Below are 72,089 nucleotides of genomic sequence, written 5' to 3' on the forward strand. Positions count from 1 at the left end.
GTTTTTCATTGCCACTGTTGACTTTGTCTTGCTCACTGGGGACTTGGACTCGGACATGTGTAAAGCTGCCTTGTTGTTGTAAAAAGCGCTATATAAATGAATAAATTTGACTTTGACTTTGACTTTGTCAGAGGGAAAGAAGGAGTTTAAAGGTGGTGACATCAGTATGTGGTTCTAAAGGAAGTATGTACTGTGTCTGCAGCAGAGAAGTGCTGCCTGCTGTGTGGTCTAGCAACTCGGCTCCCCAATCCGGGACTGTTAAATAAACAACCTTTGCTCACTCCAGTGTGGTGTATGTCCTTCCCAAACTGGGAATCAGGGATTTGGGGAATAATTTCTCCAACACAGGAGATCAGCAAAAGCGGGGGAAAAGGTAAAAGCAGTTCTGTACACGTGTGTCATGGCTTGAAGGTACTTAACACTTCAGTGTAACTTCCACAGCATTGAATGAGCCTTATTTCAGATGCCAGTTCAGAAAAGGAAGCATCCCTGTAGTTTAGTCCAGCCTAGTGCGTTTTTGTGATCAAATCAGCAAAAGACACCTAAATCTCAAATGAGACCATGATTGCAATCGCAGAATATGTGGAATGCTGCATGTGTTAACTCAACAGGGCCCACCATTTTAAGAGGTCGAACCATGGTTGGAAGTAATGACATCAGCTACTGTGGTAGATGAAAGGAGCCGGTGTGGATGTACTGAGCCATACAGGGTGGCAAGTGATGAGGTGCTCCGTTAGAGACGGCTGGCCACTGTCTTCACCAGTGGGGTAGTTTCCTGCAGAGCCACTCATATCCAGGTGTATGGTCTACATGCCAGCATTTGACAGAGTTGTAGCTAAGAAATGTCAAACATTTGCCCAAACTATTACAACCTTATCAGTGTAAATGTGCCTGGCATGAGTTTCTGTTGATTGTAGTTGGGATATATAGGGAGCTGTTGGTTAGAAATTGTGACGAAGTTCAAGCTGTCCATGTACTGTAGAAAGTTGCCTTCCAAGCATCGAGTTTCATTTCATGTTGAATGATGAGTACCCTGCTTGTATTTTGAAATGCAGACAAACTGAATTGCAAACTTCAGGAAACCTTCAGTCAAACTCGTTCATGTGTGAGGAGAGGGAGCAAGCTTCTTATATGACAAACTGCTCACTTCTCATCTCTGACACAGACTATCATGCATCTGGGCTTCGGCTCTTTAATCTCCTTATTATAATCAAATAGGACAACATGGCAGTTTTAGACATTTGAAAACATATATTTATATGACAAATTATGAGGAATGGCTTTTTTCTGTGTATGGAGTAAATTTACTTAAACACACACAGGAATAACACAAGATTCTCTATTTCTGGCATTAGGGGTTTAATGACTTACCTTGATGTTTCCCTGGTCTAATTCAAGTCATCGTGTTGTGCTTTTTCATCTCAACATTTTTTGACACAGCGGTTGTAAGTTTAGTGTCTGATCTTTAGACCAGTCTTACAGAAACACTGAAACTCTGTCTGATTGTTAGTTTTGAGAGTACCCTACTGTCAGCAATGTCTGATCAACTAATACCATGTCTATTCATCTTATGGCTTCCTTTGTGCTTTCCTGCTGACTGTCTGCTCTCCAACACTCTCTGTTCCCCACTGCATCCTCCATACTGCGCCCTCCATACTGCATCCTCCATACTGCGCCCTCCATACTGCATCCTCCATACTGCGCCCTCCATACTGCATCCTCCATACTGCGCCCTCCATACTGCATCCTCCATACTGCGCCTTCCATACTGCATCCTCCATACTGCGTCCTCCATACTGCATCCTCCATACTGCGCCCTCCATACTGCATCCTCCATACTGCATCCTCCATACTGCGCCCTCCATACTGCGCCCTCCATACTGCATCCTCCATACTGCATCCTCCATACTGCGCCCTCCATACTGCGCCCTCCATACTGCATCCTCCATACTGCATCCTCCATACTGCATCCTCCACACTACATGAATGAAATACTTCTGATCTAGGAATAATAAATATGTGGATAGGAAATGTAATGCTTGTTGTTGGTAATGCTCCAGTTGTGTATCACTGCCATCACAGAGTAGATACAACAGCTATACTGTCGAAGAGTAAACACACTGGAAAGTGGATAGAGAAGTGTACTATTTAAATCCAAGCAGGTGGGGGAATGATGTGGAATAGTCTAGCTCTCCCAAACAGTAATTCCTCAATACTGCCAGAAGTGCAGTTAAGCTCTTCAGTGGGAAGGCCAGCAGCATTCTTCTTGGTAACCCAAAGCACTGTGAATATTGCCAAAAATACATCTTGTATAATCTAAAAGATATGGAAGAACCTTAACTAATGTTGATGTAATCATTTTTTTTTAATGTATATGCCATCGGCTCATTTATATCAGTAAAGATAAGGCATAATACACAAAAAGCGTGATTATTAAGAAAAAATGGAGATGATAAAGTACATAACATGATGAAATTGAAAAAAATGATTAAACTAATCTGATTTACTGTACATTGTTGTGAGCATAGACGGTTACATAAGTCAGATAAAGAATGATTCTAACTAACACTAGAATTATCATTTATAAACTATTAATAAGGTAAACAAAATTTCCCATTTTTACATGATTAGTACATACATTAAATGTAAATACATAGGTGTAAATCATGTTAATGTCATGTGAGTCTGTATCTGTCAAACCATAGATTCTGTACAGGATAAAATTTGAAAAGTTACTGGCCTTTCATAATTTAATATAATCCATTTGATTTCACTAATTAATTCTACCTGCTGTTATGAGTTATGGAACAAGATCCTCATGGAGGACTTTTACTGAATCAATGTCAGTGCATAGATCTTTCTATTTTAACCATTCTAGTGTTATTGGTGGAAATGTTTCTCTTATGTAAAAGAAATGTCTAATATGTGGACCAAATGAATTGATGGAAATGTACTAACACTCACACCAACCAGTCCCCCCAAGGCAAACATATACAGCTCTGTTATTTAAGAAGCTAGACAAGGATCCACAATTCTTTCCAAAATGTGACAATTAGATGTCTTGGAGCAGTGTCAGGTTGTGGGAAGCCAAAACTAGTCTCCAGATTTCAATTGGTACAGGACAGAGAGGACAGACACCAGGATAATTTTCATACACTTGATTCGCTGTATTGCCACAGAACCAGGCAAGCAACATTTCAGCAATATAAGACATATGCATTCCTCAAATATAAGAATAATAAAAATAAATGAAAACAACAATGAATAAATAATACCATATAATAAAACTAAAATAATGTTCAGGTCAAACAGCTTGGCTTAATGTGACACATCATAATATACTGTAATGTTTTTCATTATGTGTGTTGTCCCTGCTAAATTAATTAATTAAACCTTCAATCAGTGAAAAATTTACTCAGGAGCCATTCAAATTGCATGAAGGCATAGGGGCGGAGCTAATCCTGATGTCCCTGGGCCAACATGCAAAATTCTGCTAATGTGCAAATTTAATTTCGTCTAAACGCTTATGAACACATGTTCACACGTGACACAGTTATCTTTTCCGAGCTGTGTTTTATAAACACTATTTCCTGGTGTTCATCAAACGTTGTATTTCATTCTCATGTTTGTCAGGCATAAAGTCACAGAATACGGCCCTGGATGCGGCTAGCAAGCAAGCAAAAACACAGACTAATCAAGAGATTGTAATGTACGGAGGCTTAAGCAGGATGCGGGGATGAGTAACGCTGAAAAACATTTATTTATACACTTAAATGAGACGTAGCACACAGGCTATGGTTATCAAACACCGACAATGATCCACAATAAGACAAGGTACTTATACACGCACGACAATGACACAACAAGGATCAGGTGAGAAACACGAGAGGGCGTGGCAACAAAAACGAACACAGACACGTGACAGAGCCACCCCAATGTCACAACTCCCGCTGCGCCAGCCTATCGGGCTGCGGCCCCAAGACCCACGCCCAATGGCAAGAGGACTGGATAACCCGATGTGGGCCAGCGCGAGCAGGACAGCATCGGACAGGGACCAGGACGATGACAGACAAAGGGACGCACACACTAACGGGGACAGGCACAGACACAAAGGAGAACAAAGGGAAAAGGGGGAAGGAACCCCAGTCATTCCCCCAGTCATCGGCTGGGTTGGAGACTGACCAGCCTGGGGGGATTGTCCTTCGCCGGCTTGGGTAGCAGCGGCTGTTCTGGTTCGGAAAGCGCATCGACTGTATTGACCGTTTCCGGTGTAGGCACTGGTGCTGCTGTCTTTTTGCCTCTACGAGGCTTAGGAGTAGGCGCATGTGCCCTGGGGCTCTTTGCCTTAGAGGGAGGAGTGTCCTCCTCTGACAACGACACCTCCTTACAAGTCACCTGGGGCAGCTTGTTTGCTCCGGGGCGGCGTGCCCTGGGCAGAGCCTTGGGTGCTGCGGGCTCATCATTCTCACAGTCTGTAATGTCGCTGTGAGAGGGAAGATCCCCATGAGGGTCCTCCTCATGATCAGACCCCATGTCCGACCTCAGACTGACATCACTATATTCCCCTTTCTCTCCACACTCAACGTAGCCCTTATATCCTTATATTCTTCCATGTAGGGATCATAGGACCCAGTGGAGCCAACCTCCAAGTGCTGGTTCTCGTAGTCCGGCTGGTCTCCGTAGGACTCCGCAGAGTCCAACCCTGGACCATACACAGGGCTCCCCCAAAATCGTCAAGTCGGTTCCTCCCCCATTGTGGACCCATGGAGTGAGGCCAGGATGAGTGAAGGTCTCTCTGCAGGAGGAGTCCACGGAGTCCGAGTCTGAGGACTGGAAATCATTATACCAGTCCCAGTAGCCAGATGTGGCTCCACACGACTTCCCCGCTTCCACACGACTTCCCCTGTCTGTGTGTAGCAATAAAACATACATTTCAACATGACTCGTCCCTGCATCCTGCTTGAGCCTCCGTACGTTACAGAAACACTCTCTCCTTTTGTGGGTGTCAGGAGGGTGACTCAGAACACAGGGGGCTTCCCTGCAAGGGCTGTTGGACGGCGTTTATTTCCCTTCTTTTCCTCCTTCTTTTTACCTTTCCCAGGCATCCTTCATCGATCGCTGTTTCTGTAACGTACGGAGGCTCAAGCAGGATGCGGGGACGAGTCATGTTGAAATGTATGTTTTATTGCTACACACAGACAACACATCTATCACAGCACATATGCTGTGCACACCTCAAACACCAACAAACACATTACGACACGACGTATATACACTAAAGACGATTACACATAATGCAAAACAGGTGGACAACACGAGAGGGCGTGACAACATGGACGAACACACACACACACACACACACGCACACCAAGACGTTTGAGGAGGTGACACGTGACGTGACAGAACCCCCCCCTTAATGGCACGATTCCCGGCACGCCAGCCTAACGGGCTGAGGCCAGAGGACCAGGCAGTCCAGCCACAGGCTAGTGCGAGCAGGACCGTGGGGGGGAACACCGGGACTAACACAACGACAGACACAGGAATGCATACACTGAGGGGGACTGACAGACACAGAGGAGAACAAAGGGACAGGCACGTTTATGGTAACGGGGAGAGACACGGTGACAGGGACAAGCACAACACCACACATATTAAACAGTCTGGGGAAGAGTGAGGAAACCCCAGCCAGCCCTCCGATTGTCAGCTGGGTCGGAGGCCAACCAGCCTGGGGAGGAGTGTCTCTCGCCTGCTCGGTGGTCGAGGCTGTCCAGACTCTGGGTTCTGCGCGTCAGGATGCGCAACGGTTGTGTTGTCTGGTGGCGGAGCAGGTCCCGGTGCCGCTGCCTTTTTGCCTCCCTGAGGCTTAGGCAGTGTGTTTGTTGGTGTTTGAGGTGTGCACAGCGTATGTGCTGTGATAGATGTGTCGTCTGTGTGTAGCAATAAAAGTATGTTTGAATGTGCCCCTTCTCCGCATCCTGTTTGCCTCATCACGTCACACATTGTTATTCATTTATCACTGAATTAGCTTAATGCATCTAGTCCCTTAAATAACTTGAGTCCCCCAAGATGAAGGAATTGCTTATGGTGCCACCTCTGTTCTCTCTGTAGGCTCTTTAAGCAGCTGGAAGCAGCTCTCTCCGCCTGTTTAAGCAGCTCTCTCCGCCTGTTGTTTGCGTTCTCATTTTGCCCTGGAATGGAAGCTGAATTCTTACGTGATGGGTATGAGAGGCTTGCTGTAATCAGTGTGCTACACCTCCCTCCCCTTCCTTGCTCCACACAGTCAGAGAAGAATAGATGCCCTCAAGGTCTGCTGAAAGTAAACTGTTTTTCTGGAGGAGAGTTGGCAGCATTAGGGAGAACTGGTTAGGGCAGTTAACACTACAGATCAGTGAGGCCTGTTGCCCACAGCAACATACAGAAGTGCAAATACATTTATGTATACTCAGACACACACTCTCTCTCTCTTTCTCTCTCTCTCTCTCTCGCTCTCTCTCTCTCTCACACACACACACACACACACACACACACACACACACACACACACACACACACAAACAGACAAAGCTATGTAAGCTTGGTCTGATTATTGCCCCCACTTTCCTAGCTAGATACTGTTCCTGAAACCTCACTATGATACTAAAAAGCACAATAAAGAAGCAGGCTAGAAGGCAAGACTTTAGAATGAGAGCCCATGGCTAATTCTGTGTGTAAAAGTAAGGTTATGGTTAATGCAATAAAACTGAGGATGTTTCTTGCTATTTGGCTGAAGGATTAGGTACATTTACTCAGAGGTTTGTTTTTCCTGCTCATCCACAGCAGTACACATCGCAGTTCAGTATGCCTCTGTCCTCAGGAGCATTAACAAGGCTTTTCCTTCGTCTACTTTCAGCCGATCAGGTATCCCCCTGACCAGGTGGATGCTGCAATCCCACCCTTACCACCTCCCCCTTCCCCATTTTCCACAGCACACTGTGTCCATGGTTGCCTCGTCCAGATGCCTGAGATGTTTGGGCTGCCTTCCCGAGTCTCCCCACTCTGCAGTGCAGCGGGTGCATTCCGGGAATAGCAGACGCGCACTGTCCCCTGCACTCACGCTGGAAGAGCAGCTGCTCATAACAGTGCCCTCATACCCCTGCACCTTTGTCCACTCGTTCCCTCGCTCCCTCCTTGCCAGGCCTTACTGGAGGGCTAGGTGCCAGGACCCCCTCTTTTTCACTTGGATCCCTGGAAGAAACTCCTTCAGGATGTAAGCTCAAGCTTAAGCTCCTCTTGAGTGAGAACAGCAGTAATGCTTGATTGCTTTGTCAAACACATGCACACTCAGCACAGCACAGATTAGTTACAGAGCACTTGTTTGCTTACTAATGAAAAGTGTAGGTTGTGAAAACAAGTTACACTTTTATTACTTTATTACAGGTTCTTAAAGTATGTAGCATGCTTGAAACTCCTCTGTGTATTATACCAGATACCATAAATAAACACAGGCAGTGAAATAAAAGTGCCTCTTACTCAAGTGGAATATTATGTGCAAAACGGTTCCTAGAAGAGGACAGCACTCAGGAAAGGAGGAGATCCTAATAGCCTTAGATAGTGTCTAATGTTCCTGAGTTTATATTCACAATTAGCACGGTAGACCCACTCACATGCTAAAAGCAGTCCAGATACACAAAGCCCTGCTATTGTGAAGGAGTCCATTAGTATGACCATACCAGACACAGGGAGGCACATTTCAGACACCTCGTCTCCCGGTGTGATGCAAAGGGCCCAAACAGGTCTGTGGTTATCAGTGAAGAGGGTCAGATCAAGATGACATCATCCTTTGGTCTCAATCCTAATTTGTGATGGTGTAATCACCTCCATCTACTATGTCAGGGATTCGCTGGAGACATACAGGAACCCTGCAAGCACCCCAAGGCTTTGACCGACCATGGTACAGGGTTTTACTACCGATTTGCAGCCTAGGATGTATAAAGTGAACAAACTTATGAGCTCTCTTCCTGGGCTCCAGCTTCATGCATGACAGCACGTACTCTCTGCCTTAATGTCTTTTCCTCAGGCTGTCTCATCACTACATTAGAATCTATCACACCCACAATGACTCACGTCCGATATTGCCTGGCTCCCGAACTGTGTGTCTATCCCATAATCCAGATGGCTTTCCATTTGAAAGGTCAACGCCCCTATTGGCAATTGCAATGGCATTTTTTTACTTCTTTGTTTTTGTTTTGCTATATTGGAGTATCACTTTTATTTTTTATTATTAACTATTATTTTTTACCCACTGTGTTCCTGTAATACCTGCTGATAAAGAAGATTCAGCCAAAAAGAGACATTTTGAAGGACTAATGCAGCTTTTAAACAGATTGAAACTTCACTTGAGGAAAGTGGGCCCATGGTGAATGTGAATCACCAGCCCCATACCTTAACTGCTAGTCCACCTTGGGAAACATCTCACACCTGGCATCCCTGGTCCCATTCAGAATGCTCTCCGAGACATTCGTAGCACGTGACATTCGCCTCCCACGTGACGAGGGAGCAGGAGCCATGTGATGTTGGAGGCCATGGCTGGGAGTATGAGGGCTGCCCAGCTCATCCCACAGCCCGTGGTGTGTCTCCGTCATGTGGGGATTGCTGTCCCAGACCAGGCTCTCTCCAGTAGCAGCCTACATACACCACCTTATGTGACAGGTCTCAGCTGTCCTCATTATCGACTCAACAGCACCCTGCTGCAGTTTCATTTGCATATCTGGCCGACACAGTTAATGAGGCATTTGAGCCTCACGTCTCTGCACTGAGATGATTCAGTATCTCATTAAATGAGTTTGCCTCTCTGGCTTAATAATACATTACATATATTTGTCTTCTGTGGCATAATGTAGAAAATCTTTAAACATGGAAGCAAATATGATGTTATTAAAACTATTGGCATAATAACAGAGTTTCAATAATAAACTCATTCTAATAGCATTTCTGTGTAAATACAGTCAGTACCCATGATGTCAGTCTATATCTGTCCGTTGCTTTGCAACTCTAGATTGCATCCACACACCTGTTCTTTCTCCATATTCCCCCACATGTGAGGGTGATACCCAATTTCATCTCGAATGTAAACCTGTCACTCTGTGGTCAGGTAGTCCTGCATGAGACCATAACAACAGGGCATTCTCAGTGGCCATGATGAGATTGGCTGGAAGCCAGTGTTCGCCATGGCCTGCTGGAGATCCTTCCCACTTGAGTTCACATCTGGAACTGGACCCCCCCTCGCACAAAAACCCACCTGCCCATCTGAGCTTGTTTGCTCCCTGACAACACAAGAACATTGCCATTCTCTTGGAAAACAACAACAAATAAGCAAACATATGTGCTCATGCTCGCACATACCCATATGGACAAACACACCAACAAGCACTTCTTAGTGCTTTCATACCTTGCCCCCACACTGGTGGAAGTTATTCAACACCTCTTCTATGTTTGGGCAGGAAAAAATCCCAAAAAACCCAATATTATTAATTCTGCCTGATGGCCATATTTGACAAAAAGCACATGATAACCATGATACCTCACACCTCTAAATATAGATTTAGCATAACCAACAAGAGAAGAAATTGCCTGCAGATACAAGGGCCAATGTTTGAGGTGGAAGCATGACCCAAACCGTCTGTGTTGATCCTGGACAAGACAAATGTTGACAAGGCCTCTATAAGAAATGTTGATTATTTTTCTTCATATCTCCCTGAGAATCAACAGGCATGTTTATGACCTCCCATTAACATACTTCTTTTCACTTGTCCCTTTTTCCCAGGTATCCCTCTGCAGGTATGAAAAATAAAGCCACTCCATCTGCCCACACCCACCAGTACATATACTTAACAAGTACTGACTTCAGCTTGCTCTCAATGGGACCACAAATGCTGGATGCTGTCGAGAGAGGCCTGGTCTAGGGGAGGAGATAATCTCAGCTCTGTCAGCCTGAATTAACAGCTCTACATTCACCCTTCATATTTACACAGTCAACATGCCTTATCACTTTGGGTTTGAGTTGGTGGATGTTTTAAAGACCTTTATAGGTGGGTTCAGTGGTTCTTCCTGCTATTTGCACAAAATGTTAAAAAACAAATTAAAAAGTGATTTAAAAAAAAAATTAAAAGCCCATATGAAATATATTATAATTGTTCTATGAATAATTAGGTTATTCACTCATTGCAGGTAGGTGCTCTCAGTAAAAAAGTAATGATTTGCATAATGCAAATTATCAGGGCCAATGATTAGCATATCAAAGAAGATGCATGGTATAAATCTATTCCTTTACACCATTAATTCATGAGCAAGTGGGTGATATTACAGTGGATAATAAATACATTATCTACAACCTCACACTAAATCAAACAAAGTCTGATTTATGAGACAAGATATGAACAATGCCTGAGACAAATAGCTTATCTGCATTTGCTCTGTCTTTTGCTCACCTGTAAGTTATCATTTCTCAGTGAATATGTCAATTTAACTTTGTAATGGTAGCTAAAGGATTTTCAGAAACGAAAGCAATCAAAAGCCAGACCCATCCAGCACAGGATCTCACCTTTTACTCTCGGTGGCTTTGAACAGCTCAGCTGTGTTCATTCTTCAGCATTTATCACTGTTCCTGCCTGCAGTATTTGAATTAGTAAACACTTGTCTATTCTCCATGGAAGTGGGATCATTTTTAACATCCCATTTCACTCCAGTGGCTTTCTCGACAATGCTCCTCACCTCTCATTATAGCACTGTGAAAGATTTAATGAGTGTCTTGTTCAGTATTATTTGCTAAGTCCCTCTGCTCTGCCTAGCTGCACTTCACTCTGCAGTTAACTCATAGAGGTTTACACATTAAGCCCATTAAAAGCCGTCAAAACATGGCTGACTAGTCCAAACACGTGTGAGAGGAATCACTGGCACACGCAGGTTAGAGAGAAAAGCTGGTTTCATTTTATTCTAGGAAGGGGAAAACATTTCAATCCTGCAGAAGAGTTTCCACACCGACAACCTATTGTTACACACCATTAAACCCATATTTTTTTCACAACACTGATGACTGGTCAAAACATGTCAGTGGAGAACAATTCTAGTTCAGTGAACCAACAAAGAAGAAACCTTTCTGAATGCTGCTTTAGTCATTATGTAGTAACACTAAAGGAGTATAGCACATACTGTAAAAATGACATGCAGCAGTTTACGGGGGGGGGGGGGTGAGTATTTCTATCTAATCTTTATGTGACATGTTTAAAGTTTGAACTTGGTTTACAGCAGTCTCTGACATTCCTCAAGTGTATAAATCAAAATGTAGAATGTTTGCCCTTTTTGTTATGTCCAACATTGTATATATGGTCAAAGAAACATTGAGAGTGCAGGACTGGGACATATATGGCAAAAAGCAGGGACCATCACCTGAGTTGCACTGCATAGAAAAGCTGCAGCACACGTGGACCTTCAGGAACACTCTACTGCTGTGTCTCGGCTGTGGCATCTTTAAAGAAAATGGCATGCTTTAGCCAGAAACATAACTATTCTGCTCTTGGTCTTTATCTTGTCCATCTCCCTTCCCAACAATGACAGCGCCATCAATCCGTGTCTCTATCTCTAGCAGTGCACCGTCACACGGATTTCCGCCGCTTGCCGAAGACATTGGTGATGAGTTTGGCCATGGATTTGGAGCCGCTGGGCCGTCTCCGCTCCTTGGCTTTGCCGCCCAGACCAGCGTTGCGCACAATCTTGGTGAACATGAGCGCCACCTCCTGGTAGTGCTCGGCAGCAGAGAGCTCATAGAACTGACAGTGGCCGTCAGACGCCAGCGCCTGGCCCTCTTCCTTGCCCACCTCGCGCATGTGGCATAGGTCCTGTTTATTGCCCACCAAGAAGACCACCGAGTCAGAATCCCTAGACAGGGGTTAACAAATCATGCAAAAAGACTGAAGGAGACTCACAGTGTAACTAGTCATAAGGGTTTTCTCTAAAAGTTGAATGAGTATAAAACATATAGTGGCATAGACCTTGCAATAAATTAAGGCATAAAAAACTTTTTTCTTTTTCCAACACAGGCAGTTCAATATTTATGATGTTTATTGGAATGGTTGGGCAATCCATCAGCAAATTAATTTTGATACACTAAGAACCAGCCTCAACCTCTGGAGCATAAGGGAAAGTTCCCATTGGTTAGATTAAGTCAGTTCGACTGGGTGTTTACATTTCTGCTTCAGTTTGTCCTTTTAGAACAATATTTGTAATGCTTTACAACAACCAAACTAAACAGTTCCTACAAGTTCCCCGTCTATGCCCATGAGGAGAAATCATTAATAGTAAACTGCCAAATTTGACAATTCACAAATTCATTGTCAGTGCTTTCAATCTTGGACCCACCGGCACAAAGTTCCTATTTTCAAGGCAAACAAGATGATTAAAAGCATTGCTGGCTTTCGCCATTGAAGATAATTGATGGCTGTGCTAAGCTGTCATTTCTTAAGTTAACCATTGAACCCACTAATCCCCTACCTAAGCACCTACAGTCATTTTTCTGTTCTCCATAACGAAAACATGGTCAGTTCATAGAGGACTTGTGAATGGGGGACAGAAATAGTGCCCTCCCCAGCAGCCCCACACTTGCCCTGGGGCGGAGCGCTACCTTTTAGCCACTCCCAGGTTCAGCTCTCGAATCAGGTGCACGATGGTTGTAGCTGTGAGGAATGAGGAGCGGTCACTGATGTCATACACTACCACAAAGCCGTCGGCCCAGTGTATCTGTTCATTCAGAGTGGACTTGCCATCACAGGGCTGGAAGAAACACCAACAGACCAAACAGATTTAGAGACAAACTTGATATCAGAATGTCACTCAAAGGATAATGAGGGCAACAGATAAACATTGTACACTAATTTAAAAGTACACTCTGCTGTCTGAGTCTTCTGGTTGGTGGAGCGATTACATAAAGGCCTCACAGTGTGTAAGTTTTCAAAGCTGGGAAAATATAAAGAGACCGTATTTGAACTCGTTGTGTACAGTAAGGCCAAACCAATCCTTAACTCTGGGCCAGATTTCATAGAATGAGGCTTGAAGAAAAATTCTGTAAACGGGAGAGCTGGCGGAGGAGGTCACTCCCCCTGTGCACCACTATGAGATGAAAGCGACAGACTCTGCTTTCTGCAGTCTGTACAAGGCTGAGTTATTGCCCACACACCCCTTCCCACCCCTTCAAACTCCCTCATATTACGCAAGTAATGCAAATCAACTGGTGTTATATCGCTTTTCATTACAGTATTTTAAGTGGATATCATATTCACAACCTTGTTTTCCTGCATGCATCTATTAAGCTTTACGAAGGTGTTTTGTTCCATAGCTTTCAGACCCTATTTTATTATAATGGTTATTGCCAGTTTCACAACTTCTGTAAACACGTACCTGAGAGCAGGGGTCATAAAGCTCCAGATTCAGTTGCCTTCCATCAACAGACATGCGCTTTCTGTATATACATTCTGAGGACAAGTTCCACAGAGTCAGGCAATTTAATCAGCGTCAATGAGCAATTTTCCACATTTTATTGCCACACTAAATAACTCAGTGTACTTAGTACTTGGCAGAGCTCCAGTTGTACTCTACCATATAAAATATAGCCTAGCTGCTCGTTTCCCTGACATCAGGTTATCATAAGGTTTTTTCACTTCTGAGTATTTATTTCTGCTAAGTATATATATTAACTACTCTACTGTCTTGTGCCCTAAAAGCTATACACTATCATTAACTATAGAATAACAATTCGTTGCGCTAAATGGGTCAGTTTCATAATTAATCTATCAGTTTTATCATTATTAATTAGGCACACTAAGCATCCGAGAGATCTTTAATTTAAAACTTTGTATACATAAACTCTCAAATATCATAATAGCCACATAAGGGCTGTGCAGAAATATATGTGTAACCATACAGTGATTTAAATTGAGGTACCTGAAGATGACGCGTACTCGCCAATAAATCTTCTGGTTAGGAATCTAACAATGAGTGCTATTGAAACAGAACAGGATGGATGAATCGAAACATATTTCATATCAAATCAATGCAAACAAACAACCAAAACAAAACAAACAAACAAAAAACAATTATCAGACAATAACCTACCTGATTTTCCGACACCCTCACCCCCTAAGACAGCCACTTTGATGTCATTCATTTTGCCAGCTTCGCTTTGTTAACAACTACCAAAACTTTGCACTGTTAAAATATAGACGTCTTTAAGTCCCTTAATATGCGCTCCGAGAAAGTACCTGATACAGAAATCTAGCGATTTGAGAGAATGAACAAACTTGAACTGACATCCTGTCTCGGTGTGCCCATTTGTAATCGTTTCCCAAAAACACTACTGAGCAAACGCAACACTGCCCAATCACTTGAGCTCAGTTGCTTTTCAGCTAGACCGTCTATGGCGCGTGTCGTCATGATGACGAAAATCTCAATTGGACTGAAAACACACACGGTCAGATCTAAGTGACTTATGTAATTCATATTTACGAGCATGTCTTTTTTAATCTGCCTCACACGTGCTAACACCACTGAACGACAAACAGGAGGGAGTTTTAACGTTTTGGTTTTATTTCATTTCTATACCTAGCTGTATGTATGCTGATAAAGCTAATCAAAAATACCTTTTGTCATAGAAAGCATGAAATTCGTATTAGCAGATTATTAGTAATAGGCTGACATGTCTACTGCAGTAAACTTAATATGGTCTACTATCAGCGCTGCTTCTAAAAACGAAACGTCTTCGCAAGGCATCTGTTCTTTATGCAGTAATCATGTGTTTTCTGTCGAAAACAAATAGTGCGTATTTTGTGTATTCTGTTAACTAATCGTGAGTACATAAATCAACTGTATACAATGCAAATTGTAGTGAGGAAAATAAACAACATAATGTTTCCTGTATCGTAATATATATTGATGTCTACAGAGATTAAATGTTGGCACAGATGTTGCTCATTGTATTAGAAAGAGGCATGATTAGCTAGCAGTAATGAAAGATCTTTATCTGGATCCATTATACAGCGTCTTTTATCATGCTTCACAATAATGATGGCAAATGCACTGAGAAAAGCTGTACCAAAGCCTGATGATGATCTCAGTAGAGAAGCCACAGTGCACAGTGGAGACAATTTTCACCAACAAGCAGAGTGGTGATATTCAAACAGTCACCACAGGGCAGTGGGTTGGGTCATTTTGTGCTGGAAATTCACTCTCTGTCACCCAGAGATGAGCAAGGCCTTCTTAAAGGCCACAGATGCGTTACTTTAAGGAGTACCATGCCAAGCTAGTCACAAGCCACATGAAGACACACCAATAAATTCCAACTGTAGGCTAAACATGTATGTTTCATTACATAAATCACATTATTGTATAGCTACTCCACACTAGTAAATGTTTAATTAGTGGGATTGCATGTTATTTCTCCCAGACCTGCCTTTAAATCCTATAGATTTTTCTACTTTTTTTCTCTATTTTCAACCCTACAGATTTCTGTGTTCCCCCCTTAGACAATACTTCTTTTAATTTGGGGCCACAGGAAGAGTTGCCAAGGTCTGCTCCTATTGCTAGCTTAGTACTGATCTCAGAAAAGGATGACCTTTTTCTTGTCCCATCGTTTATCTTTCATATATCTTAACAAATATTCCTATAGGAAGCTTTAGGAAGCTTTACCAACTATATATTTTTTTGCAATGAAACTAAGCCAGCTATGACTGTATAAATCCTTTGTTATGAGGTCTCTAGTAGAGAGTTTTCCACATTTTGAGACACCATGCTTATTTTTAATAAAAATATGAATTTTGGAGAAAGACACGAATATTCTATGACCAGTCTCTTCCAAGTCCCTCTTAATGTTTTGAACTTTAATTTTGTTACATAATTTTCTTGCTAATGACATTTGGCAGTTGTTGTGGTGTAATTGAAAGAGATTTATTGCTTGATGTGAGAGAACACATGGGTTTAAACAATAATCATCAGTAGGTGAAGATAAGTTTGCTACTCAGTCACATGTATTTCTTCTTCATAAACATGGCTATGCAATATTGTTGGATGAATGTACTCAGAAGTAGGTTTGCTGGGGTTTTTGTTTGCCTTGTCTGGCACCTTAAAGTACATCTCCAAATTGAAAATAGCTGTGAGAAAAAGACCTCACAATATTTCTCTGACTAATCCATGAAGACAGCAAAGCATGAAAAATCCCAGTGAGTGTGAACGAGTGGGAAGACCAAGCTCTGAGCCTTGTTTCTCCACTCTATCTCCCATTTGCTTTTGATCACCACACTGCTTGTGAAGGGAGCTCAGGCTGAGGTGCTGCTCCATCTCCAGCCTAGTGAGAGTGCCAGAATTATGCTTCCCCCTTACAATCCATATCCCATTTGAACAAAAACATCCTATCAATAATACACTCTCAGGAACATTGTGACCTAGCCAACGATTATCGTCATTGAGTGTGTATGAAGATGTTCTCCACTTCCACTTTGGAGCTTGCAGTGATCAGTTCACCTATCCAACAAGTGGGCATTATCTGAACATTCAAAACCACCAGGCCATGCTTCGCTCATTCAAGCCTTCAAAACCTGACTTTTGCCTAAAATTCCTTTAAATATATTTCTTTCATTTCCTACTAGATCATAATGTTCAAATTTAGACAATGAATGATGTGGTTGTGAATAAAACAACATCTTGTAGGAAATGAAAGAAAAACATTTTTGTATGCTTCAGAAAGGAAAGTTACAGAGTTCATGCAATTTCCTTTTATTAGATAAACCTTTCTGTGGGCTCATCCAATGAATTTAAAAGGAGTGTTGCCCATAGTAACAAGCTAATGTTTCGCAAATGGTACTGTGTTTTCAGTACACCCATATCTCTAATATTTTCCAGTTGGCCCAGACTCTGGCACTAACCGGGCCCTTTGAATTGCATTTCATCAAGATCAAACAATGTCACAGGATTATTTATGTCACAAAGCCATTTTTATTTTCTATTTGAGCTTTTCTTTTTCAGCAAAGACCCCATCATTTACTCCTTAAGTCAGTTGCTGTGCTGTCAGGTACCCAAACCACTTGTCCCCAGCATTTGGACCTTCCATTCAAAACAGAGCTAGAAGATTCAATTAAAGGATCAGTAAAGGATCAGTAAAGTTCTATCTACCTCTAATACCTTGTAACATAAAGATGTGGGACAAAGATCAAAGGACAATGATAATGACAGCTACTTTTCCAACACACACACACACACACACACACACACACACACACACACACACACTGAGCAGAGTACCACTCAAACATGAAGTTCTATTGCATTTGGCTGAAATGTCACGTCTCTAATGGCTCCGCCCCCTCCCCTGCAGTTCTGGTGAAAGTAAGGTCAAGCATGTCTCATGCCTGCACTTATGCAAAACAAGCATGACATGAAGTATGGTGCAGTAATCAGATTGCTTTTAACTATTGTTGGAAAAGTTATTTTTATACTCTAGAAACATTCTGACCTTTTGTCCCTGTGCAATCTCCCGTCTCTAGCTCCCGGTGCTATCAACAACAATGACAAAAGCAATGAAAACCACAAAAACATCCCAAAGCATCTTATTTTGTCAATTGGTGGACAATGCCAACTAAAATTCAGTCCACTGTTTTTAAATAAGATTGGAATTCACAAACCCTCAATCCACTGTAATATACAGGCGAACACGAAAACACCACCAGGTGTTGTGCAGTGCGTAATTATGCAAACGCTACCACAAGACATGATTCAGCTTCAACATAGAGGGGTGGGGGTGGTTAGGCAAAGGCCATTCTCTGCCTGTGGATGGACATTAACACTGCGGGCTTTCAGCATGGTCTCTGCTCACTCTCACAGGCCTGAATATTGTGCCACAGACAACAGCTACACGTGACTGTGCTGCCATGAAATGAGAGGAAACACTAATTTTTACACACAGTGTAAGCCACCTAGGATGAAATTCAATACATTACAGAAGTAATACTTACAGTTTTGACAGGTCATTATGGAGGGGGGTAGATTGAATAGCTTGAAGGTTTACACTGGCCGTGAGTGTTTGGGCTAGTGGCGAGATATTCCAGACAGACTAAGTGCTGTACTCTTTTAACGTGTTACATTTGTAATCAAGACGTTTCTAGTCGGCCAAAATATGGCATCAGTTCCTTATAAAGTAGCAATGGAGGGTATGGGTACCATTCGATTAGTTAGCACAGTGAAACACACACCATATTGCATCACAAAGGAAAACTTGAATTTCAGCAATAACAAGCCAATCCATCAAAGCCTGATGAGCTAGACACTGAATTCTGTGATGAGATAATCCACTGGGTTTTTTTTTAATCAGTACATACACACCACCCTGCACTCTATATTACTAGTGCGTGTTTCTGTGTCTGTGTTCCTGTGATGCTCACTGTGGGGTAAAACAGAATACTGTGCTTTATTGATGCAGATGTTTATTGCTTGTTGTCCTTTCGTAGGACAAGTGGCTCTTGTAACGGTGTTTGCTGTGAAACCCTCCTGGAGGCAACACCAGCAATACAGAGATAAAGTGGCTCTTTTAGTGTCCGTGTGCTGAACACTAGAGCTTGTTTCCTCAGGCTGAGTGAGGATCCATGGTATCATACAATATCTTGTGAAGGCAGGGCAAACTGCCAGGGGAACCTGACTTTAAGCCCCATTCGTCAGACGCGTCTTTGAACAGAACTACCCCCCTTACTTGAGCCTCTCATTGTCCTCCCTCTCAAAGCATACATTTCATGTTTAAACAGGTACAAATTATTTTTTTCCTAGGAAATGTTTTAAGCACCTAGAATTGTCCCATGTGAAGTTGTATAGCATTAAAAAAGAACAGTGAAGTAAGGTTTAAACCTTTCTACCTGGTTCTAAATACATTCATGAAAACAGGTACAGAGAACAGAACAATTCTCATTAATATGCCATTAATCTGTATATATACAATTTATTTTGTAACTTAACCACACACTGTCCAAATTCAGAATATAAATCAGATAAAATTATCTTATTAATGTATTTTTTAGGACTATTATTAAAAGGAAAAAGAGAAAAGAAACAATAAATGTAGTTAACTGACAAAAGCAATGCTGGAGATGATGTTCCAGTCCCAGGTGTGCCATGTGCTCTCTGTGAAAGGTTCTCGAGTCACGCTGTCATTACAAAAGGAGGGTGTTACTTTCATGTTTCCCCCTCCAAAAGATCTACCAGGCACTCAGCATGTTTCTGTGTGGTTGAAAAGAACAAAACATCGCAACTGCAAAAATAATACATGAAAAAGCAATAAAATAGCCCTGTAGGAGACATCAACCCTCATAGTTGCCCAAACCACACTACGTCTTTAGGGGTTTTTTTGGAAAGAGGTCACATAAATGTCACATGAATTGAAAGGCACCAGGAGTTGAGTGCAAAGCAGCCAGAGCAGGCTGTAAGTAGGCAGGTGAACAGAGCTTGGCACTGACACACTGAAGCTGACGTGGGGTCCAATCCTCGCCACGATGTTTGATCTATCCCATCAAGTCTGGAGCCAGAGGGGGAGTCATAGCACTGGGGTCCTACTGACTTACGTCACCACACACTCCATGTAAAGGTCACAGAGTATGAGTGTCCACAGGAGGTTGGGCCACTGGTTTCAAGCTGCCAGGTGACATAAGGAAAAGATAACTGAAGATTAAGGTCACACAGCAGCCATACTGTAACTCCAAAAGTGGTTGAGCGGTTCAAAAATAACTAAAAAAAATTAAATACAGCCATGCAAACAGTTTTTTAGGTTTTGAAGTTAAAGTCAGGAATATTTCATTAAATGCAATTAACTGGCACCTATCTATGTCCAGTGCTGTTGCAGACTATTTAGTAAACCTCAGAAAGTTTCAGTATAAAATAACATGGGAGATGTAATTGGAACATGTAAGCATGCTTAAAATATTCTTTGTGTTCATGTTAAAGTCTCCGCTGAGCCATATGCTGCCTGTTAAGTGTTCTCAGGGAATACATGGGGGTATCTTTGCAACATGTAGCACAGAATCAGTGTAGAACATAAACATGACATTACTGTACCACTGTGTGTAATTGGCCAAATGGATCTTAAGCAAGCATGCACCAAAGAATACACAAAATAACAAGTGGCAATACAACCTTTGAGATCATAGGGAGAGTGTTGTTTTTCCATAAAAGCATATCAGTATGCTTGAGTACTCTCACACTGGCATGCGATGAAGGCCCACAGGAAGCAGTGCATGACAAGTAAAGAGGAAGACGAAGACAAGGGCCACACAGAAGACATCATCCCTGATCGGCTGTTGAGGTATTCTGGTTTTTTTACTATCACAGAAACAAAATGTTCCACCAGTGTGAGTAGTTTAGGTGAGCAGAAGCCAGAGGACTGAAAGAAACACCTGCCAAAGTGCTTATGTAACTCACAAACTCTTCCATGTGCTACCGAAATGAAAATATCCACCAGGAACAGCGGCACATCTGGACAAACAGCACTGTGCTTATATTTAGCTGCAAAACACGCTGGAGCAGCAGTGTTCTAGTAGGTTGTGGTCTCCAGGATCTGAATCTCAGGCACAGTGCCAAACAAAGCTAACTGCTGGGTTTACTGGTCATTGGGCTATGTGCTTAACCTAAAGGTGCTCCAGAAATGCTGCAACCTTACATGGATCTCAGCACACTTCCAGCCTCCCTGAGTTAAATAAAGCTCCCCTGGTCAAATAAGAGAACACAAAAAAACAAAAGAATTCATCAAGATTTCAGATTGCATGTGATGTGACTCCAGCATGGCCTCTCCGAAAGATAGACATCTTCTCCAAGCATGCCTTCAGTGTATGGGAACATGAAAACAAAGTACAAAAAATATAGTGTTCTTGAGATATAGTGTGATTCAGTGAAAAGTACTAATACTTCTACTAGGAACTGCATGAGAGTTATGAAAACACTACTCCTGATCATCCTAAATGGATCCAAACAAGAACCATCGAAGGAGTGTGCACTATCAAATGCAAAAAAACCAAAAAAAAAAAAACCCTCATGCCTCAAAAACACTGCAGTAAAAATTGTCAACAATCTTCTTAGCTGTGGTTCAAAGGAAGGCATTGCAAGTAAGTTACCAGTTTATTCAACAATTCTTGCATTTCATATGTCCCAAATACTGAGAGAATGTCCCATGCCTGTGTTACAGCATGTAAGCACATGCATACAGTGAATGTGGATCTCTCTCAGAGGTACAGAATTAGGGGCTTAACCTGAGGGCTATGGGTCCCGACGACACAGTGTAATGCCCAACCTAGGGGGCACCACCCATACAGCTGAACTGTATAGTCAAAAAGGAATGAATTGGAATGTGGAAAGGAAGAGTAAACCCTTCAAGACGTTTGGGGGAAGGCTCCTGCTAAAGCAGCCTTTCCCAAACCTGTGCCTTAGCTGCATTTGTGCAATGCATAGACATATTCTTCAGACATTGTCACTGCAACAGTTAGAACATAAGGCCTATATGCTACAATGCCTAAGTTGTACATGTGTTAGAAAGACATGATGATGTTCTTCATGATGTTCTTAGCACCACCAATTCATTCTAAATATAGTTATTTATTGCAAATGTAAAATGAAGTATCCTTTACTTCAGTCTAGATGAGTTCCTGAAGTATTTTTCTATCAAACTTTGCCCATTTTACTTTTTGGAAAAACAATCAATTCTTGGTTCTTTAGAATAACTAAACAATGATACTTGAATGCCCCATTGAACATGCAATGTAGGGAACTCAGAGTAGGCCCTGCTTGTGTCAAGGGAGTAGGCTGTCTCAGCAATCAACAGCATGATGTAGAGGAACTGCTGAATGTGTTGCAATTTAAATGTAAGTCATATAAAGGCTGTAAGGTTTTTTTTTCTGTTTTTATGGCCTTGTGCTTAGTTTCACAAAGGAGAGAGCTTGTGCCACTCTCAAAGTAAGGATTTGAAAGGAGCCCCATGGAACCTGGCCTGATTCCAATGTGAAAAATAAAACCTCCCTCGTTTACTTCCGCTCAGAAAAATCCATGAGGTGGAGATAAAGAGTTTCTGTTCATTCCAGCTAATTCTAAATAACTCATTTAGTGAATGAGATGTAACCCTGATTTCCTAGAAGTTACTAAGGGGAAACATTACATTAGCATTATATAATATGAACAGAAATTTGTTTATTTCTATTTGCTATGTTAAATGTGATATGAGAGATAAATCTTAATTTCTTTTGGTCACAATAGGACCTCGACAAAGTCATGCTGAAGTCAGAAATTAAGAGAAAGGCGACATTTGTTCATGCTATTTAAAAAAATGAGAGCAAAATATTAAATGGTCTGACACCACTTGCCAACATTTCTAACTAGTGCAGTAACCCAAGTACGTGGCACGTTTGATTTTCCCACAAAATATGAAACTTCCTTAACCCCTCGAGAACAAAAATCCAGGAGCTGCACTCTTATCTGTCTGCACTGCAGCCCTTTAACTGCTGCCTGAGTTTAGCTTCCTTAAGCCTGTGAGGATTGCTTCTTTTGCAGAGCAATGAGCCACAGTCCCTGACTACCATTCTGCATGGTGCAACCACTCATTGACGTGGACATATGAAAGACGTGTGACACAAGTGCTCAAAAGCACATAAGGAAGGTAGGAGTATGTGAACACTGCTTGCCGGTTTGTCTCCAGTGACCATCCTCACTGAGCCGTTATGCAACTAGAGGATTTCTGACTTGTACATTTGGAGCAGCACACAGTGGGATAAAGCCAGGATATGTGCAGATGAGGGATTCTCTGTGATCCTGGGGATGATTTATTTAAGCCTTCCATCAACATGCTTTGATGCCAACACTTGGATTGTCTGGCCAAACAAGGGAGCATTTCCCTTTCAGAAGCAGAGTGACAGATTTAGGTAAGATGTGATTTTACAGTGCAGGAGTAGGGCAAAGGATGGGCATGGAAAAATCACAAAATCTATCTGGCTTATCTTCTTAGTCCTAGATATAAATCTACATATGGAAAATGTACATATGGACAAATTGCATGCAAAAAGCTACCCAATCCATTACTAAGCACAGCCAGTGACTGGAACCTCACCAAAAATGTACTGCTTGGTTTCAGTTGTGAGTCATAAATGTGTATGTTCATAAGTATGCATATTTAGCACAGTTCAGTTTCTGTTGAGAAGTGGTGCATTGCTGGGACTCTGCATTTCCTGGTGGTGGTGATTTAAAAGGCCACAAGCCCACACAGGCACATACTGCACTGCATCCCTGTATGAATCCTTCTGTTATAAGGTTGGACACAGTAGTCCCAGTACAGGAATAGATCAAAGATACTAGCACTATCTATACAACATCACGGTTACAGTACACTATGACCATGCACTGGGGGGGGGGGGGGGGGGGGAGTGAGAATATGCTATAGTTGAAGTCAGTGGCTTGCATATACTAAACCTTTAGTCAATCACCCTAGTTAGAAGGGCTTGTTAGAATGAGATAATATCAAAGCATTAAATCCAGATGATTGGTAAAACAAAACAAAGACCGTGATGCTGTAAACACTGGTAACCGCATTATGATCAGTGTGAGCTGTGCACAAAAACAAAACAAAAAGGAGCTATAAAATGAAGGAATGCTGCCACTGTGTGGTCAACTTCAGCACCACAAAGCAATAGCACGCAAAGCTATTGATGGCACTTTCAGGTCTTTGGGAAAGGAGAATTCACCCAATAAAGGATGAACACGCAAACGCAGGTGCTCTGTACAGCCTGCAGACTGATCCTGGAGATGTTCGCAAACAAACATCACTGTTTTTTCCTTGCTGGCTTTGTTTGCCACACATGTAAGCAAACAACTGTGTGGCTCAAGGAAAGTGTACAGTGAAAAACAACAACCCATGTTTGTTGAGGGAAATGAATCTCACAGCAGGATATTGCTGTCATATAAACCAAGGTAAAATAACAAACAATGCTGAAAGCATTAAGATACAAGCCTTGTGTTGATGTTTGGGAGCATGACTTCAGTACCTTCCTTCAGAGTAAAATGGGGCCTCCCATTTGGAGCCCAGCCACAGCCTAGTTCTAAGCTACCACCAACCATTCTCACCCTGTGAGATCAATGTGTAATACATGATTAAAGTGATGATGACAAAGCTTTGCTGACTAAAACACTGAAGAACAGATGGCATTCAAGCACTCACAATTGTAACCACCTTTCAGAGAAATTGCCTATGGATTCTATATGGGTTAGATGTTTGGTCAGCTTCAGTATCAAAAGTAATTATATTATCACTTATATCCATAACATTCCCTCTTGAAGTGTGCTGTAGTTTGAATGTGGGACAGTGCTGTATAGCGTGCCAATTAAGACCATAAACAAAACGCTGTTCTCTAAAACAATGACATCACATCAAGTAGCCAATCCAGACATCTTGCAGAATCACATGCATGCACTTCACGCACCACAATTTTTTGCATGATGGATAGAACAATAAGGCATGTACATCTAAACTGGCAAAGGAAAGGATTTGGTTTACATCTCCTTAAAGTTGTTAAATAATGCCAGAACACCCCAATTTTTTTAGTAGCTTGACTGCAATTCAATGATAAGATCAACTATTTTAAAGAATTTATTTATTTTCACCAAACTAAAGAAACACATCAACTATCTCGTACTGGAAGTCGAAATAATTTGTCTCTAAAGTTCTTTTAAGTTTCAACAGCGTCTGACAGGCTCGGGTTATTAAACTGGCCAAGAGATGGCACTGTTGTTCATGTCATTCATCCCAAAACATAAGGCAGTTCTTTCAGTAGTACGATGTTTGTGGACCTGTTTTAAATTATACGAACAGTACTAAACAGTAAAAAATATTTTACACTTTTAAATATTACTTTAAACATATTCCCTTGTGTGCCTCACTGGGTAACTGCCTAACCATTTAAACTTGCTTGATAACATCCTTCACTAGCAAAAAAATTACTTCTGTAAACTGTAATAACCACCAATTAGTCATCACATAAAAGGTCAAGTCTGGGAATTCTCATTACAGGGCATTTTATTGGTTCAGAAGGAAAACTAATCTAATATTGACCAGTTTAACAGATTTCAATCGCAATAATGCACCCACAACAAGGCAGACAATGTGTGACATATTTTAAAAACAGGAGCAACACACAAAATGTTACAAAACATTACAATGATAAAAATAGAGACTGGAAAACACTTTGATTGCTTCAAGACAAATCAGGTGACTGTTGATTTTAATTTGTGTTGATTTTCCAGTATATAATCAGTAATGATGATTTAAACATAATCAATAGCTATGAGCAAAATACCACTTCCACCATTAGTAAGTTAATCCTGTAATCTTATAGGAAATGAATCCTATGAACTTGCTTACATCATATACATTGCAATACAATCTCCATACTTGCACTGTATGATATACCATGAGTTATAAAGAAATGTTAAAGAGGAGTGTATACTATCCTTGATCATAAAAGTGAGACATTAACTGAGTATATGTGATATGTAGATAAATGTTGTGTGTTAGAATTTAAATGTTCTTTAAATTACATTATGGCTTAATGTGTTTGGCACTTGTGTCTCTATGACTGATCACATTTTAGTCAACATCATTATGCATAATGGACATACACCATACACAACAAAAAGAGTTCTGAAAGCGAAGGGTAAATTTTAGCTAGGGTTAATGAACCCACAGCCTACTAGGTTCTTTGGCATTTTGAGAGCACAAAAAAGTATTCAAGCAAAAATATTTCAGAGAAACTCTTAAAAAGACTACAGAGCATGACCTACTGTGTTTCCTTTTAGATAAAATTAGCAGGAACTCAGAGAGTACACACAAATGATGTTGGAATGTCACCAATCCGCCTCGCCTCGCCTCGTCTCAGCAGCAGCACCAGCTCTCTGGGTCTCCAGCCTCAGTCTGGAGTCTCCATCTTGGGCCTCTTGTAAGTGATGTAACAGCTCCAGAATCATCTCAGAGAATGATACAGCTTGAACCTGAGGACTTCTGCAACCTGTGAAACATTCAGCCATCGTTTAACCACAACACGGTTCTCGCAGTGAAAACGCAACTGGGCATCAGACCATGGTGCTCGGAAAGCCTGCCTTGCTGTAGGAGCCTCGGAGAGCTTCATCCTCTTGGAGGCACCATTAGCACTTTCTGCAGCGGGAGGCTGCGAGCTGCAGCTGCTACTGGGTCCCTCGCTGCTCTCAGTCCCTGCTTCCCTCACCTACACGGGCACAACACACCACTGCATGCACGCGTGTCAACTCTCCACAGCGGTAACAGGGAGCATCGCGTGCTTCACGCGGCACGTGTGGTTCAGAATGAAGCATGTGCGCCAAGTCTACACGGCTGCATGTGCGGGTGTGAGACACTTACCATGGGCCTCTTCCGCCTAGCCGCAGGTGGGGAGGCCACCTGCCCGTTCTGGCCGTCTGCAGCTATGCGCAGGGGTGTCCGGAGGAGCTCCTCTCTCCTGTGCACCACTGTGGTTTTCGACTTCAGCTGTCTGCCGGGGTCAACAGACAGAGACAGGCACTTAAAAACAATTATGCTTCATCAGAGCTCATTTAAGCAATCAAGCAAGTTGAATTTTCTCAGCATCTCATTAATTCTGCTGTTAAATATCCCTGTTCAGTTAGTATAAACACACACACACACACACACACACACACACACAGAGAATGGCAGTGTGCATCTATAGAGTGCCAACATTGTTCAGGATGGGCAGGAGTACGTGAGACTGTTTGACCCAAAGCTCTCTATGGCTCCCTTGCAAAGGCTGATCAGCCTACTGTGAGAGATGGGCAGCTGTCGCACGAGGCTGTTACTTAAACTGCATCCACCTTGTTTGTGTCACTTTAACTCATCGATCTGTCAGCAAACACAGTCCATGGGCTGAGGAATGTGGGTAGGGCGTGGGGGATGGTGCTTGCATACTTGTGCGCCACACTCAAGTTTTCAGTTTTAATGCCGACTCTGCCGCAGACCTTTTTTGGGAACTGATCTTAATGAGGACAGACACAGACACAGACACAGACACACACACACACACAAAGTATGTCTTTAACTGCTACATTTTTCTATAGGTTTCATTGCTATCAAACTCTAGGGCTCTTGCTTCAGTGAGCTTGCTTTGAGTCAATAATCCGTGACATTAAGACGACTGGTACGCAATAACTAGAAATAAGCGGAAGGATTGGATTTCTCAACTGCTAGCGATACCAACAACATGACCCTGTATTAATAGCAGAAATCTGATAGCAGCTCATGAAAGGAAGCGATTATATTTGCATTACTGCTCATCACTAGGGGTAGGGATTCTGAAAGGCAACTGCAGCAGTGTGAGCCGGATCAGGAAACAATAGCAGATCATGCAGTCACATTTGTTTGAGCAGAAAGATTCTTGATAATCTTGAGAAATTAACATGATGTAGGATTCCTGGGTTAAGTGCTTTTCCTCAAGGATTACATTTTAATAGAAATTTGTTTATTAAAGCACAAACAGCAGACAAATCAGACATTTACATTTCCATGTAACGCATTGTACATGAACACTCGCTTCACTACACCTCCACAGGCCATTTGATTTTGCTCCCTGCTGCCCCCTCTCTTTCTCCCTCACACACACCTCCCCAGCCACCTCTGACCTTGGTCACCCCAGCGCTGTGCAGCTCAGTGGCTAATTGCGCTCCCATGGGCTTGCGGTTTGGGCATAGAGCCAGTGGTGGAGACTCCTCACTGTGAGGCCTCACACCCTGAGAGTCCCTTCTTCCCTGTCCCTCAGACAGGCCTATAAACTAATTAGCCTCATCACCAGAGCTGGGCTACCTCCCTTGTGAGAAGCTTGCCCCTGCTTCTAACCTCACCATGCCCCGGTCCTTTGAAAGACTGTGACCTGACTTCTGTAAGTATCTCCTGCCATCACTGCTGCTCAGGTTGAGAGAGTTGGAGGGGTAGTGTGCGGCTCACGGTTCATTTAAACTTTAGCGGAGGGAGGAGATGAATGAAGCACGGACGCACCCGATGGCCAGGCAAAGGCTCCGGTACCAGTCATTAATGTTCTCCTGATCACTGGACATGAGGAGGAGCTTGGCTTGTGCGAAGGTCAACTGGAAGACAAAGAAAGTGAAGACTCATGAGAGAAAGACCGTGGTACCAATATAAAGAAAGAAAAAGAGAGACAGAGAGAATGCTGAGACACAGACCACGTCATTTTAAGCTGAGTGTAAAGCAATCTTCTGTCCCCTAGACATATGCTGGCCATTGACCTACTCATTTCTACCACCCCATACATCAGCCAGGGCAGAAAGTGACTTTGCCAAATCTGTGCAGCCCATAGCAGCCTTCAGCTCTTAAAGCCAGTCCATCACTAGAGGGCAGCTCTGAACCACCAACACCGAGCATCCTCCATTGACGCTACTGGTGTCAAACACATGATTGAGTAGACTGCCTATATTAGATGTGTTTTTTTGGTACGTGAACAGAAATCGAGTGGCAGAAAGTGGCAAAAGTCATTTAATTCATTACTGGAAGCAAGAGCACACAAAGCGGCTGATCCTCCGTGCGCTGGGCTTCACATACCACATGCCCTGCCATAACCAAGCAAAACTGTTGCGCCAACCTTCTACCGCAGCCATTGTTCACATGACAATGAAGATGCGACTCCAAACTATGTAAGAAAGTAGGTCATCAAACGGAACAGAGATGGAACAGGTGGAGATAGACACCTTTAAACCAAAGGCACACAGCTGTGCTGCTTGATACGCTCAGATGCCAGTCTGGCAGTGGCGCGTGCTTGAGGAGCTGTCCTCCCGTTCTGTCCCCCTCCCTGCTCCTCTTCCCACCGCTATCAGTCGCCTCATCCAAAGAGTCAACAGTAATTACCATCGCTCATCCACGCTGAGGAGACTTTACCCAGAGATTATGCATGTCAAACAACACAACGGGCACCGTCCAAAGCCCAAACAAAAGGCCTGGGCTTTATCCCCGAATAATTACAACCACAGCCCATTAGAGCGGATTATAATTGGGGGGCCTGGAAAATATTAAATGACCCTTCACATTTACCTGGGGCCATCGGAAGTGAGGAAACGGCGGCAGTTAGTGGTGGCGTATCAATAATCAGTGCTAATCTTTATTACGGTCGGGAACAGAATGCTAACGATGAGAAGAGAGGAGCCGGTCAGGAAGCAGAGGCCCTAATGGATACCTGGTAAAAATAATGGCACTCTCGTTAGATTTTAGGGGGAGGGGTGTTTCTTATTATATATTAAATGGATTAAGATTTCAAATGTGCCATCATCAAAAGTATTATCTAATTACAGAGTTCAGTGAGCGAGGCCTAGGTTTGCGCAGAGCACGATATTAGGCGGCCGCCACTTGGGGGACGGGAGGGCTTGATTTATGCACAAATAGATCCTGCTTCTATTGCCATGCGGTAATTAGGGATTTGTCAGGAAATCTGACCCTCTTAGGTAGAAATTACTTTGTATAATATGAACGGTGGAGCATGGAACCTCCTTGCCGCACATAATTTCACTTGATTATTTATACATCAAAGGGAATCTGCCAAGGATGCAAGATAATATTCGGGGTGGGGGGGGTGTTGCAGATGGATAGAAGCGTGAGAGGAAGATGGAGCCAGGATGAGAGAAAGAGAAAACAGGGGAACGAAAACCTCCAAATACAAACATTCACTCATCTTAACACATGGAGAAGAGGGGAGAGAAAAAAAAATATATATACACAGCGGAAATTTTCATAGTGCGTTTTTTCCCCTGGAATGCCCAGTGCCTCCTTCTTCTACTTCTTTCAAACTTTGCATATAGATTGCCATGGCATTTCCAGCTGTCAAATTTAATTTGGCTTTAATTCTTCATGGCATGGATGAGGAGGGGCCTGAGAGTGCTGACAGTCTTTTCCTCTCTGGCCCAGGTAGGGAGTGTGTGGGGGGCTGCACCAGGGATCAATAATGTGTCCTTATGAGAAATTACGGCTAATGCTATTGCGTATGCATTTGAGCCCTCGGCGGGATAACAAGCTAATGAAATGCCATTTCTTGCCATTAGATAACGCGCGGCACAAGTGGCAGAGATGCAGGCAGTGGGGAGGAGGGAAGAGAGAGAGGAGAGGGGAGAGGTGTCAATGCTTGAGGAAGATGTATTCGCTGCTGGGTGGGAAGAGATGGCTCGCCGGCCTAATCTGACGGAGTGGTGCGAGTCCCTTCTCTTTCGCTTTCGGAACAGCTGCCTAAGCCATCCATAAGCGAGCTCTAAGTGAGGCCTGAACCATACAGCACAGTTGGGCTGGGCTTGTCATGTGCCTTCTTGACATAACAGAGGCTGAAGTGACTATACATAGCAAGATAAACAGACAGTCATCTCCAGATTTACTTTACAATCATTTTGATGATGAACACAAAAAAAACAAACAAATAATATTAGTAATAAACTTTATCCAGAACCTAAAAATGAAATGCAGTGATTTTGTAAAGCTTGCCAAGGGACATGGATCAAAATGGGGGTAAAGCACACTGGATCAGCATGGTTAGGTTCAAACTTGGCTGAACGCGTTCAGTGAACTCGTTTGGCCACGCATGCAGGGATGGTGAGCCCACTCGGCTGAACGTTTCATGACATCATGGAGATTATTTAGATGCCACTCAGTGGCAACAGAGGCCTGGAAAAGGATCAAATAGAGGAGACATATTTAAACTTGAGCCCTTATGAGGAACCAGAACAATGAGTGTGAGAAGAATGAGGATTCATGTAACATTTTCACCAACTTGGGGATTAAATCTGTCTAAAAACAATTCATCTTTTAACCCCAAGCCTGTGAAATCAATTCACATGATAGAGAGAGTCTGAAAGGATGGTAAAAACATAGGTATTAGAGATTGAATTGAGAAACATTTCTTTCTTCTGAATATATGCAGAACATGACCCTGATCTTAGAACACCTGCTACTTTGAGATAAAAAAAGCCATCAAGGAATCAACTGGGCAAACAGCTACTCACTGTACTGTATTTATGTTCATGCTACAGTGCTGCAGTGGTGTCACACTCACACTAATGAGGCCTCCCTGGCTCTTGGTGTGGCCGAATACTTTGTCTACAGTGCATTCTCTGAGCGGGTAGACCCGCTGGCAGGTGAACTTGTTGCCGTTGGTCGGGTGTATGGAGCTGCACAGCTTGGCCTGGACCAAAATGTCTGAGAAGAGGAAGAACATCTTGGGCTTGGCCTCTGTGCCTTTAGAGGGCACCATCTTCAGGCAACCTTCTCGAATATACCACCGACCTGGGGGGGAGGGAGAAAGAGTGAGAGTGAGAGAGAGAGAGAGAGAGAGAGGATTGATTTCCCTAATGTCATCACCTGGATTCCTCATTAATGTTAGTATTGACTCTTACAAAATTTACATCCAACATACAGTTTGAGATGAATGCAATGGTGGGTGTTTATGAAGCCTGACAGAGGAGAATACTAGAGGCAGCCCCTGTACAATTTCCCCTCTGACTGACTGGCAGGTATATGACGGCTACTAAATTAGATGCTGACATTTGGAGAGATAAGATGAAATTTCAGTCTTGCCACTGGTTCCTTAATTGCCCTGGTGCACCCTGTGATTGCACCTCCAGCGACAGGCACTGCACAGGGTTCAAAATGGACACTCTGAGCAAAAGACAAGCTTTCTATGATTAGCAGAGGGGCCAAGCAGAGGTCAAATTGCTTTTAAAATGCCACAGGTTTAATATATGATGAGAGGATGTGGCGTACAATACTCCCAGGTGGCATGTGCAGATTGGATTTGATGGCTTTGGCAAATTGGTTAAATCCATTTAACTGGGCAAACTGCACTGGCTTCACGGTGAACAACAGCTTTTGGATCAGAACCGCATCCCTGATCACAGACTTAAGGCTAACACCATGGAGAGGGGATTCCAACAGGAAAGACACTACAAATGACAGAATTTGCTGAATAATGGAGCATATGGGTACAGGTGCATCTTCTTTTCTCCATACATCATGCACTAAAGAGCACCAAAACACTCTTCAGTCCTTCAGACGCTCATAGCCTCTTTCCCGCACCCCGTTTCTCCACGCTTCGGACTGACGCATGCGAGAAGGTTCCTTCTGACTTATCAAGAGAATCCAGCTCAAAGAGCAGGAACTTCATTCTCCCCTCTCCATGTCATTCGCTTTCAACTTGCCCTGTCAAAGAGCACCTCTGCCTGGCTACAAAAGCCCAGCAGAGTTCTGGGTGCTAAAGGTTGCACTACAAAGGCAGAGGGTGTCCTACTGATGTGACCGGGCCAAAGAATGGGAGGCACATGAAAGTGAGACTCTGTACATGGGGGAGGGAGGAACAGATGACACTGGGTATGATCATTGTTAATTTGAAGAGGGACTTTGCTTGATAGGTTATGCTTTCATGTCAGGAATCTACAAAGCCTTCAAGTAAAGGCTTTTCAAAGCACACGAGCCCAGTCCTGACATGCACTAAAATTCTTCCTGCTTTTTATTATTATTATTATTATATATATATATATATATATATATATATATATATATATATATATATATATATATATATATATACACACATACACACACACACACACACACACACACACACACACCTCTCAAGTAATAGCATACCAACCAGCCAACATAATGGTACACATCCTAATGCAGAAAACAGCAGTAGCAGTCCCAAGTGATGGAAACATCCAAATCCAAAGGAATATGAAATATTTAAAAAATATAAGGAACTATATAGAGAAAATGTTGAAGGTTAACACCAAATTTGTGTCAGTGATGTTAGGGGCACTTTAGGTCGTGACCCCTAAGCTGGAGCAGTGGCCCGAACAGATCCCAGGAATGATAACATCAACCTTAGTTTAGTATAAGAGCACAATCATACAACAGCAAAAACACTGCAATGCACCCTCAAACTCCCAGAGGCCCAAGTGTGAGGAGGGAAAAGAGAGAGAGGGGAAAAAAACGTGTGTGTGTGTGTGTGTGTGTGTGTGTGAGAATAAACACACATGCACACACGCTGGAAAGACATCAGGTATCTTTTATGAGAGGCAGGGTTGTGGAAGAGAACTAGCTAATCAATGATCTGTTTTCTTACTGTTCTTTTTCAATGTGGGAAGCCAGGGTAGAGTGTGGGTAGAGTGAGGGGTGGGTGGGGGTTGGGTGGGGCCCGTGGATGCCAGTTGTGGCGGCAGAGGCCCCGCTCTGGGCTCCCAGGAAACAGCCAGACAGTCTGGCGCATCAATGTCCCATTGATTCAGGCTTCGTGTCTGAGACTCGCTCACCCCTTATCTGCTCGCTCGCCACTTAATATCGCTGAGGGGCTCCGATGCCTCTCGCAGAGCATCCGCCTCTCTTAGCCACATTAGAGCAAATGACGGCGAGGGGTGGTGGTGGTGGTGGTGGGGGGGGGGGCGTGGCGCACCAGGGCAGGCACGTACGTGTCTGTGTTGGCTCTCAGAAGTCAGTAGAATGAGTGAGCAAAAGGTGAAAGAAAGGAGCCTTATTGGACAGGAGCAGGGAGCTCAGGAGACGTCTGGAGGCCTGAAAAACTGGCGCAAGAGGGAGGGTGCCCTGCACTTCCTATGACCGGCTCGGCGTGAAACGAGATCGAGGCTTGTTGGGTATTCATCACCAGCCTCGAACCACCTTTGTGCACGCACACGTACACCCTTGCTCACACGCCCTCCCTCTCCAGCTTCCAGCTTGCTTTTCATCTGCCGGTCGACGAGATGAGGAGAAGCGCTAATTGGTCCTGGGGGAGATTGGCAGGCCAAGGCATACACGACAAGGCCCTCTCATTCTCCCTCTCCCTCTTTTTCACCCTCCTTCTCTAGCAGTCTCTCATTTGTTCCACATGGGCATTCTCCCCTGGGACAAACAACAGGGAAGAAAGGACCTCCAATCCACAAGCAGCGAAAGAGAAGAAAAATGGCGAGGACTAACGAAGGGCACTCTCCACCTTTCCAATTATCAACAAGAACTTGTGAGCTTATCAATAGTTTCATTTAATTCTCTTCTCAGGGATTGGGCTTTTGCCATGCCAAGGTAAGCTTGTCTCACCTCCGCTGATTACAGAGAGACGGACATGTTTGAAACGGGTTGCAAGTTTCAACTTAACCTCCACCCCTTATTTGCGTCCCCCCCTCTCCGTGATGCAGAGATGGAGGAGAAAGTGAGAGCGACAGAGAGCGGGGCAGATGAAAGGAATAGCAGATCACAGGCGCCGACCTGGAGCCAGCAGCCTGGTCGTTCGGCCCTTGAGCAGCTTCTGAACGCGCCGCAGCTGTAGGTGATTCTCGTGGCTGCGGGCGTTGTCCTGGATCCGCTGGGCCACCTCCGAGACAGCTGCCACCGCACCTGCAGTGCCGCGACGCGGCAAGGACAGAACACGCGCTCACACCGCTGCACAAACACTGGACACATGCAGGTATAGAGGCTCACAGGGAAGCGTTTAGCTTCATGGACATCGTGAAATAAAGCCATTGTAGCCTGAACGTATTCAGTGACAATTTCTGTTGTTTTGCCTGTGTACTCCAGAATGATGGATTTAATTAAAACAATGTCTATGGAATTAAGTGACTACAATAAGCTTTAATTTAAGGGTATGAATGTCTATCTTGCTTTAATCAGTCCTTTTTATTCAGAGTGATACCATTTTAGGGGACAGATATGCTGCTTGGTTTTGACTTGACAATGATGTTATTGCATCAATAGTTTTTGCCCAAGTGAGCTAACCAAAGGTCTAAAGTTGATTATTTAGATGTGGCATTTTCATTCGGGGTCTCTTGCTGCTCATCTCCACAGAGTATGTGTTTCACCTACTGAAGTAAAACTCAAAGCAAAAAAAACACTCTGAAATAGGAACCAAAAATCGCTGGATTTCAGGCCTGGCAGAGGATCTCCAGGGAAGATCCCAGCATCTGCTGATGTCCATGAGCAACAGACCCCAGGCAGTCAGGGACAGCAAAGGAGTTCTTAAACAAGAAACAAACATGATTTTATTTAAAGTTATGTTAATATGTCCAATTATTTCTGCCCTCCTGGGGCACTATGTATAAAAAGGGTTGTGGTTCCTATATGATTCTTCCAGTATACTTTAACCTTATAGTCAAGTTTCATTTCAAATAAACTGTGCTGGAGCAAAAAAGGCAAAACAGCAAAAATTGTGGCACTACTAATACGCTTAAACACGTCATCATTTACTAAAAACCTGGCTAGACAAATCAAATTAAAGAAATCTCATCTTGATCTTAAATAAAAATTTGTATTAAGTTTCAGTAAAGCACTGTACAGTATACCTTTTACAATGTATCTGCATGATCTTGCAAGAGTAAGCGTTGTTTAAGGTTTAATTTGACACTGAGCATCCAATGATGAGCAGCCAATGATGAAAATTAATGTGGAGCCACTTGGAATTGTTCAATACAGCAATTTTTGGTGAGGCGCAATGATTTCACACGTGCACACACTAAGATGCATTGTGCACACATTTAACTACGCACAGCCTTTGCAAGTTTGTTTTAGCGACTCCTCACCAAGTTTGATTTCGCCATCAACCCCCTAGAGACAGATGACCCAGCGAGCGCGAATTAACACATTCTGACTCTGCTGATTGGATCTGCCGCTGTGGGGTGTGTGTATATGTCTGTGTCTTCCTTAATTAGGCCAAACCGTACAGCCTGCTACAGGCTGTTATTCCACCTTTAAAAGGCACAAGGCCATGGACAAGACCAGGAACACTTTGTTTGATGGCAATTAACTCTTACTACAGTTGAGCAAAATATGAGAATCAATTAATCATTAATTTGAAAATCTATGTGATCTCCTGAAGATCCAGAGAACTTATTTGTACACTTTACTCCTCAACAATTCTTAAAATGGTGTGAATATTGTTCATGAAGTTTACCAAGTTGTTCATTTGCATGAGCCAACTATGTTGGGGGGGAAAAACTGGTGTAACCGAACAATAGCAAGGCTAAGTTTTCTGTGCACCAAATAAACTCTCAGTTGCGAAACATGGAAGCTGTAATCAAACGATTTGGCCAATTACTGCGCACCGAGCACATTTTCAGGCACAGACATTAACGCAGTTGAAAACAACAAGAAACAGATGGATACTAATTTTAAAACTCCACTCCTTGGTCTAGTAGCCGAGGCAGCAGCAACTTGCAACATGGAGCTTCGGGCAGTTTCTCCATAATAAAATAATCGTAGCCTAATTGGGTTGCTTATCTTCAGAACAATTACGCCAGAAACCAGAGACGGTATGTGTTTGCGCCCTTCAGAGCGTCTCCTCGGCCCCTTGCTCTTAAGAAAACCTGCTCCATAATTGTGTTTCAATAGAGCCGTGTCTGACGCATTAATAATACCATTAATAAAACCATCTCATTTCACATTCCATGGACACTTTCTCCCAATCCGTTTCCCCCGCTATATGATCCACTGAGTATGTTTAAACAGTACTTGGTTGTTGGAGCCCCTTCAGTGTTTACTTGATTTTTATTTATTTATTTATATTTATTAACCATTTAAGGTTTCGAAGTGGTCACGCGGGGGAAGTTGCGATGGTGGTTATCATTCAGAAATGAGCGTCGAGATGCACATGCTTTCATATACAACCAATGAGGAGCATGAAGTGTAGCAATTACCACAATTAAAGCAAGGCCTTTCCACATGAAACACTGGGGGCGTAGAGTTTGGAGAGCGAGATAGAAGCATCTCCACAACAAGGAGAACTTGAAAACAACAGAGCCGACCGCGACTTCTCACGGCTGGGTTTTTTAATCAGATACAGCATGATTTGTCTACGGGTTGTTTTTAAATAATTCCCTTTACAAGGTACCCATACTGGGTGCGCAACGCCCCCCCTGCCCCCATAAAAAAAAAAAAAAAAAAGGAGTGGTCCTAATGAGAAGGGGAAGAACTGGCAGAGAGGCAAATTTGGCTATGTACCTTCATCTTAGAATCAGGGGCTGTTTTAATCTGTAAGCAAAAGCAGCACGCAACCAATGGGATTTTAATTGATACACATAAATAATTCCTTGTGTACACTACCGCTTAAGTCGGATTTGCTGTTTATTTGACGATAGAAATTTGTCATTATCGAGGCTTCTGTTGACGTTGGAGATGTTATTTATTTATATTTCACATGCTTGATATCCTCTGATCTGGTCCCAATTAATTATGTCAAAATCCACATGGGGAATTTAGACTCACGTTAAGCTTCGCCGTACTTTCATCCTCGGTGAGCGGAGCAGCGCTGTGACAATAATACCAAATAAGCGATGAAAGGAAAGCCCAAAGCTGCTCCGTTTGTCACGCGAACAAAGACGAGGGAAAGTCTGCTCCATAGCCAGTGCAAAAACTTCTTCAGACACAGATTCGTGTGGTTGTGCCACAGCACGCACCACTTTCGGCACCTTCTTCCCCCCACCTTTAAAGGGCCGAGCTTGCTTACTGGTGAAAAGCACCCTGAGATCATAACAATGCTGAGTGATCTTTCTGAGGTTCATCTGAAGCTGTCAAACTAGAATGGATGGCAAATTTGACAAGTGTGCATAATAAGTGTAGTGTTGGATGAGTGTTTCTGTGGCTTGATATAGAGCTTGAAAATAAAGAGATGAAAAAAAAATCTAGGTTGGCTGAAGCCATCAGCCATTTTGTTACTAAGAGCTAACAGGATAAGAGAGTGTTTGTGGAGCTGCGAGACAGCAGAAGCTCTTACTTGAAAGCTGTTGGAACTCTGGGTTGTCTGGACTAGTGTTCTCTGTCAAGTCCCTCAAAAAATGCTTGTACCTAGGGAGGGAAAAAATCCACATATAAACAATTTTAAAACAGCAGCTTATCGCAACATGTCTAAAAATACATCCTTACAACAGAAGAGGGATAGATGGAGGCAGCAAAGTAGGGGTGAAGAGGTTGGACAGGTGTCGTCTGCTCATCATGGGGTTATTCGCAACAAGAGATCTCTGGGTCACAAAAACAAATGTTTTGGTTTTTGAAGATAAATTGAAGAGCTATTCGACTGATGCTAGTGAATGTTTGGCTCAGATGTGCTGCTTCACTGCTACAAAGTGATACAGAGACCAAAGTGAGGCAGAACCCCACTTTGCACCATCATACAGCTATAGTTGACAGGGAGAAAACCAGTGAGGACAGGAGAGAAAACAGACAGACAGAGAGCAACAGCAAGGCAAATCATATTTCCTGTCACCTATACCACATAAACAAGTGAATGAATTTGATGGGGTCAAGCTCCACACATTAAGGAAAAATTAAATATTGATTATTGCACCATCATCATCCTGTCTGAAGAAAAGGATATTAATATCTGGCCAAATCAAGGGCCCCATTAAGGAAATTACCCCCATCCACAAGATAAGAGCAAACTGAGAGGGAAGGAATTTTATTTATTTATTGGGGGTAGAAGTAGTATTCTTTTGCTGTTTGAATGGCTGAGACAAAGACATTGAGCCTTAATACTGGAGATTATAGCTCACTTAAATAGAAGTCTAGCATCTGAAGACATCAAAGACATCCCTTGAATGAGATGGCACTTAGAAAAGTTTGGCTCTCTGGCAACGTCAGCACTGACGGTTAGATTCTCCACAGGTTTTCGCACTTTGATTTTCAAGAAATTTCAACCATACTGAACTGGGTATTCAGCAGTGGAGATGTACTTTCTTCAGAACAGGGCTCACAGAAGTACATGCTAACAGTATCTATGCTAAAACATTTCACAATAAATGCTCAACTGTCCATTCCAATCATGAATTTATAAAAACCTAATACAAAATAAATATGATCCAGTTACAGGCATTCCATCAACCTGCCATCAGCAGATAATGCTTTACTGCTCCTTCCCCTGTACAGCACTCCTTGGTGAGTCATGCAGCTAATCCCTCCAGGGCTGAAAATGTGGATCTTAAATGCTCCTGTTCCAAGAACGCCTGCGTGAAGTTGCCGAACAGGGCCCTTTTCACCTGGAGGACGATAGCGGGGGAGGAAGGGTGTACGGCCGGGGCCCACTGCTCCCTCCGGCCATGTCGGGTGATGTAAACAACAATGGCAGGCGCCACGAAGCCATGTCACCCCATCAATCTGGGAGGACTTAAAAAAACAAAGCAAAAAAAAAAAAAAAAAAAAAAAAAAAAAAAAAACACACTGCACTTTTAAATTCCACTTCTGAAGAGCAGCTTTACAAGCCTGAGACATCAAGATTTTGATGAGAATGAGAGAGTGCTTCTGTCATAAGGCCCTCAAATTCTGACTCACCTTTTGTCACTCCCTGTCGCTGTCTTGGAGCAGGGAGTTGAGATGATACAGCCTGCCTACAGTTGCCTGTTCAAGTCAGGAGTGCATGATGGGTATTTATCCACAAGAGTGACTTGGGATGTCAGTGCAAAGCTTCCCACTTTAAAAGCTGGAGGAGGAAAATCCCACACTGTGCACGCTCATTTATTGAGGTATTAATTCATGATTACGTACTCTGTAGATTTGCTCCCCTGCTTTTTAAAAAAGCTTCGCAGCATTCTGCCTAGATTGCCAAGCCCCTTGCCTAGAATCTGAAAAACAGATTATTTTTAAAAAAAAGAAAGAAAAATGAAAAAGAGGAAACACAGATGCGTGTGACATCTGTTAAGAAGCTGTGAAACACCTCCCAAGTGAGCTGAACTAGAGCAGCTGCTTACACAGACATCGCCTATCTGCATGTTCCACACATAGATTACCACGTTCTGCTCATGTGAGAAGTTCTCGCCCATACCAATTCCAAAGCCACTTGCTTCAAAACTTTCCTAGGGAGAACCCTTGTGTGTGAAGGTAGAGAGAGGGGCATCAGGATTCCAGGTTAATACGGCTCTGAAGGGTAACCTGAGATAGACACAAGTAAGTGTCAGGAATTTATAGCCTAAGCAAGGACTGTCTTTTTCTGAACTACTGAAAAGCCAATAAGGGAGCTACCGCTCCGTGACAGTGAGCTGGATGTCCATCGGTGAGGGGGCACAAGAGGTCATCCGCAAGGAGAAGACCTCTGTTGCCGTTTGAAAAGTAGTTTTGCTAAGCAGTCACTCTCTTAATCTATCTATTCATGGGGCGCGCTGACCTTGGAGCGCATTGACAACTGACATTGATTTCCACTGCGAGTCAGTCAGTCACTCTCTCTCTCTCTCTCTCTCTCTCTCTCTCTCTCTCTCTCTCTCTCCATGAGGTCAAGACTCCAGTCCCCAACTGTTTGCAGTATGTGGTGGCCTGAGCAGATGTGCAGATGCCCAGGTGGCTTATAACGGCGTGTGTGAAGATGCCTCTGTCTGCACTCTTCATCCCAGCTACAGCAGGAGACATGGAGGGGATGTGCTGACAAGCAGGAGCCCGAGAAAAAAATTGATGTACGTTGTCCGACGCCATACCCAAACTTCACTATACTTGCGCCGAGCCTTGCGCAATGTTCTTCCTAGCATGATTCCTTCACGGTAGATTATTAAGACAACAAAATGCAGAACAAATCCTTCCACAGGCCTAAAAACAGTCGAAATGAAGCTGAACAGAACACGCGAGCCTTTCTGAAGGCACGGGGTAGGGAGGAGTGAAGAATGCTGTAGTACTCATTAGGAATCAAAGGCAAACCAAACAAGACCCAATTAAGCCTTCGTCTATTAAGAGGACTTAAACAAGAGAAATGATCTTACTTCTTTTTCTGCTTGTCTCATGTTGTAGTAACAAACACATTACAGGCATTATCAGCCATGAATGCCCTTATTAGGACTGGGAAATGGGGGTGGTGGCGCAGCAGAGGAAATCTAATTAAAGAACTAGTAACAAAAAAGAGAACAGCCTAATGAGCATTATTAAAGCACATGCCAAATAATGTAGATGGAACTTGCTCGTTTAGCCACCCTGTCCCGCTCATTAGCACCAAAGCAAAGAGAAGATAACGAGACAATAACATAATCGGAGCCATATTCATAACAGTACAGATATTCTAATGAAGTGGCTCACCATGCTGGAAAGCACGGCTGGCCTACTTACCGCCGCAGACACCCCACCACACTAACGCCTTTGTAATATGCAGATGAAGAGAGCTTCATGTTTTTATTCCCCCTCATCTTCTCGCCCGCCCCGCCGCCTTGGCCCCCAGCAGACATGGGTCATCCTGTACTTACACACACGTCAGTGCAGGAGAAGAGAGGGGAAATATCTGTCTAATTATTTTTCTTTAAATACGTGAATTAAGGATTAAAATTCCTAATTAAGAGACAACAGAAACTGTCAGGCTCCTGCATGGGTTATTGAGCACGGCACAGGCGGCGGCTCAATTATTCCGTTTTATTAACTTCCTGCGTATGAGCCTAACATTTCCAGGCAGGCAAAGATGGAGGGGGCTCTCAGAGAACTTCCGCAATTAAATGGTCATCGGAAACCGAAACAGAACACGATCGGTCTGACTTGAAAAGGAAAAATTGTGCGTGACAGTTTGGCCTTGTCAGTTCATTGGACGTGGCCTCTGCGACCTCTACACAACACTCAAATTATTTTTTTTTAAAGTAATATTTTAAGCCTTAGGTAAATACAAATCCACAATATCCCCTTAAACTTTCAATAATGTCTATTGTCAATGTTTACAAAGGATGTTATAAAAAACAACAGGAACATGGAGAGCTAGAATAACCACACGCCTATGACTCACATCCCAGTTTATCAAGAAAATTACCAAAAAAAAAAAAGAAAAAAAAAAAAGAAAAAAAAAAAAGAGTAAGGAATAATCCAAATAGATTGTTCGATTGCTTCCAAGAATTTTAATAAATCCTCTTTCAAGAGCCAGTCGTTATGGTAAGAAATGGCTACCTGAGGCAAACATATCAAGGTCAAGGAGATGAAGGTAATGTTACAGAGCATATAGGGGATCAATAGCAGTGGCAAGCATGAATGAATGATATACAAAGCTCTTTAATGAGACTACAGACTCCAGACCAGTCCATTGTAGCACTGCTCCTGAACATGCTGAGTTTAATCAGCCTGGCAGAACCTCACACTCCCCCATTTGCAGATGTCAAAAGAAGTGGACGGTCAAGGTCATCCTAGGCCTCGCCAAGTAGCGCCTATGGACTAATACCAGGCCATTATCCGTCAGCTCAGCTCGTATAAAACAGTGACCATCACCCATTAGTGGTGGGAAAGCAAATGAAAAGCAATGTGTGCATGATTAAAAGGAGAAACTGAACAGATGCTCTCAAATAAGTTCAATCAGCGTTCTTTCAAATGGTCTTTAAATGAAGGTGGACTAGAAAAAAAATCTTGTGACCTCCAGGTATTTTATTCCCTGTGAAGCTCAGACTGAAGTGACCTCAGCAGCCGTCTTTGCCCAAAAACAACTTGATGTCTAGATAATCCCATTCGTCTACATTAGCACGACACTGTCTGACTGTCTCGTCGTGTAAGAGACGCAGCTGAGACCCCTTGACCCATTTCAGAGGTACAAGCCTCACAAAAAAATTGGTGGGGGGTTGGTGGTGAAATGGGGGTTAGCTTCTTCATGGATCTCTGTCTACATCTATGTCAGAGTATTGCAGTTCCACAACACGGAAACAGACCATCATCTTCAAGCATAATGCGGCCACATCTGCTTCAGTGTAAAAATCACACTCTGGCAATAGACTTTGGCTCTGTTATGGGTCATAGTCACTATAGCGGAGGGGTCCGGGCCCAGAGAAAGGCATAGCAATAAAAACATTTTTTAAAAAGTACAGAGAACGATGCGGGTATCGGCGGGGGGGGGGGGGGGGGTTCCCATTTGCACCAGCAATGACAGAACAACACTTAATAGGAATAATGATTTTATCCACACACACCCAAACCCCATGTCACTGCTCTCCTTCATAAGTAGCAGCCATTCTATTGTGACGGCTCTTTCCTTCCCCACCGCTGCTGGGAGAGGCTTCCGATTATCTGCCCTCTCCGCGAGCGCTTCTGCTGCGGCCCTTAAGATCATCACACAATTAGGTGTCCCCCCACGTAATTGTACAATCACCACTCGCATCGAGGTTGGAAAGGAGGCAGATGAATCAAGGAGCGCCTTTGAAGCATGCAGATTGACGGGCCGGGGTGCTGCAATTCCAAAGGAAATTAGAGGCTATCCGTGCATGAGGAAAAGCAAGTAGTGAGGAACTGGGATAATTATATGGGCCCTACAGGAGAATACAGCCTATTCCAGATGTAGTTTGCTGTAGAAAGAAACAAAAATCATACTGGGTATGTCATACTTCTGAGTTCTGAGGTCAGTGATTTTGCTGCATTTACTACAGCATATGGAAGTGCGAAGACAGAAAAAGCGACCATATAGCGCCCTTCATAAGAGAAAAGACATGCTGTTCCACAAATCGAAGACATTTAAACACATAATTATCTCCACTGCAACACTGACATCACGTCGTCTTCTTTTATGTTCGGAACTACATTTACAAAGTATGAGTGACACGAAAAGTCTAATTAAGATCGACTTCGGCAGCCTGATAAAGCAATGTCACATCATTTTCACCGCTTCTTAAGCGCGTTTCAGCCCATTTCGCACCCGGTTACACTAATTAACGGATGAGACCACAACCGCATGAAATCACAGCCGGCAAAATCGTCCTCTTAACAAAGGGAATTTTGACAGTTCTTGGGCAGTCTAGGCTGGCGTAAGCATGACATCAAACAATAATTATGTCTGTCAGCAAAAGTCACCCCCCTTACGTGGTGCCGGGGCGATTCCTCCAAAGCAGCCGGACAGGAAGCGAGAACTCAAGCATGGAAGGCGTAACCTGATGGCGACAGCTTTACGCACCGCTACAAGCGAGTCCTAACGATTCCCAAAATTTCCATCCAAGCACATGCAGTCGGACGAGGGAAAGAGAGCGTTGCGGAGTGATTTGACAGCAAGCAAGAAGACTTTTGTCACATCAAAGGCAGCAGACTGGCCAGTGTCAGAAGACACTGATGCATAGCCAAAATGCATTACGCTCGCTTCAGGAAATGACTGCATATCAGCGGTGCCATCTTGCAGGAGCTGTCGAACGGCTGCAATCTCTCTGCAAAAGCAGATGGTTGAAATGCGCTAAAACTGCACTGGCGAACAATCTATTTCATTTGCACGTAATATGGAATTCAATGCCTGAGTTACTCTGACAACTGATAAGTCAAAGTTTTCACAGCCAATACTAGTCAATGCTTGACAAGCTCGTGAAATATGTTCCACAGATCCAAAGCATTTCTCACTAGGAGTGCATGTGTGTGTTTGGGTGATATTGCTAACCTTTGAAGTCAGACTGTTGCCCTGTTTCTGTCTGTGTGCGTGTGTGTGTGTGGACAGTCAAACTTACTGCTGAATGCGCTGTAATGGAAGAGGCAGCAGGTCTTCAAGCTGCTGCTTGTGGAACTCAGGTCTGGACTCCTGGAGCTTCTTAAATCTTCTGAATGCTTTGTTTTTCTTAAGCTGCATCTGAGAGAAATAGTTTTTTTGTTGTTGTTTGTTTTGTTTTTTAAGGGGGTGGTTTGCTGCTTTTTTAATTATTACCAGGCTTCAAAACAACATGGCTCTATGAAGATTAATCTTATCCCATGTCAAAAGAGGATCAATAATGCTGTCCTTAAATAGTAAGAACAAGAGTGAAAATTATAGTCGACAAGTTATGAATTCCATTAAAACCCATTAAATCTCCTTCAGTAAAAGTCGTACGTCAAAGCATCATCGAGCAAGTTGTGCTGGCAGCAGAATCGAGGCAAGCCTGCTTAGCCCATGAAATGTGCATCTACACGCATCTCTAAACATGGGAACACATCTGTGGCAGCATGCGAGGTGTCATCACGCTCTCGACTTGAACCTCCATCTGTGCTTCTCAGAGCTTGATTTAGGCCCGGACTGTCTTGGTTTATACTCTCCACTAAAACGTATAAGCTACAGCGCGCTGAACGAGGTCTCGTCCGCGAACAGCCCACACTCCACATGCTGTAAAGGGCGCCGAACTGGCCACACACACCTGCTCGGTGAGCTTTACGGCCGAGCCAGCTGGGATCTCCCTCCGAGAGGCCTGACAGATGCTAAATCACGGGCTCCGGCCGCGCAACGAGATGAATCCTTCATTTTTGGCTGAAGGAGGGGGTGAGCGCGAGTTTCCCGCCATGCTTACACTGTGGCGCGATCAAGAGTGATAATTGCGATCGCACCAGCTGATTCGTACGTTTCAGTACAGAGGGAACCGTGTGTGTCAGGTTTCACAACTTACGAATCCAACACCGTCCCTGCAATTCAATCATTCGCACTCATTTGTGCGCACACTTCATGCAGCGCGCCAGGGAGGCCCAGGCGGCTGTTAGCATTCGTCACTGGCCTAAAAGGGGCTTTTGTACCCTATTAACACATAGAATAAATATACCATTATAAAGGCAAGAATGGAAGGATGACATTTTAATCTAGCTGGATAGTTGTTACAAAGCGTTTGCTAAGGCTTCTAAGTAAACAAAAATAATAACTAAGTACGTTCATATGACTAAGACGATAAGCAAAAAGCTAATATGCCTCGGCTTTAAATACAAATAACCTCTTTCTCTCTGCAAGAGAGCCATTATTCTGGTGCCATGCGAGTAGTGTCACGGCAGCGATCCAGAGGGACAGATCGCCCGTGTCCGAGGCTCACATCAAGCTCAAATACGCTGCTGTGCGTCCCTGCAATTAATGCCATGTAGGTCTGGCGAAGGGATCGATGCTAACTTACACAGCTCAGTCCCCGATCAATGGGAATCAGTCAATTTGCCGCAGACATATCCCTCCTCTTAATTAAGACATTAATATCTGGGAAGCTGCAGGCTTCGCATAGATAAATAAGAGAAGGTGTTAGCTACACCCTGGTGCTACAGCACGGCACGCTGTCCAGCTCCTGACGGGTGAGGAGAAGCAAGCCTTCTGTACTTCTTTCAAACATGTATTCAGTCTAACCCACCCACCCAGCCAGAGACTGTGATTAATTTGATTTCAGCCTGTTTAGTACGGGGCTAGCGCATTCATGCTGGATGTTCATGCTGGGACTAGTGCATCCTGTGCGTAGTGCAGAGATAATTCTTTAACCACTATGTGATTTGGTCTAACAAGGAATCAGTCATCCATGCATGGGGGGGGGGGGGGGGGTTCAGGTGCCTTTCTGAAGGAGGGGCTAATTAGCGCAGAGAGAGATTCCCTGCTGCCCTTTTTTTTAGTGGGGGGGGGGGGGGGGGGGACTGATGGAGGCTGCCCACTTAAGTCAGGCCTAATGAGATGGGAGGGTTGGACTTAATGGTACCACTGGGCTTTGCCTGAGAGGGATGTGTTTGCTCATGGTGTCATCCACTAGCCATAATCAGGTAGGTGACCATTTTTTTGACTGCTCCAAATGTCAATCATCTTTGAGTTAGTAACCCTGCCATGACTGTTCTTTTCATCACCCTCATCGTTGAATACAAGTATATTGTGTAATAAAAAGGGAGGGGGTGTCCTCTCATAGATGAGAAACAACACAACAGCTTAATAGGTTTGGACTAATTAGATCTGGAGCATGATATACTGTCAATTCCACACATTACCATAGATCTATAATGAATACATATTCATGAATTCATATTGACAGGCATGACCACTGACTTGCATATGAGAAGATGACCTCTATCTGGATTTCTAACCCATGCCAGCTCATGGAGTGGACTGTGATGTACAGAATTAGTTCTGAAGCTGTACGCAAGAGCCACCAAGCTAGGTTTATGGAAGCCAGCACAAGGTCGTTCCACAAGCATCAACATAGTGATGTGACAGTTTCAACCACTTGACAATGCAGTAACAACGATGCCCCACAACACTACCTACAACTTACCATAAGAACCTTCTTTGCAGTCTGGAAGTTGTCGACGTATGTAATGTAGAAGTGAAGGTGTGGGCAGAACTGTTCAAAACCAAGCCCGACGTTCCCCTCCTCGAGATGAGCCAGCAGTGTCCTGCTCAGAGCACCAAACACTGCAATATTAGATGCATTTCATTCAACAGGTAAAACATCACACAGGCAGAAGGGACAGAATGGTTCATCTTGCTCATTATATGGTCTCTAATTAGCTTTGAAAATGTATGCGGCCCACAAGTGAAAAATATTCATCACATTTAAACACACGAACATATACACGCTGCTGGCAAGTATGGTTTAGTCACGGTCGCCTTTTCCTGATCTGCAGCCACACCTCCACTGCTTTGGGAACGGTGCCTTTACTGCACAAATCAAGCCCCTTCTCTATGAAAATGAAGGACAGATTAAGCGGCAGGGGTGCCCACCAGTGGAAGCATTTGCCATGCGCGCTGTGCAGCGCCTGGCAAGGGCCTCTCCCCGTGGGGGGGGGGGGGGGGTCTGTTTGGGGGTGGATCCAGTGATGCTGCAGCAGCCCAGGATGGTGATGTCATCATTTTCCAGGCGAGTGTGCTCCTTACAAACACCTGGAATGGAAAGTGCTGGGGTGGAATGCAGGCATGCACGTCTGAGCTGGGGCGCTTTACAGCATCCTGGCCAGTGTGAGGTTGCTGACACTTGTGAGGAAGCTTATTATTCAGACTTGGAGAAAGGTAGCACACACAACACATGCACACACACAAACTCTAATGATGTTCCCTGAGACTTTCTTACATGCTGGAAGAAGGAGCACTTTGCGGTTGAAGTTGATTTAAATAGATTTTAATGAAGTTGCAAACCAAGGTAGCCTCTGTTCGTAATCAGGAGATGCTGAAGCAGCCGGGAGAGTTCTAACGAGGGCAAAGGGCGGGAAAACACTGCATTTCCTCACACAGCCAGAGGCTGTTATAGTAAATATGAAATTATGAATTACATTTTTTATACTTTTTTTAGAGCAATTAAATTCTCTGGCCATCATGAAGATGACAAAGATAACATTAGCATTCCTACTGCGTCACTTTAATCCACATTAATTCTTAGCAGTAGTGACATCTGGAGTGAGCGCAGGCTCTGCTAAACAATGGGGGCCTATGTGGCTTCATTTGTGGAGAGCTGGAACAGAGGAATACCAATTAATGTCACTGGGTGGTTAGCACAGCGCAAATGTACACGAAGAGAAAACCAGAGGAGAAAGCAGCACATTTTAGAAGCCCAGTGTGTTCACTCTGCACAGGAAGCACTCACCTCAGCACCAGTGGTGACAATGACTGACTTCCTTTATATGGGATGTTATTTGATCTATTTCCACACCACATCTACTGCCATAAAAAGGTGCAATGCACTTGCTGTGAATATTTATTATTTGGATGTGTTTTTGATCTGTTTTGTGCTACTTACTAAACGATGCAACAGTATTATCAAATAGGTTTGTTATAGCAAAGGTTGGGATAATTGGAAAGCTGATACTACAGCCTGATTCCTTCATAAACAGCTACAACAATGACAAGTGTGGCTTGGTTTCTGGTTTAATGTTTAATGAACCTGGAACTTAAATCTTTTCTAGTGCAGGAGCATCAAAGCTGTTCAAACAAATTAAAACAAAAATCTGGAAATAGCACTTCAATTCCATTCTTTAGCCAGCATCACTTTTAGCATCAACATACCTGACAGCGTATTTTTCTATTGCTTGTCTCTTTTCACTTGGGAGACCAACATTTAGAATGACATGCAGACATTATTCCCACTAACAACAAGACATAACTTTAAAGGAGACTCAATACTTTGACTCAAACTGACTAAATCCAGTCCCTGAAGACCATCTGTTCCACCATTTAGTTTGATCAAACTCTAGCACACTTAATTTCCCTAGCCAAATAGCACCAGGGCTCTGATTAGCTGACACAGGCAATCTGTGATTCTTGACTAACTGGCGTTTTACTGAATGCAATGGGTTGAAAAACAGCAACATCATTCAAAGTGAACAATACTACTGTGTGTGTAGTACACCTTTAAAAAAAACAAAAAAAACAACACACATTCTTTTTAGTGTAATCCAAGGAAAGGTTCTCCAATTTCCCAAAGACATCACATGCAAAGCATATGCACATGTTTAGGAGTATCAGAGCACTCTATTCATTTTAATCAGTCAACCACTACTGTCTGTTTGGGGATCTAAATTGAGAGGCTGCCATTACGGCTCACCCGGCAATTCAATAACCGATTCTAATGATGATATATGGTAACTGAGTACCAATTTATCCAATACATCAGGCTCTGAAATTCAGCCTTCCATCTTCATTCAACGCCTGCAGACGGAGCAGGCCCATCAAGCCTGCCAGTGACGGCAGCCTCAGGGACCCCCCCAGTGATTCATTATTCAGACTGTAAATATAATTCTCAATCAACAAGCTCGGATTGAAGCCCTAGCCTCCTGCCGCTGTCACTGCTCTCCCCGTTGTTCCTAAGGCTGCATGCACACAGAGTCAGCATGTGGCCCCATGCTGCCCAATCACACGAGCTCGGGCAGGTCGCTGACGAAACCCCACTAGAGGCTTACTGCCACTAAACAACGCCTGTCCAAAAATTGAACGTGGAAGTGCCGACATTGATCATGTTGTTAAATATATCAAATGCCAGTCAGGCATCGAGCAGGGGTAATCTCGCCGGTGCAGCCCTGAAGGTTTTAAAACCAAATAAATAAATAAATAAATAAAAATACCTGAAGGCTTGTTTGCTCCCTGACTATCGGACATTACGAGAGGGATTTGGCTTGCATGTTGCCTTCACTTGCGCTAAACCTTCACTAGATCAAAAAAAGCACAATACTTCATGAGAGCACCATGTTCAACCTGTGCAGTGCACTCAGGGAAAAGAAACCAGCACTAACAGGAGGCGGCTTCTTGACACTTGTTGAGTTAATTTGCTGTTAGTTTGTTCTACCCAAGCTGGAAGATCAATGCCAAGGCTGGACTTGGAACCCCCAACCGGTTGTGCTATTTCATCTTTGCCCTCTCATTTCTCGCTATCCTGACTGCTTCTGCAAGCAGCAAATGCAGAAGACCTGCAGAAGAGTCACAACTGGGCTTCATGAATTAGTACTGAGGGTTCCCACCCCATTAAAAACAGCATGCCTTGCATTGAACAAGTTGCTTTCTGCAGCCTACTAACCTCCTACAGAAGGCATAAAATGGTTGGAAAATAATTAAAAATGCATGCAGCTCTATTCAAAACATCAGCATTTATAAAAACTTGCTCTAATCAATGTGTGAAGTGGTAGTGGTTATAAGGCAGATGAGAAGGTGTAGTACAGGTTGGTGCTCTTAAGAGAAAGTCAGCTGAAAGCCTAAACGCAGGGCTCCTTGATTCCAGATCCCAGGCTAGAGAATCACAGGAGTACCAGGTTAAAGCTCATCAGGCAACCACCAAGGTTCTTTTCTTTCATTCTCAAGACAGCCCCCAATTAATAACCTGTTCTGTTTAGCTGGCACCACAGACATCCACCCGCATTCACCTCCATCCAGCCACCCCTCCCCAGAGCAGTGATGTCCAGTTAATTATGAGGATTATACTTACTGGTTTACTAAATGAATTGATTTAATTGAACTGAAGATGCTCTCTCTAATGTCCTGCCTCAGGGTTCCTTTGGCCTTCAGAATCTCCACAAAGTACTGCAGGACAGACAGGAAATAGGAAGAGGAGGAAAATTAAATCCTTCACCGTCATTTCCTCATAACTCTTACTAAGTGGCACCTTACACACTGCAAACACCTGAGACACAGAGGAAAACATTTTACATCGGTGTCCTCTCAGTTACTTCTAAAAGGTTAGGAACACAGCTAATTCAACTCAACCTAAGGGTGAAAGAAAACACGCAGTAAAATACACATATTTGCATTTGAAAAAACTGTGTGGGTTTTAACAACCAGCCACTTAAATAACAAGGCATGATGCAGCTCTGTGTATGTGTGTGTGGCACAGCTGGAGGGAGGCAGCACACAGGGTTAGATGGCGTGCCTCGAAGGGTCAGCAGCACCCACAGGCCATTCGGTAATGAAACGCACAGAACTGAACTGAATCGTTCGAGACCTCTGGAAAGTAGCAAAGCACAGAGTCAATCCATGCGCCGTGGCATCGGACAGAGCTCCAGAGTAATAAATGAAAACTTTAGCATGACTCCTTGATGTCGGAGAGACTCCAAGGCAGCCTAATTGGAAAGTTGAGCAGCCACCATTCAATTTGCACCTCAAAGGCTTTTGTATCTCGAACACTTTTGCACTCTGCTCAGCGCGTGGTCATGTTCACTTGCATAATGTAAAGAGCGAGCGTAGAAGGCCGAACCAGGACTCACCGTGGCAACCAGGTCTAGCTGCTCGCAGTAGCGCTGTTCGCTCTGGACCAGCTCACGGCCAACACGCCTCCTCTTCCTCTCCCAGCGCTCACGCTGCTGCTGCACGCTGCGCACGCCCGCTGCAGCAGACGGGCTCAGGGCACAACTCATAACTGGCCAGGTGAGGGCACTGTTTCCAGATCAAGGCGGTGACCTATGTTCAAATAATTAATTAACTGCATCGGAGGCTTGCATCACAGCTAAGGTCACATGAGAGTATAAATACAAGCTAGACACCAAGAAGGACCCAGGACATGGTGTTTCATATCCTGCTTTTTCATTTGGAGGTGCTTGCTGGTAGTGTCTCAAACATCATCTGAACCATATAAATGATCAATATTTTATAACTTCCAACACATTTTCTTTCATATACATTGTGTTGATTATCATGATGGAAGATGATGACAGAAACAACAATTTTTGTACACACAATCTTACCTATAGGAACAGCATATCTGATTACATCATAACCAGCCAAACTGCCCTCGCTGAATCCATGATAACAAACATGCCTTGTGTAGGCCATAAGCTGAGCCTGAGTCTCCAATTAAGGCAAGCCAACTACACACATTCACCACACACTTTCTCTAACACTCCAGCACATGCTTGATCTATGACCCAGTGTGGGCTCTCTCTCTCTCTCCTAAGCACAGTTCTTCCATCAGTCTCCCTCCCTCCCTCCCTCCCTCCTTCCTTCTCCCCTGCCTGCAGTATGGTCCCCCAGCTCTGGGGTGTCCTCCCTGCACTGTCTCATTAGTGTCAGCTCTAATGGAGCATCAGGGCCAGGGAGAGGGACGAGGCCACCACTTTAACAGCAATTAACCCCTGTGCTGTCCCCAGGGAGGCCAGCGTCAGCTGCTCTCTAACACACTGTAAACAAGCCACCTCGATCAGTGCCACCAAAGGCGGGTGGGGGGAGCTCACTCTCGTCTTAAGAGCCGCACAAGATGGCTGCCAGCAAACATGCCCATTAAGGGCTTGCATCGGCACCCTGACTGGTGGCAAGAAAGTGGATTAACGGCATGCCTTAATAATCTGTTACTTATCCACTGCTGGTGGGCACTACTAGTGCAAGCAATGTCAGTCACCCCACTGTCCATTTCGGACGGCCTGCAGCGAAACAGCACAAATAACTGAGCTATAAGCCCGAAGTGATAAGTACACCATGTAGCCTTGGCTATAAGTACGTTGGGTTAAGCCAAGATAATGTTTTACGAGCAACTTACTGTAAATTGCATCATTCCCCTTGCACACATAATCTCCCAATTTTGAGAGATATAGCAGGATTTTTGGCCCAGTGAAGCCAATTAGAAGCTAGCTGAAGATGTCTGGGATCAGGAGTGAACAGTACGCAAATCGGCAGTAATCAAAGTGCAGAGAGGGGTAAACTCATCCTATTCAAGTTACAAATTACTTTCTGATGCTCAAATTAGGACTTAAGAAAGTATTTCATTACCATCTGACTTTTCTACTTTTCTTGAGACAAAAGTTTTCAAACAACTGAAGTGCATGTGAACATGACCTGGCAACATGAAATAAACTATGCCGGGACCCACAGCAAATGCTAAAGTGTTGCTTGCACTGTGTAGGGCTCACAAAGGGTAGGTCCAAAAGACTGCAGCTGTAAAGACAGCCTTGGGGTTAGAGATGCAACGCATGGACTATGTGGGGCGCAGCAGATGAGGTATGTCAAGCAGTTACTGCAAATGCATTACAGCAGTTTGTACTGCAACTAAAGGCTCTAACCTTTTGGGTTTCCTTATTTGATTTTTCTCGATTTCTAAAACTGCTTAAAATAGTCATATAATAAAAACTAAAAACGTATGAAATTAAAAGACTTAAAGGCTATGTAAAAAAAAAAAAAGCCAATTTAGTTTGAGAACCAAATTTAACACAATTACTCCAGAGTTAAGTTCTGCAATACAGCATTCCAACCTGCGTTTATTTTAGATTGCTGAACAGGCATTTTCAGAAACCTCGGAAACACAAAAGTTTCTTGTACTCCCGAGACTACCCTATCTGAACTACGCTATCATTTAAGTAATCTGGATTGTTTGTTAGTTAGGTTTTCCTTGCGCTTAATTAAATTAAGGCATCTAACGAGATTTAAGGTCAAAGAAAAAATATTGTTTAGTGTTGTATATAATGCAGTCTACATGTTATCGAAGAACTGTGGAACAATAGCTGCTGCATAATGTAGTCACTGCATAGTATCAGCGATTTACTGAAGATGAGCGAATTTGCGATCCTCTGTTGGACACGTTTTGTTCTGCAGGTTTTAAATACGCATTATTCAGATCAGAACTATGCATCTAGTCAGACACTGTACGCTAACAGCGAAACTGAAAGTAACCCCCCCCCCACGTAATTAGCATGAATTAGATAAACTTGTTCACACATTTAATTACGCTGCCGTCGTCGCTTGCTCGTTAGCTTTCGTTCACCATGAGGTAGGCTAAGAATAAGTACTGACCTTATTCGACAATGGCATTTCTTTTACCCTAAAAGACGGATCAAATTTCAAGCAAATTAATTAATGTAGTCCTTTCATAATCGTGTGGAACATAATGTAATATTAGTGAAACAGACTAACCTGGCAGCGTATATCCTTTTCAAATTTAATACAGGCGGTCTTTTTTTTCAGTCTTAGAACTTCCGGGTTTGCGTCGACTGCTATTGGCTACCGGATGAAAACGTAGAAACTCGTCAGTATGACTATGACGTTGCTGGTGTTGCGCTGGGATCTCAGAGTTCAGCAAACCTGACTCTTGCTCCTGTCACGACCGACCAATGGCGTTGGTTTTCCTTCAAGATCACACGTTGTTTAATTTCCTACTATCGTTTAAGTACAGCTGTAGCATTAAGAAGAGTTGACGACGGTGGTAAATTTGCCGTTCAAGTGGCAGCAGGCCAAAATGAAAGGGATAAGAGAAAAATAGGAATTTCCCCTGGAAATTTAGGAAATTTAGGACATAGCTGCTTCCCAAGAGTTGATAGTACACATTTTACATCACAAATAAAAATATAAAAAAATATAAAAATGGGAGTATGAGAAAACATCCCAGCAAATGCTTATTAGTCTGTACTAGTATGGGTCAAGATCAAAGTGATGCCCTCTGATCACAGTAATAGCTGCAACCCCTCAAACACAGTCCCTTGTAGACAAGGAAGTCCAGCAGCAGCTCATAATCCTAAAGTTCCACCTTTAACCATTTTTACCACTAGATTTCCAACAACCCAACCCCAAAAAGCTCATCCAAACAAGCAAATGCTTACAATCCACATTAGCGAGAACACTGACATCTAGTGTTGCCCGCGTGGCTCTGTGAAGATGATGAAACTAAACATCCTTTAGATCTATTAGTTTATGCATTTGAACAATAGACATCTTCCTTTCCTTTCGCTTTGTGCTGATAATAAAACATACCCAAAGTCCAGCCATTTAGTCCAGTGCAGCATAGGATGTAAACTGATGTTTAATAAATGTGTCGATTAGAACAAGAAGTAGGCTTTGTGTCCAAAATCTAATGCATAAGTCTGCAATGCTTGCAGTGTAGAAAGCCTGAGAGTAATGGCATAGGCATAGTATTTGAAGTGCCAGATGGGACTAAGTCCTTGAGTGATGATCGCTCTGCAAACAGCAAGCACTGAATGAATCCCGACTGTATCTGAGATGTCAGATTCCGAAGCTATAACAATGTCATCCACATATATAAGATGTAAATCTCTGTTGTATCCTCATAATTTCTAGCCCAACTTTTCTCAACTGCAACATGTTAAGTAGCTTCAATAAATACAGGTCAAGATTGGATTAACTGAGGTTGAGAGCAGGTTTCAGTTTCTGCATAATTTCATTAAAAATGTCTAGCATAACCCTTACAAAAAATAAAAACTCATAAAATGAGTTAGGGCCTAATGTTAACCACTGCAAAGAAAGTGTATTTTGAGTCAACAGGCTAATAAAAAGCACTTTTAATGAGACATTCATTAAAATGTATTATGATATTGATAGGTCCAATATTTATTTATTTTTTTATTTATTTTTATTTATTTACTCAAATATTTATTATTTTTTTATTTATTTTGTTTCGAAGACATTTGGTATTATAATAATTGGTCCCCAAACAGACCTGTGCAAATTAGGCCCATTTTGCCTTCAGGCTACTGAGGCAAGAGCAGTCAGAGACACCACAGACAAAAGGTCCTTTTTCACCTGAGGAGGTGTGTGTGTGGGGGGGGTGGGGGATTGGTATGAGCGTCAATAATCTGCACAAGCAAAGCAACTCTCTCAAGGTTTTTCAGCAATGCGGTGCATTATTCATCCTCACCCTTGCCAGAGGACTCTTAATTGACCCTTGCTCCTCACAAAAACTTCATGAGATGAAAGAATGCAATGTTTCTGTAATTCGACTCTTTTTGAGTTCCCTCACTCCATTCCAATAGTATTGAATTTTATCTTATGAATCATTCAAAGGAATAAGGGAAGGTAACCATAAGCTTGAAGATGTCATACACAACAACCCTGCATCTCCAGAACACATTGCATCACTTGGGCTTAAAAACAAACAGTTTTTATCACAGTGCCGTTTATGGCCTTCCCGTGTGGGACACTTTGAAGAACTATGAGTGTCACTATTTTTATTAGACCTCATGTGCCTAGCCTGTAACTTTCTCACCCGTGCAGAGTTAGCTAGGTCATGTGTATAGATTCCTGGCAGCATGGTGGTAATTTGTGAGATGGGAGATTAAGAGTTTTGCCTCCCTTCCAAAATATAAATTTATTGGAAAAATATGGTTTTTAAATGCTTTTAAATATTTTTTAGCTTTTTAAGTTAGCATTTTTATTTATTTAATTAATTTTTAACATTATAAACCTTTCTGGTGAAGAAAGTAACTAATTTGTATTTTCTGCACCCCACCAGTACTCTGCTTAGACTCCTTTATATTCAATCACTTTATATTCTAATCGCACAATTTCATGCAAGTTGCACTGCACTAACATCAAGAGAGATGCAATTAAGAGATGATGTATCCCCTTTGCCCAAGCACAACCATCATTTGATAAATGTTAATTTTTATTTGTTGCTGATGCCTCAGCTTCCTTTTCTGGGTCACTGTTCATTTCCTTAAAACATCCAGAGGTACTATTTGCTAAACAGATAACTTGGTATGGTTGCTCTAACTGGACTTTGACTTGACTTTAACTTTGACTTGACTAACTACCCATCAGGCTGCCTTTGTCTTCACTTTCATGTTTATCTATTGCACAAGGAGGCAAAATTAAGGTTTTTCTGTAGGATCAGGGCAATGTTAGTAATGACATATGTGAACTATTTGACAACCACTTTCATTACAACACTGTTCTGTTAAACCAGAACAACTTACACAGGTTGTGAAGAAGGACAGGCTTAAATTAACTTCTATAGAAATGTTCAACTCACCCCCTCCAAATTTTCAACCCAAATCTATGTCCTTGAGCTAGGTTGGAACGATGAACACTGGCAGAGCACCAGGGGTTATATGTAAGAGTGGTGCTTCGCATCTATGACACTGTATGTCCTTGTTCAACTAATGTAATAAGTAGCAAAGTGAAGTGTTTGGTATGGGGCTTACAATGCAAATGGATGGAAAGTCTGCAGAGGATTTTCAAAAGCAATTTGCTGGAATTGCCTATTGTCTACATTTGGTGGCCTTGATTAAAGCTCTCAATCAGCCTGTGCAATCTGCCTCTCAATACTTGTCGCTCTTTCAGCACATTTGAAAACAGCATGCTCATTAATTCTTACCTGCAGCTGAAAAAATGCAGTTTTTAAACACTCATAAAACACTCATATTGTGCTTATTCTGTCTAAATGGAACAAAAGCTACACACCCTAGTACATCTCTCTAAACTTTGTGGTAGTACTGTTGTTGGAGGGAAAAAGCAAATGGGATTAACCATCAGTTCTAGGAACTGAAATGAGATGGCGTCCTCTTTCTTTAGGACTGCTTTTCCAAATAAATGTGCAACATGTATAATACATTTTCAAATGAACAGATGCTTTAAAATGTAAGAGTGAAATAAACTTTAGTAATAGATAAAAGAAAAAAAATGTATATTTTGCTTAATTTCATGGTGCCTTCTGAATACTGGGAAACTGGAACACCTGATCTTGATAGTCATTTTTCACAACAATATCACTGGACAACTCATCTGTAATTGGTTATTTAATTGGTTATTTACTGCCAAATGAACTTTTTGCCACAGACTACACATAATAAAAGTATAGCTCAACAATACCTTTTGTTTTATTTTATTAACACTGTGTTGTTTATTAACACTGTGTTTGTGTTGTTTAATATTATTATTAATAATAATAACACTGGTTTACAATTATTTTTCTTTCTGCAAAAAATACTATTTATTATGTATTTTTACATGCTGAATCTAAAAATATTTTCTGAATTTCTCTATCTCCAGTTTTTTCTGCCATTATGCTTGCATATCATTATGGATAGTTTGGAAAAGTAGCACCAAGGAGAGTGGATTCCTTCTATGGTGGCAGGCTACTGCTGGACACTGAAGAGGGAAGCTCATGAGACCAAATATAGGCAAAACTCATACACCCATACATTTTAGGACTATGTTTGCACATATTTTAAGTGTATCAACCTTATTTATGAATAGGTATTATATACTTAATGTAAAATGCAATTACCTTGTCACTTAAAAACCATACATGATAGAAAAGTTCAAAAATCAGATTTGAATTCAACATAAAATGTACTGTAAGGTCCATTTGTTTTAGTTTGTGAAACCTAGTCGAGGAAGAAGACAAGAATAAGTTCATTTATATACAACTAAATCCTATAATGTTTAGTTCTAAACAAAAAGACCCACTCGCTTATGTTCATTATGTTAGTGACTAAACCTTTAAAAGATTTTTCTGTAGTCAGAAAGGCAAAAACAACCTGGTTTCTCAGGGTTTGTATTTTAAACATTTGAATACATTCGTCTACAACCAATCAGTGTTGTTGAGTCATCTGTACACAAGAGCATGGACTTAGCAACAAAGTGGTAAAATCCTGTTACTATAAAACTCTGTGGTTGCATTTTGCATTGTTTTCCAAAATTGTCTCAGAATATAAAACTGCATAAACATTTAGGGATCAGAAGTCTATTAAAAGTAATTTATAAATGAAAAAAGAATCCAGCAATAAAATCAATGCACGGAAAAGTAAACTGTCTGTTTGACCCTGGGAAAAAATAATCATATGGAAACAAATAGCAGAGGCTCTACAGTTAAGGAGGGATGTTGAAAAAAGCAAGGTGCTTGCAAAACCCAGTGGTTTTCATGGATAATGATAAACTGTCATGGCTACAATTACCACAACCATGGGATGGCTGGGTTTTATGCGTGTCAATGAGGTTTGCTCCTAATTGACGATGGGGGACACTAACTCTCATGAAAGCTGTCATTCAGCCATCAAGCGTTAGAACAAGAGCATACTGAATGTGTGTTTGTGTGTGTGTATGTATGTGTGTATGTGTGTGTCTGTGTCACATTTGGGAATTGTCTGCCTCTGTGCTTCTGATATGTAGACGTCCATCACTGTTACATTTGTCATAGGCGTCCACTTTTGGGAATGAAAATCAGAACAAAAAACTTTTTCAAAATCTGCACTCCATTCAGGGAGAGGCGCCTGTCACCCTCTCACTGGAGACACATCTAAAGTTAAACTCCTATCATGACATTAAATGTCCATGCGCCTTGTTACCTGTGGGAGAGAGAGAGAGCATGTTTAAGGGTTGTGCTTGGCTTGTTTCTGCATGTGTTTAACCAGATCATCCATCTTTGGGCTGCCACTGAAGTCATAGTTAGACATTCCAACAGTGCTAGTACAATGAAAAGACAGCAAGCAGCTAATTCATTTCACTGCAATCTTATTTTTAGATTTCTGTTATCTCACTATAATGGGTATATTCTCTTGAGATATTTTGTCTTTTATTTCAGGATTATTCTATGCAAAGGAGGCCTGGATGTGTTTTTGATTCATTTGAACATATTATTAGCACTCTGCTGGTCCTGATACATCTATTTTAATTATCATTATTGCTCTCTATCATATGAGACTCAGCAACACAAATTGAGTACAGTGAGTGCTCCGAAACAGCCGACGAAATATTTCAGATGGGTATGCATGCTGAAGAGAGCAACCAACCGCCTATCTGAAGTGAGGGGGTAATTTTTGCCAAATGAAATGTCATGTAGCACTTGAATGCATTTTAACAAGTTTTGACTCAACTTAGAACTGCTCGTAACAAGGATGTTTTCCCCCCGCAGTGTTTCCCAGTCTGTGCGTTTGGTGTCACACAGTTGTTAATGTTTCCTGTATGTTTTAAGATAACATGTAGGTGGCATTCTGGTTAATTAACTGAGAGCTCCCAAAAGACCATCCCTAGAGGACTGAATCACAGACGGTTGCCATGTATCAAAAGACTTTGACTTTACCACAGTTTACAGAGCCTGGAGTTGTATCTGAACCTTTTACTCTCGATAGGACACTTTGATTTAATAATTCTTTAAGAAACAATAAACCTGTAGACATTAATATTAAAATTGTTTGTGTATTTTTTTAAATATTCTGGAAGCCCCAGGGTTGACATGCACAGAATTATTCTTAACATTTATTGAGAAAATATTTAAGGTAAAGCCTTTACCTTTAGGCTATTGTGCAGAGTTTTTGTATGTGTGTCTGTGTGCATGTGAACTTGGAACTTAGGTAGAAAATCTGGTGTTTGCATGGGTTGGTTATGTGAAACAACAGTGTGTCTGTTCAATAATTCGATAATTCAGTTCTGAATTAGGTTTACTGCTAACTGTGCAAAAGGGGCCTTGTCTTCATAGGAATATCTGTTTTGCTAAACTAGCTGCCGAAGCTGTTGATTGGTACTCCCATTCAGTGGGTGAATCGTGATGAGAACACTGTGTGTGGGTCAGTCTTGTTATTGTCGTGAGTCTTGTTTGCAACCATATCCTTCCTCCTTCTTTCCTTCAGTGCACAGCCAGAAAACAAGGTGCCTCCTCTTCTTAATGATTTGTCCCAGGCTCCCAGTACCTCTCCATGGTTAATTCCCCCAATGGGCACTGTGCCTTTAAACTCAGCAGAAAGCCTATTTACCCGCAAATTAAAGCGCAGCATCGGTGTGGCGCTGCATCCGCTGCATGTGGAAAAACAGGGCAATTACTTGGGAAGAGCGTGCCTTGGGAATAATGCTCATTGCGGGAGAGTGGGTGCGAGACTTAGCTCGGGCAGACTCCAACTCCGAGCACACACCAGGAGAAAGAGAGAGAGGGAGAGAGAGGGGAAAGAGAGAGAAGAGATAGTGCAGTATTCCGAAAAACTTTCCGCCTAAAGTCAAAGGAAAGCACGTCCCCAAAAGCAGAGTGAAGAAGAGGAAGAGAAAGGCATTTTTTTTTGGGGGGGGGGGGACCAGTGGGGCAGGTAGAATAAAGCCTTGCAGGTTCATTACATCACAGGTGTGGAGAGCAGCATCTTGCAGCACTTCGGCTTTGGCTGCTGACGATGGTGGCCTGGGATTTCTCCGCTGCCTTTGTTTTGGGGTGTGGAAAGGAGGGCTCCTGGGACGGCATGGGATGCAAAAGGGAAGATCGTGGGGGTGGATGAGGAAACGGAGCCCTCGTCTTTCTGAGTTTTCTTTTTTTTTTTTTATTATACTTCCACATACCCTACCCCAACCCCCTACACAGCTTTAAATGCAAAGGATCCTGAGGAAGAAGGGATGAGCAAAAGCTAGCTTCCCAGCCCAGCTCCCTTTGGAACGGCTGGCCTTGGGGAGGGCTCCCAAATGGAGGCACTGGCAGGGATACCAGTCACTCAGAGAATAGGGGAATGGGAATGTTGAAAGTGGAAACTTTGCTGTTTGATCCTGCTTAGTACGTCATGAGTCATCTAAAGGGTTTTCAGAATTATTTAGTATCAGTCGATGGAAAGCGTATTGGTAGAGTTTGTGCATAGCAGTAGTTTAGAGTTTCAGTTACCATGGACACATTTGTGTCTCACTGCAAACTTTTAATGTGAAGGAAGCTTTGAATTTTGAAGAGTGGAAAAACACCCTAAGCCTTTAGTTTAGTGTTTTTTGCATGTCAGCTGGCAGGATGATGCATCTGAAAATGCCCTTTAAAACTTATCCTTTCAGAACTATAACAGACCAACAGGAGTAAAAGTATAATGTGTAATGCAAGGTTTCAAATGAATATGTCAAGGTCTATCTGCATAAGTACAGAACTAAAAACATCCCCTTTTTATCTGACACCTCAATTCAAACTCAGTTTGCTGTAGGCCTGGCTGATCTGACCTTTCATTTAGAAACATGTCAATAAAAGGCACACCATTTACAAACATTCCTTTTCTATTAGATGAACATCTGTTCAGATCTTTTACAAATATTTTCCAGGTGAAAAATGTATTTACCTTCATAGGGTAAGTGAAAACTACATGCATCCATTCTCTTTTTTTTTTGTCCTGACACTGGAAGCCATGTCTGTGCAAATAGAGTGGTTGAAATATTGGGAGGAAAAAAACTTGCATGCCTTTGTGCTTGCATCACTGGCCTTACCGTCCCTTTGGCCGCTTTGCCATTGACTCAAATTATATATCTGGTAACCCTGGTGCCCTCTGTTCAGATAGCTTTTGACTGTAATAAATTGCCTTCCGAGTTTGTGCCTCATAAATGGCTCTTAAATCGAGATCTGGAGTGGTCTGATGATGTTTTAATTGTAACTCACAGAATGTATTAACCGTGACCTACAGGCTTTTTGTGGCAGCTTCCATTCAATATGTATGTGTGTTCCGACACTTTGGGGTTTAAAAAGGTTAATTAACCTCTGGTGGTAGACCCTTCCTTTGCACTTAACTTGGTCTGTGTCCTGATAGTACCATTAACCCATGCCCTAGCCTCTTAACCTCCTCTATCATTACCCACATAAAACCTATTAAAACTTCCTATTGATTTTTTCCCTCCCTTAAACTTTCACTTTTTCATTGCTGGTTTGTGATATTTTTTTTTTATTCCTGGGAGGTGAGTACCTCACAAAATGGGGATAAGTGGAAGCGCTAACAAAGCTTTCGGATTAAAAGTGGTAAATGCTCTAATTTAAAGCTTTTTGTGTCCAGGCACATTCGCAGTTTAGCCCGCAGTTCAACCACTAAAATTCTTACAGTGAGGAAGGAAGTTCATGGAAGGTGTATCAATGCGTTCACTAGGTCTCCCCAAGCCCTGAATGAGTCAGACCATAATTGATTAAAACATTCTCTGGTGGGGAGGTGCTACCAGTCGTTAATGGAAACAACCCCAACTAAGTTTGATGGAGACAGCGCTCTAAAATGGGAACATCGTCTTTATGAACAGACATCAGCCTGAAGCCCTCTTGCTCTGCCTACACTGTCTGAAACAATAAAGCCCAATTAGCGGGGGATCGGGCGCTTGCTGTTTGTTCCGTTGCCGTGACAACGGCATTGATTAACACTTCAGCAGTCTCCAAATTAATGAAGTAAAAGCTCCCATAAACAGCTGCTTAGTGCATGGGCACATCAGTGCTTCTATGCAGGTGCTGCATTGGAAACACTCCTATTAGAAACACAAGACGGTCTGTTGGGCTGTGCGGTTCGCAGGCGGAGCCTACTCTCTACAACATTTTACATTCAATTGTTTAAAAATCAAAATCAAAGATTTTACCCCTTTGCAGAGTCGCCTTCCTCAATTTTCCTCATCGGATCTTGGGCCAGGCTTCGCGATGCTGTTTACTTATCATATGCTATGTTTCATACAGCTTTAAAAGGCCTTTGTTTTGCTGTGGATCCACAACAAACTTATCTTTGTCCTTCGGAGTGAGGTTAATCACCAATCTCCCAGCACCGCACGCCTTCAGCAAAGCCCCAACAACGTTTAGGTGTTTTCCTCTCTCTGTCTTTCTTTTAATCCATTGATCTACAATAGATTTGTGCTGCAGAAAAAAATGGCCATGTCACCTTGAATGGTCAGAACCTAATTACTGCCCGGGTACATGGGCAATTGTGGATTGTTCGATGCGGTACAAACTCCTGGGCAGGCGAGAAGGCAGCGCTGGACAGACATCCTTGGCCCACACTATACAGTGTGCAGCGATGCTCTAAAGCACACCTCCACACATGCTCTTGTAATCACCATTGATGTGGGCTTAGCGCAGCACTCTGCAGGCAACACAGCCAAGAGAAACATTAACTCCTATTAACTACAGCCTCTCACCAGGATAGAGGCAACTGATCAAAGGTGGAACACTGGGGAATCAGAAATTGCAGGCTTTGTTGGGAAATCTGAAAAGTAGCAGGGATTTAATTATGCCTGGGATTAGCAATGGCAGTATAAAAGGATGGGAGTCCGAAAGACTTGCTTCCACTGGCTGGGATACAGAAACATACATGTGCAGGCAGTCTAGAGCAGTTTCACTGGAGACATGATAGAATTTTCGCATTCGCTGGTGTAGCTGAGATGGCGGTTGTTTATTGTGTCTGAACTGCAGATCGTGCGGTTCTACTGTCGGTTTTGAAACGCCTGCTTCGCCCCACGTTCAGCTTAAAGTCGCAGCATGAGCCAGTGGCAGGCCCCCTTTTCACCGCTCATTTAGCCCAGTTAATTCGAGACACACGCCAGCCGTAACAAAGTGACAGGTGGGACGCACGGCAAGACAGCGCGCTCGCAAAGGTTGACTCTCATTAGGTCTCCAAAGCCTCACCGACAGGCACTTGCAGCTGCTGCGAAGAGCGCACGCCCATCCGCACCTGCATCTGTGAACTGCGGTGAGACAGGCAGCCAGAACAGAGATGGGAGAGCTTAAAAGGGGAGAGAGAGAGAGAGAGAGAGAGAGAGAGAGAGAGAGACAGAGACAGAGACAGAGACAGAGAGAGAGACGTCCTTAAGTCGGCTCGCTTTTTTGGATTCCCTCCCAACAAAAAGCAGCGGGGAAACTTCCTATCCTCAGCCGCCTAGCAGGCCTAACCCCTGTCAGGCGTACCCTGACATACTGTGCACTCGGCAGCATGCATTTTATATTCTCTAATCCCAATTAAAGTCCAGGAGGAATGAGGGAGAGAGAGAATCAAAAGAGAGGCTGTCCCAGAGATGGGGTGCAGGGTGGTGGGGGCGAACCAATTATTTTGAAGGGTATTAAGTCATCAGATTTACTTTTATCTTGATTGCATTGTGGAAGTCGTGCATAATTAATGTAGGGAGCTTATTAGGAAAAGATGATTAGGCAAATTACACAGGTGTCGGATGCATTTTTCATGATGAATTTTGCTGGGACAATCCTGTATTTCCATCTGTTCTGCTCCTATCAGAATGTCACTGCAGGAGAAATTAACGCGACGGCGCTGATACCAAACAACTGAAGGAACAGTGAAAACATAAAAAGTAAATAAGGCTTAAAGGTTCATGTATCCCTGAGCATAAACACAGCATTATCTTTTTAGAGGCAGCACAATCATTATGGTTGTAGGAGGAATTCATCCTAAAACAGTATTCTAGAGGCCATTTGGGATTTCCATTTAATGACTACTTAGTGCATAACCCAGAAAGTAATACAGATTTGTGCATGGATAATAACTGTGCATGGAGGTCGTTTATGACTTTCTGAAATGCCCAAGCTTTTCTATAGTTGTAATCAAGACTCTTTTTTTTGATTAGTCCATTGTGAAGCCGCAAGGTGAGAAAACTCAATGTTGCCAGCCTTTTGTCATTCTGTTGTCCTTGCTGTTTAATGGCAATCGATTTCATTAAACACAGATATTGATGCACAGGACCCACACTTAAACCTAGTTGTCTTCTACTACACCCCCCCCCCGCCCTTATAAATGTGACGTTGAAAAAGACAAAATGGCTTGGTAGAAATTGCTGGACACTGCCTTATATTTTGACAGTTCGTCAACCACAGCATTTAGGAAGGGTGTTAAGAAAATATTTCAGCAGTGAATAGTAACATACTGTAGCACATAAACCTTTGCTTACTTTTCTCTCAGTGGACTCTCTCAGAATCTCTGTCCAACGCATCATTATTTGAGACATCTCCCACTCTATCTGACCATAGCCTCCTTTCACTGTTTGATTCTCCAATCCTGTGTGTTGGGGTTCCCCAAGGACCACTTCAAGGACCCCTTCTGATCATTAGAGACACACAGAGATCTAGTTCTCACCTCTCGCACCTGTGCCACGAGTGACTCCTCATCATGAATTCCTCCTCACTGTGTTCTTCTTCTACAGGCCAGCTATTACTGCACAGTTATTTATGTGTTCTTTCTCTGTCCTCTCTACACACCTTCACAGCTGCAGCATTCATTTGTTTTTGTCTCAGTCATATTCTTGGTGTAATTCAACACAATCAAGCACACTTATTTAATCAGAATAGGTAGATGTTTATGCACCACTGATGTTCTCATTGATGTGACTAACATGTAGGTGTAAGCCATCTGTCTCTGGAGATGGTGAATGAGTTTGTCTTCTTTGTATTATCTTTCCAATAATATGCAGCAAGAACTGTACATGACCTATATTATCTCTTGGCTTCAGTAAATAAAGTGCAGCTCTGATAACAATTGTAATGACAGATAGATGAAGAAAGATTTGCCTGACAAATGAGTGGACAGACATGTAGTAGAGAAGAAATTGGATGTGGTCCCTGTCCCCTGCTACTGGCTGTTGTTTAGCTCCGTAAACAGGCTCATGCCATTTCCATTTCATTTTTTTTCCTACAAAGCATGAAATTAAAGCTATTTATAACCTGGACGATAATTACATTATACTTATTCCGTCGTGATTAGATTCCTGCTTTTTATGATACAGTGTCACAGTTTTAATTAAAACGTCTCTCAGGCAGCGCGGCTGGCCAACTGGGCTGTTTGTTCATTTGCTCTCATTTGCAAAGGGCTCTCTCTGAGAATCCCATGCTGTCACTGTCATGCTTTGCTGAAAGCAACATATTTACTTGATCGAGATTACAGGAATTAAAATCATAAAGTTAATGTGCATAATTTGCTTTAGCCATTCATACCTTATCAGATATTTGTGGCATGCAACTATATTCACAAGCACTTGAACCCCTACTGCCTGTCAGTCTCTTTGTGTACATTAATTAACATGTTTGGATTATGTTTGACTGCAGGTCATGCATTATTGGAGCACAGCTGGTCACGTGACTTGTCATAACATCAGATCAGAAACTAACCCACAGTATTCAGCTGCCACAAAAATAAATAACAATAATAGAAAGAAAAGAAAGGTACCTCACCAGCTCTGACTGTTATGAGTCTTCATATCTCCTCATAAGATGACAATGTTGCAATATTGTACCACCATTTAAAGGCTATTGGATAAAGAAACACCTTTTTGTAAAAGAAAACCTCTTTTTAACCTCAATAGACTTGCATTAGAATTATGAAACAAAAACTCCCAGGGTAGTTTCAAAAAGTTTTGAGTTAATGTTAGCAGTGATACTTGCAAAAAGAGAAGAAAAAAAAAGAATTGGAAAATACCCTGTAGGTACTGTGCACTGAGACCAAACATAGGCCAAAGACAGAAGTAGGCAATACTTCCTACATTTTTTATGGGTGATATATACTCAATAATAAATCGCTGATAAATAAAAGATGCTTACTTGTCTTGATTAAGGTGTGTGTATTCCTTTCCCCTGATGCCAACATGCCTTTGATTCATGTATCTGTGCGTGTGTGCAGACCTCCTTCCTCTCTCTATTCAACATTTCCACTTTATGTAGCGCACTTGAAAAGAGAACGCCTCATGGCTGGGGGGATGTTGTACAGAAATGAGCCAAAGAAACGTTTCGCCGAAGGCATTGACTCAGGGCATTGTTAGAAGCTGAGGCCACCCCGGATGCTCATTCATGTTTTATAGTGGAGAGGCTATTACTTTAAATGTGTCCCACTTGAATGAAATCTGGATATGTGGCACTGGGAGACAGAGAAGAGCAGTAATTAATACCTTGTGGATATTCTGTGTTTCTGACGATCGATTAAATCATGCAAAACACTGCTAATTATAAAGCCCCCCACTGGATCTGGGTGTTGAGGTTCTCACCGCTGACTGCAAATGTCACGAGAGCGTATGAAGTGTCAGCATGTATCAGATTAATCCTATAGTGCTGATACATGCTGTTACCTAAGCAAAATGAAGTCATATACCCAGTCATAAGGCTATCTAAAGTAAAATCTGTCAGGCTTTGATCCAGTTGGTGGGGCTTAGCTAGGGATTGAGAGTTTAAGCGTGGAAGTTGGCATGCAGTAGCTTTGATCAGGTCAAACTTTACAGTCAGGAACTGAGACACATTTGTCGTTATGTGAGCTTGGGAGCTGTGTCTGAGTACTGAAATTGTTCTTTTTTTGGCACACACAGTGTTGTCACTAAATATGGCAGTGTGTAGTGAATCCTCCATCTGTACAGCAGTGTCATGCACAATGTGGGCCGGCAGCTGTCCACACCTGCATAAATCCACCTGATTTTCAGTAATCTCTTCGTCAATCAAGAAGGGAAGAAAATAAGGTGATGTGATGCATGACTATGACAAATTTAAATCAACTCACTGCTTCACTGAAATACAAAGGCTTGACTGAAAACCAGGTCATTTCCTAAAAAAAAAAAAAAAAAAAAAATTTAACTTAAATGTAAAACATTAAAATGCACCCCAGTACCTCTAGCCACGAGATGTCCCAGAGAAGACTTCAGTTCCAATAGATATTCAAGTCAGCAAACACCAAACCCAGTGAGAGAAAACTAAAGGGTAAACCTGCACAGCAGCATATATGGCCTTTAAGGTGATGTTAAGGTGAAGTAGGCAGTGCACCTTAATGCTTGGGCAGTAAAGGTTGTGCACCCTTCTCTTGACAGGGACCCGTGCAGTTTTGACAGTCCCTCAGCAAACGCCCTTCCTGGTGGCAAAGCGCAAGGCCGCAGAAGCTCTTAGCCAACCGTGCGTCTGACCTTTTCCTTGGCGCTTGCGTATGTGTAAGGTGGTGTTTGAGGGAGCTGCATCCTGAATCGCCATGTCCTGCCCAGCTCAGCTGAATGGAGCAGCCGATCCCACATGACAGCTTCTGCTGAAAGCCCGTTAGATGGTTAATCACGCCAAACAACAGCATGACCTTCTCATCAGGCCCAGCTCACGCTGGTTATGAGATGACAGCTATTGACACCTTGAGCAATGCTACAACCTTATAGATGCAATATATATTTTGCTGGGGTTTTTTAAAGGAATTTTTTTAGACCCACTTTACTTTTAGATTTTTTATAGCCTGTTTTGTTTAGATTTCATTTCTTGTGTCTTAATTAGTCAGCGTGACTCCCCACAAAAGCCAGAAATTAACTACGCAACTTAATTAGAAGGATCAAATTGGAGTGAGATGAACTGAGATTCAATAGACTTTAGTAAGCTGTGTGGTCTTGGTGGCCATGAGATAACTACAGTACATTCTTGCTATTGTGAAAGAAAAATGTCATCTTTAGAATTAGTTATGCTCTTACCATAGAATACGCTTAGACAAAACCTTTGCTCCTGATTAGCTGTTCAAAGGCACCCTTTCATGATAATAATGAAAATACACCCTTCGTAAACAAAGCCTTTACTGGCAGGAAAGGCCATTTACCAATTCATCATACACTGAGGCATGCAGCAGAAACCTTCCTTTTAATGGACGTGAATTCCATCGTGCTGGAATGCCTCATTACTAGAGCTGTGAACTGAAAACCGTGTCTTCGATTTTGGATACCATTCCTCAGAGTGAGCCTAGTCTGCCTGTTTCACTCAGTTTGGTGAAGTGATTACCATATGAATCACTGTTATGAATTAAAAAGTTCAATATAGTGACAGGGCTAGTCACACTTTTTTTAAAATATAAAATCTGAAATACTGGTAAAAATGGAGCGATGTTTTAATGCAATGCTGATGTCTTTTAAAATCTATTAATAAGGAATGAACAGTAGTCTTACATAGAGATTGCTAAGCTCATTATGACTTTGTCCATGAGACATTTGGGAGTTAAGCATAAAATTGATCTGGTAGTTTGTGGTTACTGCATCTGTTCAAAGGAATACTTATCCGTTACAGTATTTCATAGCTGCCTGAGTCATATGCGCAAAACACACTCTCCAATACATCTATGAAACTTAACCTTCACTGTAAAATATATAAATAAATAAATACCTGACAGCAAGGAGCACAGCAGGGAGATTTCTCGTTCTTTATTAGCTACACCGGCATACCCTCCTGCAGAGCAAACAGCAGCAGCCATTAGGTGCTTACTGAATGTGCACTGCGACATAGTCTAGAACAAAAAAAGTCCTGCTTTCTCTGTGTGGGCTCCATTGCAGTCGGCCTGTAGTCGTTTTCTCACTCTCTTGCTGGTGTGGCGGAAGGGGAGGGCACCACATACAATCACAAAACCCTAATAGCTCAATCTGAGAGCTGCCAGTAGTTCTATTTCTAAAGGCAGCCCCTGCGTTTTCGCTAATGAACACGCGTACACCGCTCGCCGCGGCGGCCGCTGCCTCCATTGTGCGCGCTGCCGCTTGCCTTTCATTAGACTCCCACGCTCCGGCGGAGACAATAGAGCAATTCCAAGGTAATCTTTATAGAAGGTCGGAAAAACAATGGGGTGCCGAGGGGGAGTTCACGTGGCAATAAGTGGACAAACCCAGGAGCGATTAACTCCGCTGTAATCCCATTGACTCCAATCAGAGGGAGGGGGTGGGGAACGTTCAAAAATCAAGCTGAGAGTAAAGAGCTGACGGAAGCGATGGGCCGATGGGCAGCTGCTATGGCAGAGCTGTGCGGCCGAAAAAGACGCGTCTGGTCCTCACTCCCAGTCTGTGTGGCTGGGGAAGAAATGGCATGGATTAAGTTAATGTGACATAACATTTTTAACAAAAGCTCCCGTTGTCAATATATTAAGCAGACTTGGTTGGTTTTCTAGTATCGGAATGATGAAGTATAGTCACTAAAAATAATTTCACCCTTTTGTATCCATTATGGTTTGAAGCTTTTTGATATATACGTAGAGTGCCTGGTTGCCCAGGCAGTGGACAGCAATTGCATAGCTCTTACACAGAGTATTACATCTGGACAGAAACAGCAGAAGGTCTGTTCCATTAACTGATACACTCTTACAGGCTCCTAGTGTAAGATCTTTGCTGGTATAAAATCCCAGAAGGATACACGAAATTCAAGTCCACTCATAGATTTCATGTTTACTGAAATTGTATGCTACTTTGGTATTTGAATATTTGACCATTCTTTGTGTCATATAAAGCATTCCCAACAGGAGGCAGGTCGATTCCTAATCATCACAATGGCAATTCATAGAGACCCAGAGTTATTGATTAGTGGGTGTGTCTGCAGACCGTTGGAGACCATTGGAGACATGGATATAATGAGAAATCATAGAGCAGTGAAACATTTGTTTTGTTTTTGACATAAGGGGAAGTATGACCCTGGGATCAATAAGGGACAAAAAAGATTGATCGAAGAATCTAATTTTTGTCATAACTTTCTCAGCATTTCTTTCAGATTAAGGTAACTGATGCAAGATGAATATTAGAATGTTTATGTATTTTATATCTAACTCCATGTCATAATGTCTTCATCTATTTGTGTCTTCAAAGTGATCTAAGAAAAATAATGTTTCTTTCACTATCATTTTAACCTTAATATTTTGGCTGGAACTTGAGTTTGTTATTGGGGCAAACATGCCCCATGTTCAAGGAGAAAGTTTCCTTCATGTTTTTTTCAATCATTACTCTACAAACAGGACTCTATGCTTCATTTATGTATTTTCATGCTTCCTGAAAATAAAAATGTCTTTCAAAACACAATTAACTTTAATATGTTTTACTTTAATAGTAACACGTTCGACTATAAATCACCTTCAAAAAACATTTCAAACCAACTTATTCAATATTGCATGGAATTAAGACTTCTGTCACTTTGTTATTTATATTTTACTGTAAAGCACTTTTTAAAACCCCTCCTTATTGTATTTGTATTTATTGTATACATTATATTTCTTGCTTTCTCTCTCACTCTCTCTATATATATGAGAGAGAGAGAGAGAGAGAGAGAGAGAGAGAGAGAGAGAGAGAGAGAGAGATTTTCAGTATTGTAATGAAATGCAAAAGGTTTCTAGGAAAATAGGATGTTTCGGTCCAAGATAAGTTATAGGAAGAGGAACCAGTTTATATTGGAAAAAAAGATGTTAAAATTAAATGTTCTAACATTCATTCCAGGGGTTTTAAAAGTTTCAAGTATGTACATCAGTTAATTTTCAAGCGTTCCTAACTTTATTGCTGCCATAGCAACAACTGGCAATGTAAAGAGTTGTGTCATTAATGCACCGTAAATATTTAAACGCTTACCACTGGAAATGACAAATCTGTAATACTGATGGTCCAAAGGTGATGAAGAAAATGATCAGAAAGCCTTCTATTGGTTTCTCCAACATAAAGCTGGGTGATAGCAATTGATCCTTTCATTGTAATTGTTTTAGTGGCTGTATTAATAAATTTGTATGTAGAACATCTAACGCTGTTGTAGGCTACAAAATCACAGTT

At 42.6% G+C, this 72,089-nt stretch overlaps 2 protein-coding genes across 5 annotated transcripts; both read right to left on the reverse strand.

The window, feature by feature from the left end:
- Positions 1-10,942: 10,942 nt before the first annotated feature.
- rergla (RERG/RAS-like a) lies at positions 10,943-14,413 on the reverse strand. The gene is made up of 5 exons (XM_027002221.3): positions 14,143-14,413; positions 13,972-14,028; positions 13,429-13,502; positions 12,656-12,804; positions 10,943-11,913 (listed from the first exon to the last, which is right to left on the reverse strand). The coding sequence occupies exons 1-5, from the start codon at positions 14,192-14,194 to the stop codon at positions 11,631-11,633; spliced, it is 615 nt and encodes a 204-aa protein (XP_026858022.1). The 5' UTR covers positions 14,195-14,413; the 3' UTR covers positions 10,943-11,630.
- A 10,673-nt stretch (positions 14,414-25,086) lies between these two features.
- arhgef39 (Rho guanine nucleotide exchange factor (GEF) 39) lies at positions 25,087-54,139 on the reverse strand. Of its 4 annotated transcripts, XM_081723904.1 has the most exons (13): positions 54,033-54,064; positions 53,913-53,940; positions 51,401-51,593; positions 50,626-50,720; positions 46,993-47,113; positions 44,476-44,594; positions 37,845-37,915; positions 34,349-34,477; positions 31,149-31,378; positions 28,103-28,191; positions 26,459-26,588; positions 26,182-26,306; positions 25,087-26,090 (listed from the first exon to the last, which is right to left on the reverse strand). In XM_081723904.1, the coding sequence occupies exons 3-13, from the start codon at positions 51,548-51,550 to the stop codon at positions 26,051-26,053; spliced, it is 1,299 nt and encodes a 432-aa protein (XP_081580030.1). In that variant the 5' UTR covers positions 51,551-51,593; positions 53,913-53,940; positions 54,033-54,064; the 3' UTR covers positions 25,087-26,050. The 4 variants fall into 4 exon arrangements, with proteins under 4 accessions (XP_081580030.1, XP_026858023.1, XP_026858025.1 ...); XM_027002222.3 differs by lacking the exon at positions 53,913-53,940 and having other exon boundaries at positions 54,033-54,096; XM_027002224.3 differs by lacking the exons at positions 51,401-51,593; positions 53,913-53,940 and having other exon boundaries at positions 46,993-47,132; positions 54,033-54,139.
- Between the last annotated feature and the right edge of the window lie 17,950 nt (positions 54,140-72,089).

The sequence above is a fragment of the Electrophorus electricus genome, chromosome 11 (genome assembly GCF_041902795.1).
Source record: "Electrophorus electricus isolate QZ-2024a chromosome 11, ASM4190279v1, whole genome shotgun sequence".
NCBI classification, from domain to species: Eukaryota; Metazoa; Chordata; class Actinopteri; order Gymnotiformes; family Gymnotidae; genus Electrophorus; species Electrophorus electricus.

Coding starts and splice junctions, on each gene's coding strand:
- rergla (XM_027002221.3), bottom strand. CDS start 14,194: ATGAATGACATCAAAGTGGCTGTCTTAGGGGGTGAGGGTGTCGGAAAA. Junction 14,029..14,142: donor TGAGGGTGTCGGAAAATCAG/GTAGGTTATTGT, acceptor CTGTTTCAATAG/CACTCATTGTTAGATTCCTA. Junction 11,914..12,655: donor AACCTGGGAGTGGCTAAAAG/GTAGCGCTCCGC, acceptor ACCCCTGTCTAG/GGATTCTGACTCGGTGGTCT.
- arhgef39 (XM_027002222.3), bottom strand. CDS start 51,550: ATGAGTTGTGCCCTGAGCCCGTCTGCTGCAGCGGGCGTGCGCAGCGTG. Junction 50,721..51,400: donor AGCTAGACCTGGTTGCCACG/GTGAGTCCTGGT, acceptor TCTGTCCTGCAG/TACTTTGTGGAGATTCTGAA. Junction 31,379..34,348: donor GACCAGGCTGCTGGCTCCAG/GTCGGCGCCTGT, acceptor CCTCCCCCCCAG/GTCGGTGGTATATTCGAGAA.